Source organism: Xenopus laevis, chromosome 8L, assembly GCF_017654675.1.
Source record: "Xenopus laevis strain J_2021 chromosome 8L, Xenopus_laevis_v10.1, whole genome shotgun sequence".
Taxonomy (NCBI): Eukaryota; Metazoa; Chordata; class Amphibia; order Anura; family Pipidae; genus Xenopus; species Xenopus laevis.
This window is the reverse complement of record NC_054385.1, coordinates 73,676,048-73,748,136: the sequence shown is the minus strand read 5'-3', so window position 1 is coordinate 73,748,136 and position 72,089 is coordinate 73,676,048. Positions and strand designations below refer to the sequence as shown.

Genomic DNA, 72,089 nt, shown 5'->3' with positions numbered 1-72,089 from the left:
ACTGTACACAAAGAGAAAGGTGAACAAATGATAAAGGCACTATTAAAAATATAATAAAAGCTTCCTAAGCATGGAGGATAATGGTAAGCACACCTGCCTTGCAGTGCTGGGGCCCTTAGTTATATACAAGACGAGGCACTACCTGCATGCACTGGCGTAACTATAGAGGAAGTAGACCCTATGGTTGCAGGTGGGCTGGGGAAAATGTGTTTTCTGACCGAGGGGTCGGCGTAGTTAGATTACCTCCTTCCCCAGTCACTTTTCTACTTACTGCTGCGTGACCACCTGGGAAGTGTGCAGTGCACACTAGGCCCCTCCAATTTTTTTTGCAGGGTGGGGCGGTGAGTTTTAGTTGTGAAACTGCCTGCATGGGTTTTGTATGTTTTCCCCATGCTTGTGTGGGTTTCCTCAGGGTACTCGGGTTATAAATAGGGATTATGGCAAAAACATACGTATTTTTCCTTATACAGCTGTTCAGCTGACTGCAACAAGAACTGCAGGTTTAACAACACATATTTGGCAATAAGTCCAAAGCCACATATCAGATTATACAAATACAATACTTTGAGGAAGTAGCCAGGGGCTACGAAACACAAAGAGTGTGATCTCCAAGACTTGTCCCCTGTCTCTCCATGTAATGTGCACTGCTTTAAAATGGATAAAATAAAGATGTTGGAATTTTTATCATAAAATCCATGGTGCACCGTTGCCTTTTCTACATAATAATTACCAACACATGATCCAGAACTGCTTTTTATACAAGCTGCACATGGACTTATGCAGTAAGTGATCCCAGGTTTTCCTAGAGATAACCATTTGCACCATGTAAAACAACATACACTTATAAGCACTTGTAAACAAAAATAGGGAAACTATAAACTAAAATACTCAAAAGTAAAATTATCAAAGAGAACAGTAAATCCAATCATCATTCAATCTAGTTGTAATAGGTCACTTTTATTGCATTATATATTGAAAATAGGGAAAAGCTCAGATTTCAGTTCATAATCTCTGCTTGATTGGAATTCTCTGATTTCAATTCATAAACAAAAGGGGGACAGTGCTTGAAAAAAAAAAAAAAGCTCATTTTCGACAGAACACCAATCCATAAACATGCAGCAAGACTGCACAAGCACACTTAATGAACAAGCAGCATGGTTATCAATTCGTGTAAAACAAAGGAAGGAACTTCCATGTAAAAGCATCCATCACACTTCATACACATGATTCTATTTCCTGTGCACTAAAGTACGCATTAAGAATGAGTAGAAAAAAAAGTACGCATTAAGAATGAGTAGAAAAAAAATCTTTGTTTTAATGTATAAACGGCCAGTGATGCTCTCTCTTTAAGATGACTGGCTTTATCGTGCTCTGCAGAAGAGTCAATCAGTGGCCACCACCTATATACTATTCACGGATTGGCTACTGCAGGATTTTTGACCAATAGGAATTTTCTGATTGTGACTGTAGGCAGTTACCTGGCAGATTGCAACAGATGCGTCACATAAACACCACTCGGAGTGCTTACTATTAAAGTCTTGCAAGGTTTCATTTTTGGCCATGCTGGCAGTTGTGTTGTGTATAAAAGAGGAACTCCTGGTTAGCTGATGTAAATGATGAAGCTACGTTAGCCTGACTAGGAACTGAACACTGGTACTGGGGATTATCAGTCATACCATAATATGAATTGCCAGTTCTCTTCCTCAACTGTATGTTTCGGTGGTTACCCAACAATTTAGATTGTATCATGAAAGCATGGCCCTCTAATGCTTAGTGTTAAAGTCTATACATACGGACTGTCACTCAAAAATAAACCCACAGCAAAAAAATAAATAAGTGTATATTGCTTTTTCTCCTGTCTACTCTCCGATGCCCCTACACTTGTACAATTAACTATTGTCAATATTAGATATATCTTGTAAAAAAAATGGCATGCAATACATTTCAGGGGGCTTTGGCAAAAACACAGGAGCTCCAGGAACAGCACATATTTTCTACCCTATTGCATTCTATGGGAATGGCCTAAATACTTCTTTAGGCATATCAGGTAGACTGCCACATTTCTAAGTAACAAATGACCAACAATCATTTGCACTAGCTCTTTCTAGCAACTGCCATAGCAGACAATGAGGATCCAATTCAGGGGATTTCTAACTGCCCACTAAACTATTTAAAATCTCCGACCCAGAATCACCGTTTTCACATTGCTCTTATATAGACTGAGACAATCATTTGGAGATCCAATTCACTCACTCACAAAGTTGGATGACAAACATATAATGAGAATGATGTTACCTACCTGGAAAAGATTAGGCACTGGTGTCTGTAACCGGACTCTCGAAGATCCAGGCAATCTTATTCCTAAAAAATGAAATTGCTGGCCTTCAGTGAAAGGAGACCAAGTTTTATCCAGGGCTGTATTGTGCAGCCATTTTGGGACCTCAAATGTTTATTCGAGTTTCAGAGAGAATCGGTCTTACTTGCACACATGTAGTCAGTACACAGGAGAAAGAGAGGCGCCAACATTTCATTGGAATATGCATTGTGGAATACACTCAGTTATTAGTCAAGAATAAACTCGGTCATTCCGGAATAACTATTTTGAACTTATTTAGGAGATGTACAAAAGAATGTGGACACCAATTTATTTAATCAGCATATGAATATAAATAATTCTGCCAAGTGTCTGATTATCAGTGGAGGAGGCATGGTAAGCAAACATTTACAGCTATAGACTAGCAAAGGGGTCATGCTTTAATTGTTAAACACCTGTTTAGGTGAAAAAATTATGTGAAAGGAAGGTCAAAAAACAAGTAGGCAGCAAACAACTCAGAATTAGGTTTAAAGAAAATTAATTTGCTTCTATTACTAATTTCCTCTCATGATTTGTGTATTTATCATTCTCTACAAGTCTGTGAGGTTTGATACTACATATTTGCTTATTTTGTGTCCATCTTATAACACTTAATCAAAATCATCCCTTTAATTGTTTAAGAATGTAAGCAGTGTTTATTTGTATCCATTTTATTTTTATAGTGCACAATATATATCAAAATACAGATTTCTATTTCTAGGCTCTGGTCGTGTGTACTACCCAAATGGTTCAGCTTCCACCAAAGGATATGTGGCAAACTACAATGCTGCACTAGCTCAGTGGAACAGTCCAGTCTGTATAAAAATAGAAGTACATAAATTAATATGTAATAATTTGGTAACTGAAACTGACTCACAATGAACAGTCGATTACCATTTTTATACCCCTACTGCTCTTCTCAGACTAAAAGTCATACCTTACTGCTAATACACTATTCTTGATTTAATAGCCATGGGTAGAATTTTAGAAATCTTTAAAACTGAATATTCATTCAAGACTGAAAGGCATTAAGGAGTTACTACTTCATACAGCCTGCAGGGAACTCTTGGGGGGGGGGGGGGGAGAAAGCAGGTCAACAGACAGAAGAATGCTTACTCAGCGTCAGTTGAACGTTTAAAGGACCAGTGACATAAAAAAATGTTAGTATACCAACGGAAAAAAAAAACAACTAGACAAATTAAACTTTAAAATCGCAAAGCCTTTATTAAGAAATAACTTACCAAAACTCTATATACTCTTTATTTTTTAATAAAGGCTTTTAGTTTAATGTCTTCGTTTGTATACTAAATTTAAAAAAAAAAAAATTAATTAGATTACTGGTCCTTTAAGACTTCAACATCAGTCTCATCCAACTAATGCTCTAAAATGTCAGCTTCTGTAACAAGGAGCCCAATCAGTACACACGACTTACAGTCTTTACCTGCAGATTTTCTGAAAAGTGTTTTTTTTAATACAATGTTATTAGCACAGCATACATTTTTAACAGGTATGGGCTCGATTAGCTGGAAACATCTAATGTAGAATGCTCAGAAATACCTCACAGCCATTTTGTGTAGGTGTCCTCTTTAAACAAATAATCACTCACTCAGGCTTGCTTGTTTTTACATCCATGTTGATAGCAAAAAGTTCTATTGATCTTTTTAGTGCTTGGTTTTCATTAGACTTAACGTAACGTGTTTCACTTTATGAAACTACCAGTTACCTAGTATTCTGTGCAACTGATCCCCATATGGTCACCAGTTGTATGCATAATGAGTAAACATTTCCCTACACTCTATATGACATACCCATTACTGATTATTTTCAACTCCAGTCTTGCTTTTTGTGTCCTATTGGGGCTGAGTGTGTTGCAAAATAGGAAGGTAGAGGGCCACAAAATATCATATTACACAAGAATGAGGCATTAGAGTAAAGAGGGGGGGGATTGGCTAGGGACAAGAAAAATAGCACAGAATGCAAAGTGTGCCACGAAGTAAAGGTACATCTGACAGATGCTTTAGGGAGAAAAAAAAAAAAGAGGTAGCAAGGGCTTAAACAGCAAATTACGGAGTAGAAAGGGACATTACTGAATAACAGTGATAACAGAGGAAAGTATGATATAATGAAGCAAGTGTCAAAAGGACATGGTAAATTAATGAAACAAAAAACAGACAGCAGAAAGGGTGCAAGAAACTGCAGCAATAAGACACAGCTAGCAATGAGAACAGAAGGTAGAGATGGGGCCTTATAAGAAAGTGATGCAGGAAAAAACATGCAGAGCAAAACAAAGGTTACTTCAAGGAAAAACAGGAGTCGTCAACAAATCCTGAGAAAACAGTTAGGAGGTAGCTGGTTTGTTCAAAGACATATGTTGGTAGGGTTGAGACATGACAGCATGAAAAGAAGCGGTTAGATGTTATAACTATGGAAGGAAACAGTGCAACATGTCTGCCAGAATTATGGGTCATAAACAGATTGAACTATAAATACTTTAGACTGAAAACAAGGAGAGAACAAAAAAGGTGAGAGAGTGTAGATACATATGCAAGCAGCTATGTGAAAGAAAAAGGGCAATGACAGAACAATCAAACAAGCCCTAAAAAAAGAGGGAGAAGGCGACATCTGAAGGAACATCAAATGAAAAGATACAGGAAACTTGTGTACCTCTGCTAACAAATCTGAGAAAATGAAGACTGTTCAGTAAAGTCATATGAATCAGATTTATTACAATGTAATCAGCTCCAAGGCACATAACAGTGGTCTGTTATACTACAGAAATGTATTCTGGACAAAGAGAAAGCCTATTCCACCCTAAATGTACATACAGCAACTTGCTCTACTGCTCAAAGCATCCGTGCAGGAGGGGAAAATAAAAATATAACTTCACTAGCTAAGGGACAGATCAGCTAGTGCCAGGATTCAATGGGTTAAAACAATTACAACTGCATTCTATAGACCTGTAGAAACCTGTGATCTAATAATTACATGGGATTATACATCTTCCCTCCTGCAGGAAAGGCTGGCACAGAAAGAGGGGTAGAGGACATTAAACTAAATTTGTCACACACCGGGTCTCACAAACAAGACTCTACCCCCTATGTTTTACTTAACAGGGTCACTGTCTGCCCTGGACCTTAAAAAAGTGTGTGGATTTACAGAAATGACACACCAGCAGCATTGCTAAGTGCTATAAACCTTTATCAGGTGGACACTGCCACAAAAGCTGTTCAGAAAAGACAAAAAATAAACAGGAAGGAAAAAAAGATACAAGGACAGATATCCCGCTGTAACCAAAAATCATTTGTTGCACCCTTCAAATGAAGTATACATTATCTGTGTTTCCGAATGCAAAAACACCACAAAATAGTTTCATAAGTAAGACTAAGTTTATGAAGTTGTTCTGCCCTTCCATCCTGCATAAGGCTGTGCGAGGAGCTACTTGCACCCACCAACCTGCCTCTTTCCATTTGGGTAAGGAGTATTTTGGGGTGCACTAGTGCTCATCTCTTAGGCATGTCTGTATTTCCATGATAATTACAAATGTCACTGCATTACCCCTTGGAGGCCAAAGATTAAAAACCATTGAGTTTTATTGTGAATCTTCAAGCAACCCCCTAATGCCAGTAATTGATTCACTGCACACTGTAGGTGTCCTGCCCTCAAAGTTCCATTAGCAGACCAGTATGTTCCCTTAGCATGTTTCCAGAAGGAGGCATTTTGGGAATGTGTTAGGGATAAAGGGAAAGATTTGCTTCATTACATTCCATTTTGCAGAGTAACAACCTGGTTCTTCCCATCACAAAACCCCAACTATTAGAACCTGTCTTTGGGTTGCAGGTTATCGGTGGGGAGCTAAACATATACATGAAGGAGACAGGTGACCCCTTGCACAGAACATGTGCCCATGATTTACCAGTGATCCTAAGGGTCCCTCTCCTTTTTCACCTTGACATCCCCTGCCAGGATGGTGGCAATTTCCCCTTGCATGAACGCCCATGGTACATTAGAACCCACTAAGGGGCACTTCTCCCCACTGGGACAGTAGACTTCACCTGTAGCCCCTTGGGCTTTAATGCTGTCACGAGAACAGGGAAAGCAGAATTTGTGGCTGGGCACAGATGGACACTGTACAAAGTGCGTGTCCTCTAGACGCTCATGACAAATGGTGCAGCACAGAGGGCCACTGTTAGCCATGGGTGAATCAGGAATATTTTGTGGATGCACTTGGTCCATTCCTGGATGAGGGGCACCCCCAGTAGGTGCCACTTGGAGACTCAGCTCTGCTGAACCTGCTCCATTGCGAGAGTTAAGACGTCTTTGTCCTGTTACCGATGCAGGTGAAACTGGACTGCTACTATTTCTGCGGGCTGATGAAGTGGTGGAGTGAACTGGTGGTAAACCACCTGCCTGCCCATCCTTGGGGGAGTGGGCAGTGCCCAGAGTATCTGTAACAGACTGAAGCGCTGCCATAGGCGATGGACCATTTGGAGGAGCACTCTCAGGTGGGGTAGTGCGCTGTGGGTGTCCAGGGCCTAGTGGTGGAGGAGGAGCAGAAGGTACGCCATAGGCTGCAGATGAAGAAGAAGGTGTGCCTCCTGCAGGTGCCATGCTAAGTTGCTTTATACCATCAGGCTGCCCTGTTAACCACATCTGTCCATCAGCTGAGTCTGGTTCTGGGGATGCTTTGCGTTTCCTTACACCACTTCTGGCTTGCCCACTGCTGCCAGCTGATGATGAGGCAGCTGCAGCGGCAGCCAGTGCCCGCGGAAGGTTTACAAGTGCGCTTGGCAGCATGGGACACCCAGGGTCAAGATAGGGTTGGGGCAGCATATCAGCTCCAACCATTTCTTTAAAAAAGCGTACAGATTCTGGAAGCAAGTCCCCAAGCAAACGCCAGTCTCCGGAACCATGTTTTTTCTCATATTCCAGGTATTTAAAACCAGATGACAGACCACGACCAAAGTCTTTCATGCAGTCCTGATACATCTGTTTGGCTACACCAGAGGCAGAACTAAACACATTTAGTGAGCCACTTGGATATTCTACAAACAGTTTCAATTCATAGTCAAGCAGGCCTGGCTTTGATGCGGCATCAAATGCAAAGACTCTCCCCAGCAAGTTATGGTCCTTTTTGAAGCGAACATCAAAGGGTGTAGAGGCAGTTAGAGTGAGCAATGTATCTCTCACTGCTTTAGGCTTCCCTGCCCACTCTTCTGCTCTATTACGTAGACTCTCTGTCAGTTCAGAAAGAGCCTCACTGTTCCGTTGCTTTTCTTTAAGTTCACGCTCCTGGTCAGTACTAGATACAGATCCAGGACGCTTGGGATCACCAGATGAAGAGGCTGTAGGTGGAACACCTAGGCCACTGGAACTTGCAGGACCTCTTCCCAGAACATGTGGAGCTCCTCCTGGAGTGCCTGGTGGTGGTCCATTGAGAAGGGTCTGGGGTATTAGATTAGGAGGCACACTCAGCTGCCCAGGCACCAGTTGTGGGATCAGCCCATGCCCTGTTCGCCCTCGTGAGTTGGGGCTTTGTCTATTCAGCTCTGGGGGTCCATCTTCCCCCGGCTTGGGGAACCCATTAAGGCCATTGGGAAGCCGAGCAGCTAATGTGTATTCAAAGCGTCCACGATCTGTGGTCAGTCCATATCTCTCAAGTCCAGAGGCAGCTGCTGCCTTAGTGGCCCCATCTAAGTGGTTTAGCTGAGCAGTATCTTTAGCGGTCAGTGCTGCCTGAACTGCTGGGTGCTGTTTGTTGCTTGCTCCTGAGCCAGGGCCCTGGGGTCCAGGGGAACGACCATCCTGGAAACTGTGGCTGCGTTTCAGTTGCCGAGCAGTGTCAATGACAAATTCAATTCGGTCTGCCCCCTCATAGTTAACACAACCACGACAAACAGGCTCCGTGAAGTCCCAGATCATAGCCCATGGCATCCGTGGCAAGTCACACAGGTAACACGACTGGCGGCGTGAAGAGGAGACCTGTGCGGCCGACATGCTGGTGAGCGAAGGCTCAGCACAGGGGAGGGGGAAGGAATACTCAGCGTGGGGGGAGCATGCAGTGTAAGGTGTTGCTGGTTCTTTCGGCTCGGTCTGGGTGCTGTTTAGGAGACGGTGGGTGGACAGCTTCTGCTTAACACTCTTCTCCGAGCTCCTAGGCTGTTCTTCAGCCGTTCTTTTCTCCGGGTGTGCTCTCTCAGAGTCTCGTTCTCTCCTCAAGCCGCAGCCCGCCTGGCACGCGCCCTCACAAGACCGCGCACACTACGTCACGAAGGGTTGGGATTCCGCGAGTGCGTGCGCGTCTCCAAACTGCACCGTAATGACGAAGTCCAAGAATGCCACCTGGCCTTGACGTCACCCCCCTGCCCCCACCGACAAACATGTTGTTGAGTTCGCAAGCTTGGCCGCACAACTGTTCGACGCCAGAGTGCACACGTGGGATGCTTATCACGTGGTTGGTGTGTGGATGTTCTGTTGTGCGGGGGAACAAAATGGTGACACGCAATGAAACACAAAACAGTGCAAAACAATGACGGGGCGACCTGATGAGGCAGATATTTATCCAAAAATCTGTCAATTTACACTGATTTTTGGCAGTCATCCACTTTTGCACCCTGACACCACCTGTAGGGGAAAAGAGCAACACTGCTCCACTATTAATAAGAGACAATTGTCGATCACATATTTAATTCCTTCCTCAACTATAAACATACGTTTATGGCAATTTGGTCTCATTGGGTCTGTTAGCTAGACACGCTACAAGCTGTAATTTGGTCATAACCACACTGTACTTAACCCGTTACATTTTTTTTGTTCTGCTGTTTTATTTTGACTTGTTTCAGTTAGTACACTGGAATAATGAAAGAAAGCAATTGGGTACTGGAAGTACTTTGTCCTTTGTCTATGTTTCTTTATTCAATAAACATTGATTTAAAACAAAAAAAGAGACAAGTATACCCATGGACGTGTGCACCTTATTATGTTCACCAGTCATTAATTAGGGTATTTATCTACAGGGTTTTTGTGATTGTGTCTTTAGCATTTTTATGTGTTCCACATTGGGTTGCCATCCAGCTGGTATACCAACAGCCTAACAGTTAAATCACAATCTCAGCCTGCTATTACAAATGTGCTGGCAATATACTTATTAGTAAGCTTGCAGTTTTTCTTACCTCTATGCTTTATTACACCCTCTGACACTTACATATGAGACCTCTATCCACCCAATCCCTGCCCCAATCACATCCAACTCTGGACCAGCCCCCCATTACATTACTGCTGTGCCTTCTCCAACACTGTTCAGTGATATATCCCAGCAAAGTTGGCAAGCCTAAGTATTCTATTCTGTTCTCTGGGTCTGTACCATTGGACAGACTCCAACTAATGATCACAGAACAATGTCTTGGTTGTGCACAGCAAATGCATGTACAAATGCCCATGGGTATGTACCTTCGGCTCTGGATTACAGCTTTCGTCATTCTGGCAATTCTTATAATACAACAGTTCTGAATACTGGTCTTTGGTACCGTAATATGTACAGCAGTACACCAATGCATTTATTATACCGTGTATATGATATTTTTTTTAAATGTGGTGTCATTATGACAAATCCATAACGAATATGATACCTGTGAATTTTTCCTGCTTACAAAATTTTTTACAATTTGGCAACCAGCACTGTAAGAACTGTATACTTACCAACAATTTTGTGAATTCCCCCCCTAAATATTGTGAGATTTGATAATATTTGGCCACAGGATCATTAGAAAGATTGGTCACTAAAGTCTGGGATCATGCTGGACTCGGTTACCATTGTAGTTACTCCCACAGATCATTAGTTGGGCAGAGGTTAAGGCTTTGTGTAGGTCAGTCAAAAAATGTTTATGATGCAGTGCAAACAGACATAGACTGTACTGTTTGACTGCTTTTGCTTAAATATCAGAATACGGCATGGACATTTACAAAGCTCGAGTGAAGGATTCGAATTAAAAAAACTTCGAATTTCGAAGTGTTTTTTTGGCTACTTCGACCATCGAATGGGCTACTTCGACCTTCGACTACTACTTCGACTTCGAATCGAACGATTCGAACTAAAAATCGTTCGACTATTCGACCATTCGATAATCGAAGTACTGTCTCTTTAAGAAAAACTTCGACCCCCTAGTTCGGCAGCTAAAAGTTACCGAACTCAATGTTAGCCTATGGGGAAGGTCCCAATAGGCTTGCCTGCGTTTTTTTGATCGAAGGATATTCCTTCGATCGTTGGATTAAAATCCTTCGAATCGTTCGATCGCAGGATTTGCGCTAAATCGTTCGACTTCGATATTCGAAGTCGAACGATTTTAGTTCCTGGTCGAATATCGAGGGTTAATTAACCCTCGATATTCGACCCTTAGTAAATCTGCCCCATAGACTTTCATGAACTGGTACTAACTTGATATAATATTTGAAGGCCACAATCACTGCACTAGGTAGGACAAAATATTTCTATCAGGGCTGATTTTGGTGTTCCAGGCTGGTCTCTGTACACAGTGCCGATTCTAGCAAAGGGAGAGATAACCCCTTCCACATACATGGATGCACATGGTGGTTAAGGCATAATAAATGGGGTAGCAACCCATTTTGAATTATTGGTTTACATGATTCTGTTTTTTTTCCAGCATAATCACTCTTAGACACCATGCTTTTAGGGTCAGTCCACACAGGACATTTTGGGGAGATTTGGTCGCCCAAATCTCCCCAAAACGCCCTGTGTGGGCTTACACATAGGGGCAGATTTACAAAGCTCGAGTGAAGGATTCGAATTAAAAAAACTTCGAATTTCGAAGTGTTTTTTGGGCTACTTCGACCTTCGACTACTACTTCGACTTCGAATCGAACGATTCGAACTAAAAATCGTTTGACTATTCGACCATTCGATAGTCGAAGTACTGTCTCTTTAAGAAAAACTTCGACCCCCTACTTCGGCAGCTAAAAGCTACCGAAGTCAATGTTAGCCTATGGGGAAGGTCCCCATAGGCTTGCCTGTGATTTTTTGATCGAAGGATATTCCTTCGATCGTTGTATTAAAATCCTTCGGATCGTTCGATTCGAAGGATTTAATCGTTCGATCGAACGAATAATCCTTCGATCGTTCGATCGCAGGATTTTCGCTAAATCGTTCGACTTCGATATTCGAAGTCGAACGATTTTAGTTCCTGGTCGAATATCGAGGGTTAATTAACCCTCGATATTCGACCCTTCTTACATCTGCCCCTTAGTGTTGATATGGTACACTAGCAGAAGTTCTAGTGGTAGCTCAATAACTTCAGATAAGACACTTGGTCCTTGCTGGTGTCAGGATCAGCTTAGTGGCATAAAGTGTGTTTTAATATATTAGTGTTTTAAGCAGGAAAAAGTTTGATGGAGTATAACTTCAAACTTTTAAATTTAAATCTATTTGTCAGATAAATTTAGGAGAATATGCAGCAGACTTCTTGTCTCACATGCACTGTTGTTTTTATTTACATGTAGCCATGGATGTGGGTGTAGTGCAAGGCGGTGCGTCCTGCTGTGTCCTCAGGAGCCTCTCCCTTTTGTGATGCTGAACTGACTCATTTCTTAATCATATTCTGTGTGCAGACTGCGAGCTGCTAGTGCATATATTAACATGTAGGGTGCTGATGCTTAACGTGGAGCAGCTTGGAGTGGCCCTGTACCTATGCTACGTCGGGGCTGATATTGATACTCACACAGTGTGTTACTGCAACTTTATGAAAGGAGGGTCAGGTCAGCCCTGCAGTGTCAGATCATGTAAGCAAATTGTTGGCAGCTCTCTACTCATGGCAGGAGGGGCCTTGCCTCTGTTTATGAAGGGTGAAACTGGCAGGGCAACTTGCAGTGCAGTTATTGGCAATATTCCTCTCACTTTCTCTATCCCCGCCCTGTATCGTGATTACTGTAATTATAAGAATGGATAAGAAAATGAGCTGTGTGAAAACAGAATAAATGCTCATGTGCCCCAGCAGCTCCTGCTTGGGCTGAAATGAAACACAGCATTGTGTTAAGCTTTACAGTGTTGTGTTACATTGTTCCTCAGCTATGTTTTCCTGTCTCTTGGGCAGATGTCCAGCAGGAGATTCTGGGATTCCAAGTTAGCTCTCAGTCCTTGGCACTGAACCGTTTCTCCCTCCCTGCAGATGCCATTCTGTGTTGCCAAGGCGAATTTTAGATGAGCGCTGTCTGACCCCACCCACAGGAATCACTGAGGTTTAACCCATTCTAACCTCCTGCAACATCAAACAACAAATTATTAGACTGTATTTATTTCCTACAGAATATTCCCCCAATTCAAAAATAAACATAATCTTAAAAACATAAGTATATTTAACTGTCAATCTACTTTTCTACTGCCGATATAAACACTTTCAGTACAGTACATTAACCTTCAGCTTTCAGCACACTAGTATCCATTTCTCAACACATTAACCTTCAGTTCTAAATATATTGACATACTGCTTTCAGCATTCTAGCATTCAGCAAGCCTACAACTAACCCTGCAGATAAGAACACGCTACCCTTCAGATATTAATACTCCTAAGCACCAACTCTTCTACCCTGATATTCTGCCAATATAACCACCTATTTCTAGTACATCAGCTAATACTAGATTGCCTTTAAACTACTAAACAAAACAACACTTTCCTCACAAAGTATCACTAATATACATGTAGTCCAATGACTTCCACATTCCTATGGCCAAACTCCTATGTAGCAGCACTTGCCCCAATATTTACTGATACAGCTAATGGAAACCCATAATCCAGATGGCTCAGAATTACAGAATCCCATAGACTCTATATTTTGCCTTTAGAGAGTATACACCAGCTATTCTAATTTTGTGAAATCCCCTGGTTGATTACACCCTGATACATTGCTACAGAAACCACCAGCCACAACTAGTGACCTTTATACCCCTAGCAATTAAAACACTAAATTATATAATTATCAAAGGGTAAAAACAGAGTTTGCCACAATTAACCAGAGGGGAATTTTACAGCCCAATAAATACTTATATATATATATATATATATATATATATGAGTTTTTGGGCCATATTGATCAAGGGGTGAATGCAAGAGTTCAGTTGCCTCATTAATATATTGAAGAAAATGCTTGGTTTCAAAGAAGACTTAAGGGGCTATTTATCAAATGGTGAACCCACTGCAAGAGCATGCCTTTAGTACGCATTCCCTTAGCACTTGCACCCCCAGGCTAGCTGCTTTTTCCACAAAGTGCCCTGTTTTTGTCCTGATATGGTCTGCACTTCCACTCTGTACCTTGTGCATCTGAATCATGTGCAAAGTATGGTGCAGGAAGGGAGACACCTATTTGCCTCCCCTGCCCGCCTTATATGAATTGAGTGCTGAATAATGCAGGAGCAGTCCACAGGTTTCATTGCTCTGAAACAGAGCACAGAGGCCTCTGGTTATATGTACAATGCCCCAAGTGGTGGGCAAAGTGCAAATAACTGGCTGATTGCTGCCTTTTTTGCACTTGGCACACTGCATGGGGCCCTATTATCACATCAAATTAAAAGGTTATTTAATAAAAGGCCTTTTTAAATTCAACATGAAACAAAAAAAAAATCTCAGATGTCCATCAAATATTGCCTTACCCCTTGACTATGACACTGGTATAGCAATCACATACTACACTTACCTTCCACTTCACACTGTCTATAATCTTACTTAACCTGTGCTTAGGCAACATCAGGTCCTCCTGCTTGCACATAAACAAGATTTAGGAATGATGCAAAGCTTGCCTTAAAGACAACTACAACAAATTGCCGTCTGCCTTCTTGCTGTGATTATGGATTTCGAAAGAGTAAAGGAAACAAGATTGGACTCATCTGATTAGAACAAGTTTATTTTGCTCAATCACCATGATAAAAGGGGAGGACACTTACACAACTTACATAGACGCTAACATAACTTACATATCAAGCAATGACAATGCAGAGACAATGCTTCATGTTCCTTATTCTAATGCAGAGACCATGCATTTCTTATGCACTTTTTAGCAGTGGAATGACTAGTTATTGGGCACCACAGCAAGATTATGGGGCCCCTAAACATATGCAATTTGCCATTTTACTGAGGCAACACCTGAATAAAAATTAGTATCTTGACATTTCCATGGTCTCAGTTCAGTGTCCATTTCACTAATGTGGAGTCTGAAGTTCGATAATTACTTCTACTCTGGGCATTGTTGGTGATGTATTTTTATAGTGCCCTAGCTACTTTGGCAAGTGTCTGGCCCACCAGTAGGAAACAAATCAGCCATAAGCCTATTATATAGGAATAACATGGCATGTTAGGATCAGTTCTTCACATTTGGACACTGGTCACCACACTAGAAGGAGAAGAGAGTTTAGAACAGTGTGGTACCAAGGAGATCTGTCTGGATGCTGTCGAACTTTTGTGGTACCGAGGGCCGGACATTTTCTAGCCTAAATGATAGAGGGCCAATAATGGAAGCCAGTGCTGAACACTGCCTATTTTTAAACCACACTCACTTTGAACACACCCATGTCACAAGACCGCGTCCACATTAATGGTGGTAACACACCAAAAAACCAAATGGTTGGTGCTCACTGCAGGGATATCACTCATCACTCATATTTGAAAAAAGTTGTAATTTTAAGACATACCCTTAAATCCACATGTCACCTCCTCCTCCCCTGTGGATAACACAGCACTCCCCCAGCACATGATTAAACACCTTAGGGGCCCCTAACAATAATTTTCAAATGCTAACACACCTCCAGAACAAATACCAGGCTTATGTTCCACAGGTAGAGTATGGCACACCCAGGGAGCATAGGGCAGGCATAGTATGAAACATACACAGACAGAATATGCCACACACAGGCAGAGTATGGCACACACAGGGAGCATAGGGCAGGCAGAATATGACATACACAGAGAGCATAGGGCAGACAGAGTATGGCACACACAGGGAGCATAGGGCAGGCAGAGTATGACATACACAGAGAGCATAGGGCAGACAGAGTATGGCACACACAGAGAGCATAGGGCAGTCAAAGTATGGCACACAAAGAGAACATAGGGTAGGCAATGTATGGCACACACAGGAAGCAAAGGACAGGCAGAGTATGGCACACAGAGAACACTGGGCAGGCACAGTATGACACACACAGGGAGCATAGGGCACACACAAGGAGCATAGGGAAGGCAGAACAGAGCCGGAGTCAGGGAAACCTGTCAGGACCACATACAGTGACACAGTGCTGGTGCCCCTTCAGCAGTTTGTATGAGTGTGAAGCAGTTTCAGTGTGGGTCTCAGGTGTAATGAGTACATGGCTTTAGGGGTGTGAATAATATAGGTGTTAGAAGTGTGAACAATGCAGGGGGATTACATGCGTGAACAATACAGGGGATTACAGTCTGAATTTGAGGTTTAAACAATGCAGGGGGACATTTTATCTCTGTAGTCATTCCTTTTAAAGCTAACACATGGTAAACAGACACAGCAGAGAGACTTTCGTGTAGGGGGCCACACAAGGGAGGGGCCACAGGCTGCATGCCACCAGTTGGTCAGCCCTGGTCTAGAGTAACCTGAAATTACTGATCCCTCTGCCCAACTGCAAGAAAACCTCCAGACATCTCCCAATCAAATTAGGCTGGGTTAGTTGGTGTGCTGAAGTATATATAGATTGTTACAACATAACACCTATACAAAATGTAAAGCTATGCTGACTGGCACTGACTCCCTAATTAACTGGCACACAGCAAACTCACTACTCTTCATGTTGATGTGGGGAGAGGTATAGGGTACCAGCATGTGCAGTTGGAAAATAATATCACTGACTTAGAAAATGATAAAAACACAGAGATTACTTGAACCTCTTAAATTATCACACTGTTACTTTACCTATGATACATACAGAATCTGAGACACATACTGTATAACCCTAATAATTCTTATTACCTATTCTGCAAGAGAAAGAGCAAATTACCTCACCAGGTTGTGGACCCAAAAAAGGGAGTCTTGCTGGACTTTGGCTGGGTTTGGGTGAAGTGTTGGCATGGTCTATGTTACCTTGTATGACATTTCTTTATTACAGTTACCGCTCTGTATGAAAGCAGTCTATAAGCAAGCATCAATGCAAGGCTTGAATATTTAAGTATAACTAAATAGAATTGTTGTAAGGGGTCGTTCACCTTCCAACCACTTTTTCAGTTGAGTTGTCTTCAGATTGTTCTCCAGAAATAATGACTGTTTTCAATTGCTTTCCAGTTTTTAATTTTTACCGTTTTTCTAAAATCTAAGTTTAATGTCCCTGTCTCCGGCGTTTGTGGAGTGTGGAGTGCTCAAACTCTTAATTACACACCCGAAAAAGGTGCCAGGTGCTCAAACTGGATGACCTTTGCATACCCCTCAGGTCCTGCATTCCATGTAAAATAAAACCAGTAGCACATTAATCCGTGGTTTAATTAGCCCATATGCATACAAATTAAGGGCAACGTTTCGGTCTCCACTGAGACCTTTATCCGTGGAGCCTGAAACTCTGCCCTTAATTTGTATACATATGGGCTAATTAAAACAGGTATTCATTTTTCACTATTTTCAGAGTGCTACTGGTTTTATTTTATCTGGTGTTTCAGTCTGGCAGCTCAGTAATTTAGGTGCAGATTCTGAACTGTTACAATTTTGCAACATTTAGTTCAACAACATCTCTGGAGTACAGTTTAGAGAGTCGTCGACCCCCCCCAGAGCTTGTCTGAAACAAACTGAACTGAGAAAATAAGTGTTGGAAGGTGAACAACCCCTTTAATATATTTATGGCAATGTTAACACATTCTCGGAAAATGTAGAGGCATTAGATGTATGTTATGGGATGCACGGTCAATTAATTAGGCATCAGTGGATTTGTGGCTAATAAAACACGGAATAAAAATTATAAACGTTCATAGACACACCAAAGGATAGAAAATGTATCTAACCTGAATGTTTCTAATATATTGTGTTTAGTTATGTACATAAGAAAGATATGCATTCAGTGATTCTTTACAGATTTGCGTGTTACCATCCAAATACATAGCATGAAATGGCTTTATGTGTTCAATGCCGCCCTCCAGAGGCAGATCATAAAAAACTGTTTTTAATTTTGAAAGATGTGCGCTAATGTTTGGCGCATTTTAAGAAACACAGGCTTGTGAAAATTTAATTAAGGCCCCTCAGTTGCCCCTCAGGAAAAACTGCAGTAGTAAAATGCCAGAATCTGTAAAAAATTGCTTTCATTTTTTTGTAAATCACTATAACTTGAACAGCTGAAGTTGACAGCATAGTGGAGCAGTGTTTAGCATCAAAAGGTAAGGGTGCCCCAAGCAAGCCCCTGGTCACCCACCAATTCCACTCCTGCTCCTTACCAACTCTTGCAAAAATCACTGGCCTGCTCACTGATGGACTGCACTGGGTGCAGTTTCAGGATGGTCGGAACTTGGGGTACGTAGGCAGGCAACAGATGTATGTACCCAGCACCCTAGTCACATGCCACTGTCTACCCCTAATTCTGGCCCTGGTTAGCATCGCTGACTTGGGGTACTAGACTCAATTCCAGCAAGGCCACTATCTGTAAGGAATCTGTATGTTCTATCCATGTCTACCTGGGGCTGGGCGTTTCTGGGGCTGCGAAACTTCATTTCTGGGGCTTCATTAAACGTCAATAAATTGCAACTGATCATAGTCTGCTAGGTCATACCTCCTAACATTTGAAAACTGGAAAGAGGGATAAAAAGTTCTGCTGCGCGTAGCGAGCCAGACCTTTTACCAGCCCATTTTGTGGCCACACCCCTAAATACCATTTAGTATTTAGGGGTCAGTGTCGGACTGGCCCACTGGGATACCAGGAAAACTCCCGGTGGGCCCAGGTGTCAGTGTACATGTTGCTTCTAACCATTTGGCCTATTTCATTGTTATCCACTATTTCTTTATGGGAACAAAGAGGCATATTAATGGAAGAAAAAAGTATAGTATGTAGTGTAAAAAGGAGAATAAAGAGATATATACTTTTTTGGAAAGTGGGCCCTCAAACTAAGATTTTCTGGTGGGCCCCTGGTGTCCCAGTCCGACACTGTTAGGGGTTGATTAATACCATTTCCATTTTTAAAAATGTGGCAGGTTATGGAAAGTCTGAAAACATTTCAGGGTCATGTTTGATGTGTTATTACAGTTTTGCTAATGAAGGTGAATTGCCCTTAAAACTGTAAGTCTCAGTTCTCCAAAGTGACTTGATTATCTTATTAGTTACAATTGTATGTAATTGTAGGTGCTGAGTATTCTGGGCTCTCTTCCAAAAAGCCTCTTATTAAATTAATTTAGAAACTTATCTTTTTCTGGTGTCAGTGCAGGAGATTAAAGGGAAACTCAGGACATTTCGGCAAGAAACCGAGACTGTGGGCTGAGCTGTCAAAATCTGGACTGTCCCACAGAAAACTGTACCATTGGGAGGTATGGCTAAGTTAAGCTTCGCTTCCAAACTGACAGAAATGTTATCAGTGCTTGTGTTCAGATGACATAGGTGCATAAAATTCTGCCACTCTTAATTTTTATGGATTTTTTAAAGACTTATTTATGAATTTATGAACACTCATTTTAACCCATTTAAAGTGAAAATCACATAGACCGGTGGGATAGAGAGTGGCATAATCTTGCTTTGGTGTACTGTGGCAAGCTGCTTTCTTTTTGACAGATAAGCAAATTCATATGCATTTTTAAGAAACAGAAAGTTGCATGCGGTTTACACAGATAACTTTAATATCATGCATCACAGTTAACATAACAAACACAAGTACAAATTAAAAATTCTGTTTACTACCTAGTTATAAAAAGATGGTCCTATAAGCTGCCCATACACCACAACATATCTGTTCTCAATATGGCCACCCAACTGGTGGGCCAAATGGACCAATCCATTAACTTAAAGGAGAAGTAAACCCTAAAAATGAATATGGCTAAAAATGCCATATTTTATATATATTGCACCAGCCTAAAATTTCAGCTTCCAATTACTGGATCACAGACAGAAGGTGCAGAGTACAGCCATTCCACACTTCAGAAGTGCTCCATGCATGTTTGCAGGAGCATGCCCCTTAGTGCTCTGGCACCTCTGCCCAGAGGAATAGTAAATGTCCCCAATTTCCAAGAATGAGGAGAGCACTCATAGATAGCAATTTATGCTGTGATGTGTTTATTCAGGCTATTACACTCGTGTAATAGCCTGAATAAACACATCACAGCATAAATTGCTATCTATGAGTGCTCTCCTCATTCTTGGAAATTTTGAAGTATATATCGGGATAGCGGTGTACCCGTGGAGGATTGGATGCATTCTATTATCAAGCTGAGGCAGTGCGGGGAACGTTCCTAGAAATATAAATGTCCCCAATGTCTTTTCCACCTGGCCTAATTAATATCTGAAGAAGACCCAGGTCAGATAGGCAAGTTTATCGAACCTATACACTGGTCGGTTGGTTGCCAACACAGAGGGCAATTTGGAAATCAATGACTTTGAGCAGATACCTATATAAATTATACAATAAAGTGATCTACCTATGTAAATTCAGCACCTTGCTGAAGTATTCAAACTGATGATGTCATATTTATGAATAACAAATCCTACACTTAAGGTTTAGTTAAGGTTTTTTTTGTGACATGGTTTTATGTAAGAAAAAAAAAGATTTATGCTTTTTACATAACTTTTCTATACCCACTTTTCAATATTTTGTAGAGCCACCATTTAGACAAATTCCCTTGCAATATTTCCCTATATTTAGCAAGATGCCAAGTCCCAGCTGATGAAATGCCCAATTCAAAGTCTTGATCTCCATCCAACTAAAAATTTGTGTAATGTGAACAACCTAAAGCAAACCTGCTTGGAATGGACTTAAATCATTCCCGAACAAATGTTAACCTGTTATTGCTGCAAAGGGGTATTCTTCAAAATATTGTGAGCTGAATATATATATATATATATATATATATATATATATATATATAGCAAATATTTCCGTGTAATATTAGTCCATACATTTGGAGAATTGGCCAAGGGTCTAAAGACATTTCCAAGGCACAGTAAGCTTAGGAGCACCTCCATTTTCACACAGGAATCTCTTAACAGGTGCCACAAATGTTATATCTACCAAGCTGGCACTGGGTGGTTGTAAACTCTACTGCACTGCATTCATCTAATACACTATAGATCTTTTTTCTATCTCCATTAGCTCCCTTTTTACCCACTGTCACAGAGTGGGGAAGGACTACTTTCCAGAAGAGTGAGGGGCTCAGAAAGACACTGGGAACCTAGACTTCCCTGTGAACTATAATATTGCTCAGGACCTAGGTTCTGCAGGGTACTTTCTTCTTCTGTAGTCTTCCTCTTGATGGCAGAAAATCTAAGAATGGGTCCTTGTTCCTCTTCCTGATACCAGGAACTAAGAGAAGTGACAGAGACATGAACAGGACTAATGCTGTGATCCTGAGCTCCCCTTGATGCAGGAGGAGGAGTAAATGCCCTAACTGCACTATGGAAGGACCTCAATGCTCGTTCACTACGCTGCTTTTTCTGTCGTTTCTTTCTCTCCTTACGGCGCTGCTCCTCACGCTGGTCTCTAACCATCTTGTTTCGGGTGTCTACAAGGTCCCTGAATAAGACAAGCATATGCAAAACATCATACAAAAATGAAGATGCAAAGGTAACAAATAAATATTATTTAAAAAAAAAAACAACCAAAGGACAACAAAAGTTACTCAAATAATTATATTTTTGCACAGACAACCAACAACAGCATCAATGGATAATTACACGTTACATTAACATTTCTTGCACAAATTAAAGTTAAAAACACCCTTTATTACATATCAATTAAAATAAACACAGACCCCACTCAAATAACCTAAAGGCTGCTGTTAGTGTATTGACTTTGGCCTGTAGATATACCTGTATATCATATTTCACTTAAAGAGATACTAGAAATTAATACATTTTTTACATCTATCATAATATTGTCTTTGCATGATATTTATAATGTTGCCACATGACCTACTGCCCCCATTGCCTAACTAAAGAATGTGAAAATATGCATTTAGACAGGAAATGTCTAAACTCAACTTAGTGGGGTAGCTACCAGGGGGTGCGATCGCAACTGGGCCCAAACCCTCCTGCACCCCCACCCTGGAGCTTTAATAAAACATATTGTGGGAAGAATGGGAAGGGGTTTTCACATGCACATGACTCCAAAGAATGGGGGGGGTGCGCACCCTGCATTGTTCACACCTTTAAAACCCTGTCCTGTAAAACCCTGTCCTGTAAAACCATTGATTGTTTACACCTCAGATTTAGACTGTAAGCGCCTGCATTGTACACCTGTTCACACCACATATAGACTATAGAAGCAGCACTGTCACCGTGTCACTGTACGTAGCACAGTATGTTCTGTGCCTGCCTTACACTGCCTGTGTGTACCATACTCTGCCTGTGTGTACCATAGTCTGCCTGTGCGTGCCATACTCAGCCTGCCCTGCTCTGCCTGCCCTGCTCTGCCTGCGTGTGCCATAATCTGCCTGCCTTACTCTGACTGTGTTCCATACGCTGCCTGTACGTACCATACTCTGCCTGTACGTACCATACTCGGATTCTCTGCCTTCCCTGCTTTGCCTGTGTGTGCCATAATCTGCCTGCCTTACTCTGTGTTCCATATGCTGCCTATGTGTGCCATACTCTGTCTGCCCTATGCTGCTTGTATGTGTGTGCCATACTCTGCCTGCCCTACTATGCCTGTTTGTACCATACTCCACCTGCCCTATGCTGTACTCTGCCTGTCCTGCTCTACCTGTGTTTCATACTCTGCCTGCTTTACGCTGGTTATGTGTGCCATACTCTGCCTGCCCTGCTTTGCCCATGGGAGGTGAAGCTGGTGCTTTGTCCTGGGGGTTTGCTAGCATTTTGAATACTTGTTAAGGGGTCCTTAAGGTGTTTAATTATGTGCTGGGATTGTTGTGCTATCCACAGGGGAGTAGGATTTAAGGTTATGTCCTATACTTTTTTTTACATATGAGTGATGGGTGATATTCCTGCATTACTGATTCAGGGTATTACCCAGAAGAAGGTGAAAGAGCTGTCCCTTTTTGATAAAGAAGGAACTGGTCTTGGTGGGTGGCAGATGGATAGCGGTTTAATAAATGTTCCCGGTTCAGGTGCCTATCATTATGAAGCAGAGAGATTAGTAAATGGGATTTGCCAAAGATATGTACTTTACTATTATAAGGATGTGTGAAAGAAATGGTTGAAAGCTGTTTAGTGAGAAATGACAAGTCTACTGATATTAAAACTCAGGTACAGTAACCCAAAGCAAACCAATAAGATTTCAAACAGACGGCCAGTAAAAGCTACCTGCTCATTGTTTCCTATAGGCGTCAAGGCCTGAAGCAAATTTACATCTTTTAGAAATTAGAAATGATAGTTACATAGTTACATAGTTAAATCGGGTTGGAAAAAGACAAAGTCCATCAAGTCCAACCCCTCCAAATGAAAACCCAGCATCCATACACACACCCCTCCCTACTTTCATACAAATTCTATATACCATACCTATACTAACTATCAAGTTTAGTATCACAATAGCCTTTGATATTATGTCTGTCCAAGAAATCATCCAAGCCATTCTTAAAGGCATTAACTGAATCAGCCATCACAACATCACCCGGCAGTGCATTCCACAACCTCAATGTCCTGTGATCCAGGGACAAGTCCCGTGCTGTGTTAGAGACAGGAGACTTTTTTTCTACTGTGCAAATTGGAGACAACTTTACCTGTTTTGTGTGTTCTGAGTGTGTTCTGAGTACAAGATTTGAGAAAAATGTAAAAATGTGGATGTTTTGGCTACCCTTGTAACTATATATGTAACTAAGATAATACCATGGATCTCCCAATTTATCCTGTGCTTTTACCTGTAGTCAACAAAGCCGGTCTCGTCTTTGTCCAGTGTTTGAACCAGTGCATCCAGTTGTGCACCATTCAGGGGAAGGCCAGCCAGCTGTAAAGTAAAGTGGCCAGAGATAATAAGTTTGGATAGTGGTGAAAATAATACATTTGGAAAAACAAAAAATAAAAATGGAACAAGAAAAATAAAGCTGAGGAAAGGGAGTAAGATAGATACTTTGCAAGAAGAAAAAGCCATTGCTTGCTTTTCCTGTATAGGATTTAATGAGGTGGTTCATCTTTTAATTCACTTTTAGTATGTTATAAAATGTCCAATTCTAAGTAACTTTTCAAATGGTCTTCATTATGTGTTTTTTTTTTTTTTTTATAGTTTTTTTTAAATATTTGACTTTTTCTTCTGACTCTTTCCAGCTTTCAATGGAGGTCACTAAACCCATCTAAAAAACAAATGCTCTGCAAAACTACATATGTATTGTTATTGCTACTTTTCATTACTCATCTTTCTATTCAAGCCCCCTTCTATTTATATTCCAGTCTATTATTCAAATCAATGCATGGTTTCTAGGGTAATTTGGACCCTAGCAACCAGAATTCTAATTTAGCTACCTGGGTAGCAGCTGAATATAAAGATAAAGAACTCAAAAAACACAAATAAAATTAAAACCAATTGCAAATTGTCTCTGAATATCACTCTCTACATCAAACTAAAAGTGAACTTAAAGGTGAACAACCCCTTTAAGAGTTTTCTTCTGGCTAATGGCTAATTTCACAGAATATAATATAATAAATGTGCCCCTGTAATAATCTAATAAAAGAGAAAAATAGAATTTGTTATCTAAAAGGAAGTATGTCGCAAAGTAAGACAGATGCTACTTGCGGCTGTCTGTAGCACCTAGCTCTGTACTGTATGCACATTTTGCAAATTTGCTGGTTTACTTTAGCCAAGGAGAGAAAACTAGTTTATCAAGAGTTACCTTGGGATATTAAGTTATACTATATGACTAAAATGTTTAGTACACTACTATGTACTATTGTGGATGTTACTGACAGGTTTCAACAGTCCACTGTTCCACTACTGCACTTACTGTGATGTGTCTCCGAAATTCACTAACTGGGATTCTCATTGTGCTGTCTTTATCCATGTTCTTAAAAAAATCCAGCATCCGTAGTTTGCGTTCATTTAGGTAGTTCTAAATTAAGAGAGATGGATAGTTACATTAAGTAAGACCCAGTAGTCTAATTCACAACTGTCATAATGAATATAATGAATTATAATGAATGCTTGATAAAGCAACTGCAGCAAACATAATCAGCAAAAAACAATAAGTATCTTTGATTATTTTTATAATTGTTGTGGTTATGTAATGTAAAATAAAGGCATTTAATGTTAATGAAGTTCTGCGTGATAATTATGTTTGCTCAGAAGCAGGCCATGACATGAGTCAAGTGGAAAATGGAATTTATATGGTATGTTTATTTTTTGTATTCAATGTGTTTCCTGCACATGGGGGTGTACTTATTGAATTTTTACGTGTGAATTATAAAACATGTTCCATTTTTAAAACATAAGCACTTTAATTACCTGAATGACTTTCATTGGGTCCTTGCGATAGGCAGGTTTTCTTGGCATAAATCCTTGCTCCCCAGCATATAGTACACGCAAGGTTGGGTGATATGAGGACACTGTCTCCAAGCGAACAAGAAAGGATGGATTCACTAGCACATTCTGTCAAAATAAAAGGGAGTTTCAACAATGTTGCATCCTTTGCATTGCACTTTTTCATCATCCTTGTAACTTACTACCCTTTAGGGCCATGACACTTTGGTGCTATTGTCTGCGTTTTGTCATGGCTACAAAACACCAAAAAAAGGGGCAGATTTATCAAGTGTCAAATTTCAAGGGTTAAAAACCCTCGGATTCGACCCTCGAAGTAAAATCCTTCGAATTTGAATATCGTATTCTAAGGATTTTAGCGCAAAAGCTTTGATCGAACGATCAAATTAAAATTATTAGATCGAACGATTTTAAGCGATCGATCGAAGGATTTTTATTCGACCCAAAAAAACTTAGAATAGTGCCGGGGAAGGTTCCCATAGGCTAACATTGGACTTCGGTAGGTTTAAAGTGGCGAAGTATGAAGTCGAAGTTTTTTTTACAGAGACAGTACTTCGATTATCGAATGGTCAAACGGTTTTTACTTCGAATCGTTCGAATCATCCGATTAGATCGAATTTGATCAATTCTATGGTCGAAGTACCCAAAAAATTACTTCGAAATTCGAATATTTTTTCATTCGAATTATTCACTCGAGCTTAGTAAATCTGCCCCTAATTGTGTAATTGCTTAAAATGCATACAAAGGTGTAATTTGTTGGTGCTATATGAAAATAATATTATTTTTAGCTGATACACAATTTACTTTACTTTAAAAGTAATAAAATATTTTCACTTTTTAATGTTAGTGGTCCTTTAACACTAAATTAATAATGGGACAAAAGGTTGAGACAGTGGAGAGCGCACCTGTATAAGTCAGTTGCCTAGCATCTGGTTAAAAATTGTAGATATACTGCAGTTATGAGTCTCAACATAAAAAATAAAAAAAATCAAGTCTTTTATAAAAAATTCAGTCACATAAAAAATCTAATTAGTGATGATGATTTAGGGCAGTGCTGTCCAACTTCTGTGGTACTGAGGGCCAAAATTTTACTGGCCTATGTGGTGAAGGGCCGATAATGGAAGTCAGTGTTGACCATTCCCCATTCTTAGGGGCCCTTAACAAACCTAACAAACCCCAAGAACAAACCCCTAACAAGCTTACATTCCACAGCTAGCATAGGGCAAGCAGAGAATTGCACACTCAAGCAGCACTGGGCAAGCAGATAATGGCACATACAAGCAGCACTGGGCAAGCAGAGAATGGCACACACAAGCAGAACTGGGCAAGCAGAGAATGGCACACCCAAGCAGCACTGGAAAAGCAGAGAATGGCACACCCAAGCAGCACTGGGCAAGCAGAGAATGCCACATCCAAGCAGCATTGGGCAAGCAGAGAATGGCACACACAAGCAGCACTGGGCAAGCAGAGAATGGCACATACAAGCAGCACTGAGTAAGCAGAGAATGGCACACACAAGCAGCCCTGGGCAAGCAGAGCATGACACACAAAAGCAACACTGAGTAAGCAGAGAATGGCACACACAAGCAGCACTGGGCAAGAAGAGAATGGCACACACAAGCAGCACTGGGCAAGCAGAGAATGGCACACCCAAGCAGCCCTGGGAAAGCAGAGAATGGCACACCCAAGCAGCACCGGGCAAGCAGAGAATGGCACATCCAAGCAGCATTGGGCAAGCAGAGAATGGCACACACAAGCAGCACTGGGCAAGCAGAGAACGGCACACACAAGCAGCACTGAGTAAGTAGAGAATGGCACACACAAGCAGCACTGGGCAAGCAGAGAATGACACACAAAAGCAACACTGAGTAAGCAGAGAATGGCACACACAAGCAGCACTGGGCAAGAAGAGAATGGCACACACAAGCAGCACTGGGCAAGCAGAGAATGGCACACCCAAGCAGCCCTGGGAAAGCAGAGAATGGCACACCCAAGCAGCACCGGGCAAGCAGAGAATGGCACATCCAAGCAGCATTGGGCAAGCAGAGAATGGCACACACAAGCAGCACTGGGCAAGCAGAGAACGGCACACACAAGCAGCACTGGGCAAGTAGAGAATGGCACACTCAAGCAGCACTGGGCAAGCAGAGATTGGCACACACAAACACTGGGCAAGTAGAGAATGGCACACACAGGGAAGGAAGGCAGAACAGAGCAGGAGACAGGGAAAGCTATCATTCTAATGTGTACTACATACAGTGACACAGTGCTGGTGCCCCGTTAGCATTTTGAATAAGGTGTGAACAGGTGAACAATGTGGGCAGTTTCAGTCTGGATCTCAGGTGTGAACATTACAGGCCTTTAGGATATAAACAATAGAGGTGTCACAAGTGTGAACAATACAGGAGTGAACAATACAGGAGGATCACAAGTGTGAACAATACAGGAGGATCACAAGTGTGAACAATACAGGGGATTAGAGTCTGAATTTGAGGTTCAAACAATGCAGGGGCCAGTTAATCTCTGTAGTGATACCTTTTAAATTTTACATATGTTAAGCAGACACAGCATATGGGGGGCCACAGAAGGGGGGGTTGCCAGTTGGACAGCCCTGATTTAGGGGGTTATTTATCAAATCGAATTTTAGAATTTTTTTAGACACTGAATGAACTCGAATAAACTCACAACAACAATAGTTTCAATTTAAAAAAAAACTTGAATGGGAAAAATTTGAATCAGTGAGTTTGGGGGTTAAGAACCCGAAAACTGTAATTGATCAAGTTTTCTGTGAAAAAAAAAACTTGAATCGCTCGAATTGATTAAGTTCTTGAGCGAAACCCTCCGAAAAAAGGCTATAAACATCTTCAAATGGGTCAAGGGACCTCTGCCATTGACTCCTACATGACCTTGACAGGTTTTGTATTTTTGTATTAGAGCTATTTCCAGTGTTGGGGTATAATAAATCTTTTTAAATGGAATTTTTTTTTTTACCAGAAGAATCGATTTTTGACTCTAAAATAACCTCAAAAACTCAAATTTTTCATGGAAAAAACAACTGGAACTTTAATAAATCTGCCCCTTAATGTATGAAAATACTTGTCGAAACTTTAGTGTGCTCTTTCTGTTCTATAAATTATACATTTCATTGTATATAAATATAATTACTCCCACTGCTCACAGAAATGTCTAGCTCCTCCATCTTGCATTCAGGCCTGTTGGAGATTGTGTTAAGCAGAAGGATAGCAGCCTCTACATTGATAGGATTATTTGAGAGCTAAAAAAAGCAAAAAAATAAAATTTAAGTTTGTTTAAAATCTATAAAAAAACCTTAAGGTCCATGACAAATATAGAAGATTTGAGCGTTTTCTAAGATTAATAGGAGTTTATTAGTTGTGCATTACCTTTAGCACGCGTAGGGTTTCATTGATCTCCAGTCCCTTGCACAACAGCCTTATTCCCTCATTGTTTATTCTATTGCAAGTGATGTCGAGCTGTACCAGAGAGAAATTCACTCTAAGTGCTTCACCCAGTGCCAAAGCTCCCTCATTTCCAAAACCATTGTATGAAAGGTTTAAGACCTTAAGCATTCCATTAGCCTGTGCAGGAATAAACAGAAATATGAAATAATGTGTCAGTGGCTTACAGAAATAATATACAAAAAGACAAAAGTGAATTGTAAGGGCCCTTACATACAGGCATTTACCCCTGTGTTCTGCTGTGGTGGATTTCTCCCATTTTTCCTGATCAAACTGTACTCACACAGGCGCATCCAAGTACCCAATGCAGGAGAAATCCACTGCAGAAGAAATCCACTGCAGGAGAATGCACGGTTAATCTCTGGTGTATAAGGGCCTTCTCTAAACTGTCACATATAACCCATACTCCATAGCTCCATCTAACAGGAGCATATGTCAATATGTAACCCACGGTCATATCACAGTTATTACCCGCAGGCCGGCACTGAGAGCAATGGCTCCTTTCATACGAATGTGATTCCAGCCGAGATTCAACACCTGCAGACCCTCATTAGAAGCTAAAATAGAAATACTTTCATTACTAAAGCTAAGATTATCTTATGTTATCAGTACAGTTACGCTAAAGAACCCATGCATAATAAGGTGCTAGAATATTAGATGCACAATGATTTTAAGGGGTTATGGAAAATGGCTATTCTCTGCAATATTGTTTAAAGGGTTGTTCACCTTTAAATTAACTTTTACTATGATTTAGAGACTGATATTCTGAGGCCATTTGCAATTGGTTTTTATTTTTTATTATTTGTGGTTTTTGAGTTATTTAGCTTTTTATTCAGCAGCTCTCCAGTTTGCAATTTCAAATTACCCTAGAAACCATGCACTGATTTGAATAAGAGACTGAAATTTGAATAGTTGGAATAGAAAAATGAGTAATAAAAAGTAGCTATAACAGAGCATTTGTTTTTTAGATGTGGTCAGTGACCCCCATTTGAAAGCTGGAAAGAGTCAGAAGAAGAAGGCAAATAATTAAAAAAAAAAGAAAGAAAAAATTAAGGCCAATTGAAAAGTTGCCATTTTATAACACACTAAAAGTTAACCTAAAGGTGAACCACCCCTTTAACAGTGCTCAAGGAAGCCAGCAAGGATTCAAGTGTAGGGGTATAATTAGCAATACATATTTAGGTTCTAAAGAGACATCCATTTATTGCACACTACAAACCCATTTATTACATGCTGTTAAACTCTAAAGAAAGTTACATGCGCTAAATTAATTAAATAAGGACACAAATTTGAGTAAATATGCTTATAGGTATATTTAGCAGCCAGCAAAATCTCCCATGTACAATCAGCCTTAACCTTCTCTCGTCTGCCTGCAGCTTCTTTATTTTATTTTACTCATCACATAAAATCTGTTTCTTTGTTTCCTTATCAATTCCACCTCATATCTACTTCTTTGTGCTTCCTGCAAATACAATTCCTTTTGTCACACAACCACTAATTCTTCCATTCCATTTCTTTCACCACATAATCACATCATTCTTCACACTTTTCTCTTTGCAGTGTCCAACCCTCCCTCATGTTTAATCTTATCCCTCTCTTCTTTTCCATCTTTGAGTTACTTTAATCCTCACCTAAGCATTACCACTCACCCAGTATTTGGCCAAGGTACTCGCCTCCTTTCTCACAGAACTCATTGTGACTTAGATCCAGCTCAGTTAAGCGGAAATTTGCCTATGGGTTGATAAGAAGCCAAGATTTATTAACTTGGTATAAACAGAAGCAATCCATTAATAGAAGCACAGAACAGGAGATAAGTGAAAACATTATATTTTAGTGGATACAGTGTCAAGAGACAAATATAATCTCAAAAGACAGGATGACAAAACGAGGCAAGGAAGTAAGCGATGGAAGTTTTTGTTCTTGACAAGCTTCCTTTCACTCACAGATAATGCTTCAACAAAGTACTTCACAGATTCATCATCAAATTCATTCTCTGAAAAAATGTAGAGAACAGAAAAATGAATTATTGTCAAAAGCCTTCACTCTAACTATCACAGAATTGATTGGGCCAAGGAGAAGAGTATGGCCCTGTTTAAAATGAGGGAGGAACCTCAATGAAAAAAACATTTGACATACGCAAAACTGAAACTTACGTGCTAGTTTTAAACATAGTAGGGACGTGTTGTCCAGCAACATTTTGGAGATGACCTCAGCACCACGTACACCAAGATAGTTGTTAGAAATATTCTGGAAGTAAAGACATCCTTTAGAGGGATATGTTTGTCTTACCTGTAATATCCTTTTCTTTCTTCATTGCAAGGTGGGCACAAACAGTGGAGGGCTAACATAATCTTTTGGGAGAAAAGGACACTAAAAGAATAAGAGTGACTGGCCTGTCCCCTCTTTAAGTGGCTATACCCCTCTTTAGGGTTCTTGGATGCTGTCACCACCCATAATGTAAAAAATAAGAGGAGAATCTAGAACTGTAACCAAAAAAAAAATAATGCTGCCTGGCCTTGTTTTTGACTTACGCCCCTTGTGATTATACGATTAATGGTGCACACAAACAAACCAAGGGCACACATACATGTTAGGTCACATCAGCCAATTACTGGGCAAAGTTCCATATTTTTATATATATATATATATATATATATATATATATATATATATATATATATATATATATATATATATATATATCCCTGTTGGAAAGATTATTTATAAGGCCACTTAATATCATATAAACTATCTGTTAAGTATTAATTCTTGGGGTATCATTTTCCTTTAAACAAATTAACATTAGGGAAAGATACAGCTGTGTAATATGACAAACATACAAAATCAACATCCCTGCACTGAAATAGTCACTCTCACAGTACCAGGTCCTGAATGTAATAATTCTTTCTAAGCATCTCCACCAGGTCAACAGCTCCCTCTGGCTGGATCCAGTTATCTTCCAGGTTCAGGTGTGTGATGCATTTATTGAACTAGGAGCAAGGAAAATCATGAGTGTGAAAAGCAAAGCTTTAACACATATATAAACAGTACACATACTAAAAAGTGTTTGTACATGTTTTTGTTTAGACATTTGCATCAGTTTATTAGAAATTTTCTAAGGGCAGTTGCGAACAGTTTGCCACAGCCATTGCATGAAAAATTACATTCATTGAGGTTGAAGACACACAGAGCTACTAATAGCAGATACTTGTCACAGCTACAAAATAGACAATAGTGATAATTAGCTTTGCTAAGACACCACGGGGGTTATTTACTAAGCTCCAAATGCAAAAAAGAATAAGAGTGACTGGCCTGTCCCCTCTTTAAGTGGCTAAACCCCTCTTTAGGGTTCTTGGATGCTGTCACCACCCATAATGTAAAAAATAAGAGGAGAATCTAGAACTGTAACCAAAAAAAAAAATAATGCTGCCTGGCCTTGTTTTTGACTTACGCCCCTTGTGATTATACGATTAATGGTGCACACAAACAAACCAAGGGCACACATACATGTTAGGTCACATCAGCCAGATATATATATATATCCCTGTTGGAAAGATTATTTATAAGGCCACTTAATATCATATAAACTATCTGTTAAGTATTAATTCTTGGGGTATCATTTTCCTTTAAACAAATTAACATTAGGGAAAGATACAGCTGTGTAATATGACAAACATACAAAATCTCTTTGCAGTGTCCAACCCTCCCTCATGTTTAATCACATTTTATGTGAAGTGAAGTATTCACATTTTGACGCATCAGCCACATAGGTGTCAAAAGCATCACTCCCTTGAGGCCACAAAGATATTGAAAGTATGGAAAAAATGCAGCATTGTGGAAAAAATATTGTCATTGCATCTGTAAATTGCACTTTGCATGCTGTGTTTGGAGTACATTGTGCATAGTTAGTCAAGTGTTTACACAATTATAAATTAATATCCTGCCTTTGCTTACATTTTTTACATTGTTACAGGATAATCTTACCTGTAATGATGCAGCAATTGCTCGAGCACCACGGGGTCCAAGTCCATGATGTTTCAGGTCCATGCTTGTGTTATTCATGTGGCGCATGAAATATGAGGCAGGTACAACACCAGCTTCTTGGCATGCCTGCACGTATAGCTCTTCAGAGGTCTCGTCTCTGTGTGACTTTGCTAACACTGCAAGAAAGGAGTATAGGCAAGCCCTAATGCACACTAACTGAGCATGGCATTCTAAATGTGTTTTTTTTAAGCAGAACTGCCTAAATAATGTTTCTGTGTAAAAAAAAAAAAAAAAAGCAGTAAATGTTGCCTATCGCGTTCTTTTACCTTTTGTAAAGAACAATCTACTTAGCCTGTAACCCACCCTATGCATCCTGACTTGTTGCTTCATCTTTTAACAATCTATGAGATTCCCATCTGGGCATTCTCTCTAAACACATACTACTTCCATGGTATGATTGTTTTGTGTATACTCTGCCTCATATGCCTGAAGTTACTATTTTAGTACACTTTTCCATCTGTACTATGCATGTTGTTAATAACAAGTACAAACTTACCCTCAGCTTCTAAGTCTGTGTCATAACCATCTGATGGGTTCTGGAGACAAGACAGAGCAGGAGTGCACAGGGAAAGAGCCTCAATGTTTTGGCAGAGCTCATCCATATTGCTCCCTGTGCTACAGTTATCCTACAAGTCAGTGACAGGTACTAGGTATCTGTTCTCTGATCATATAACAAGTAGTATAGAGTTTCGAGCACAATGCTAAACAGCTGCTAAATGTAGGGGGAGGGAACTATTTTGAAATCATGTTTCAGAAATAAATGGCATGCAGGTAATTCCAGTTTTCTTAGTACAAACATATTACCTTTAAAACTCCTAATTGTTAATGCAGCCTTCATTTTCCATCAGCAACTATCGGATATAATATTAGGAAAGTGAGACTGAACCTTTTGGCCATCTCTTAATTGCACATTTTCCTTAATTTGAGTCTGTACCCTACCAATCTCATCTGATCTCTGAAGTTAGTAGGTTCCATGTCAGTTCCACTGCAAGTTACAAGGCCCCAAAAAACTGCATCAGCAACACCAGTACTGGCATGGGTTCCTCTGCTTCACAGAAGGGTAAGAACTTTCTTCCAGCTGTCAAATCTGAGTTCCTGGCTTTTAGGTCATTATATTGGGCAGTTTTTAGACATTCTTCAAAATAATTCAACCATTTTTTTTGTCCTGCTAGATACATGGACTGTATACCATTTTCTTCTGGTCTGTGCAGATTGTGAAAAACTGCAATATTTTATTATGTAAAAGCTGAGACTGATTAAAAATTGCACCTAACAAGTTTGACCCTTTACTGGAATACCTATCTTTGGCCCCAAACCCCCATCTGAAGCTTATTCTAATTCCCCTCAGAAGAGGAAAAAATCATTCCTGACTCCAAATTAGTAATCAGACCAACCTTGTCTTTTTTCACTTTCTAAGATGGCATCAGATCCAGATTCTGGAACAGAGACATAAACAGATAGGTTACCAGGATTAATTTACATAATTTGGGAAAGGTGCAAAATTAAAAAAAAAACATGTCTGACATGTCTTTTGAACTCCTAGATTAGAGGGCAATGAGTGCTTCTCTTTGTATACAGCACTGAATACAGTAGTGGCTGGAGGTGGGCTACACCTCAGTAAAGGAACTTCTTTTGGATTTGGCAACAAATACACCTTTAACATGTTTTACAGGCTTAAGGTAGCCATACACTGGCAGATTAAATCTGACGATATCCGCCCTTTAGACGGATTCGGCAGCTTATCTGCCCGTGTGTGGGGGCTCCCGACGGGTCCTGCCGATCGATATCAGGCCAAAAAACATCCAGATATCGATCGGTCAAGTTTGATTTTTTTTTTGTACGATCCAGGACCGCATCGGCTAGTTGATGCGCTCCTGCGACCCGTCAGAGCCCATTCGTAGTACTGTGCCGAACATTCAGATTCATCCGATAATGCCCAGAATATTGGGTTAAGATCCGCTCATTTGGCGACCTTGCCAACCGAGCGGATCTTATAGTGTATGGCCAGTCTTTAGACTGGGAATCTAGAAACTCTCTAAGTAAAGACATGCATTAGGAGACAGATGTGCATACATCCATTAAGCCTAACACGTGGAGGGCTATTTACAGTCTCATTTGAGTGGTTTTAGAGGTTTTTGAAACCACAAATAAACTTACTTTCTCTTAAATCACAAATGTCATGAAATATATTTAAAGACCTAAAAACTTTTTTGTATTGTCGCACAAAAGGCAGAGTCAAAAACACCCGTAAGTCTTTAAGACTGCAAATCAAAGAAAGATCTTCCAGTTGTAAAAGGGACAGCTTCTAAATTGACTTCTAAATGATTTCAACAGGTTTTAGCTGGAGTATTTTTGGATTCTGAATTGTCTCAGTTTCGTTGTGTAATAAAACAGTTTTTTTTGCGACTTTTTTTATTTTTGCCATCAAAAACCAGACCCGAAAAAGTTGAGGTTTAATAAATCAGCCCCTTAGAATGCATTTAATTAATACAGGCAGAAGTGCAACACAATTTGGATAATGAACTGGGAGAAAGAAGTAAACAATATATTAATGACATTGTTCTGCAGCCCTATGGTGAGAACTGAGTAGGGATGCACCGAATCCACTTTTTTGGATTCGGCCGAACCCCCGAACCCTAATTTGCATATGCAAATTCGAGGTGGGAAGGGGAAAACACTTTTTACTTCCTTGTTTTGTGACCCAAAAGTCTGGTTCGGCCAGGCAGAAGGATTTGGCCGAATCCGAATCTTGCTTAAAAAGGCCGAATCCCGAACCGAATCCTGGATTCGGTTCATCCCTACAACTGAGACTTAAATGTGTTTCTCTCATTGCCTAGGACAGCACTAATATCTTGCAAATCATTATGAAAAATGTCATTTGATAAATGCCCAGGTGTAAAATATATTTAGATGTTACGGATTCTCTTTCTAGTCAGAAAACAAAGGGGCAAATTCATTAACCTCCGTAAATGTGCCAGCGATGGCTTCACTCACATTACACTTCGCCAGGTGTAGATTCGTCAGGACAACGCTAATTCACTAAAATCCGAAGTTGCGTCCAGGGCGCCGAACGCTGGCGAAGTTGCACTATTGTTACTGCGGCAAGCGAAGCGAAGTTGTGCTAGCGTTGCCTAATTTGCATACAGTGGGAAGTTAAAGTTGAATGGGCGTATATGTTGCAGCAAATACATTACACTACACAAGCCCAGGAAACCTTAATAAAATAAAATAGAGTTGTTAAATTGCCCTACACATGAGACCAGTGTATAGTTTATGTGCCATATGTTAGGAAATGTAGGGGGGAAGGTGGGTACCTTAGATAAAATTTTACAATCTTTTGCAGCCTATATCACCCTGAAAAATGAAGTCGCCAGCATTTTCAACTATTTTTTGAGGAACTCCTATCTACTCTATTGCACTTCCCCTGATCTGAGGTGGCGAAGGCAAGTCTGGCGCAAGAGGTAACGTTCAGTAAAATCTGCATTTTAGTGAATTTGCATAAGTTACATCCCTTCGCCAGAACGCAACTTCGCTAGGCGTAAGGGAGCGAATTACCGCTAGAGTCTACCTCCTTTGCTAGCGAAGTTACGCCTGTGCCCGTTAGTAAATTGGCGGAGTAACGAAATGATGTCATGCTGGCGAAATTTAGTAGCTAATGTTAGTCACTTCTCCCTTTAGTAAATTTACCCCAAAGAATCTGACCCAGCCTTAGGCCCAGTGCATGGGTTGCATTCTGGATAGTTCCAGTGTATTACTATGTTAATGGCAACTCAGGTATGCAGTCTAAAAAACCCTCCTCCTCAATCATAGCTGGTATAAAAGTCCATACATTTGGAAGGCTTATAATTCACTAGTATATTCTCATGCCAAATCTGAAAATGTGCTACACCAGACTTGCACCCTAGCATTTTCAACTATTGCTGCGTTAGTGGTAATACCAGTGATAGTTTCCCCCAAGTGCTATTTTTGTGTAGCACGTGCCAGTGGCAGGTCCCTAAAAACCTCAAGGCAGGCTTATACACAAATACTAACTTGCTACAGGTGGCGTGCAGGTGTTTTTATTACAAGTGCAAGAAACGATTTCTTAGAAGCCAAACACAATAAAGTACACAAAGTAAGCACATCCTGTACTTTTTCTGGCATAAGATAAAGCTCTTTATGGCTAGTATACGTAACACACTGATAGTTACAGCCTGTCAGAATTTCCGTAGGAGTCTCCTACCGGAAATACACTTTCAGAGCGGAAGTTTTGATTGTAGCGTCAACGGAGTGGAGAAAGGGCAATTTGTCTCTCCACTAGCTGAGGCCTGCTGGCTGCTAAGCGGTGTGTATTTGGGCTGCGGTCTAAACTGGGCGTTGTTGTAATGCGTGTCTGTTTTTCTATGTAATGCGCCTCTTGTACGCCTGCCAATTGTCACTATCATATGAGCAATAATGCACTTACTGCACGTATCATGTTTATCACTCACAGCATCTATTAAACTCGTCAAGTGCCACCCTGAGTGTCCCTAGAGAATTGATAAGCTGACTTCTAAAGGTCCTGGCTGTCGTGTAGTATAAGATAATAGCATGACAAGTAGAGGTACCCTAACTGTTAAAGGGGTGCTTTACCTATAAGCTGGCTTTAAGTGTTTTCTAGAATGGCTTATTTCTAGCAAGTTTGCAATTGGTTTTTATTATTTTTTTTTTTTATAGTATTTGCCTTCTGACTATTTCCAGATTTCAAATGAGGGTCACTGACCCCAGAAGCCAAAAAGGATTGCTCTGTGAGGCTACAATTTTATCGCTATTGTTGCTTTTTATAACTCATCTTTCTATGCATGTCCTCTCTTATTTGTATTCTGGTTTCTTGTTCAAACCACTTCCTGTTTGCTATGGTAAACAAGACCCTAGCAACTAGATAGCCGCTGGAATATCATACTGGGGAGCTGCTGAACAAAATGCTAAATAGCTGAAAACCATAAAAAAATGTTAGACCAATTGCAAATTGTCTTAGAACATCAATGTCTACATCATACTAAAATTAATTTAGAGGAACAACCACTTTACCGCATTAAAATGCATTCTTTACTTTATTATTATTAATAATACATATATCGTACTAACATTAGTAATATAGAATGAAAGAGATTGTGCCCTGAATAATTGTGTTAAAGTGACCATTTTAGACAACTTCCATACTACATGTCATCAATAAGTCTTCTAATAATATTTGTTTTCTTTTTCCTAGTCTGCCTTTGTTTTGTTATACCTTGCAATAGTGTGTAAGTATATGTTTTTTGCAACAATTCTGAAAGGAGACATTTTGTTTAAAAAATAAGAATGTACCAGTGCATTATACTCATTTAGATATAAAAGAATTGTGCTTAAGAAAGTTGTGTTTCAGGCTGATTTATTGAATATTTCTGCAAAAACCCTAAGAATCGCTCCCTTCTCTTTCACTTCCTGCTCCATAAATTCCCAGACTGTGCAGGGGAGCCGGCGGCACTCAGCTCACTGCACTGTACAGGAACCAATCAGCAGCTAGCAGGACTTGATAGGGAACTGAAGCCTATCTGTGCTTGTGTGACTGCAGGGCTGTGATTGGCTGTCCCCTCCTACTGTGCTTCTGGCAGGACCACCCCTCATTTGAAACCAGTGAACATCTATAGGGAGCTCTAATAAAGGGGCTATTTTTAAACATAATATTATTTTTTTAGCACTATGTAAAAGCAACACCATATATTACTCACAATTGCCTACAAAGGGTTTTTTTTCATTTATCCTGTATGTCTCCTTTAAAATATATTGCATATAAACTATGATCTCTGCACTGGTTTCTAATACCTACACTCTGTACTAGATAGACATAGCATTTCCACCGGGTTCTATATATTTTGACATTTTAATATAATATTAATTTGTAGCATTTAATACAGTCATATGAAAACTTTTGGGAACCCCTCTCAGCCTGCATAATGAGTTACTCCACTTTCAACAAAAAAGATAACAGTAGTATGTCTTTCATTCCCCAGGAACATCTGAGTACTGGGGTGTTTTCTGAACAAAGAATTTTAGTGACACAGTATTCAGTTGTATGAAATTAAATCAAATGTGAAAAACTGGCTGTGCAAAAATTTGGGTACCCTTGTAAGTTTGCTAATTTGAATGCATGTAACTGCTCAATACTGATAACTGGCAACACCAAATTGGTTGGATTAGCTTCTGTAGCCTTGAACTTCATAGGCAGGTGTGTCCAATCATGATAAAAAAATGTATTTAAGGTGGCCAATTGCAAGTTGTGCTTCTGTTTGACTCTCCTCTGAAGAGTGACAGCATGGGATCCTCAAAGCAACTCTCAAAAGATCTGAAAACAAAGATTGTTCTGTATCATGGTTTAGGGGCTACACAAAGCTATCTCAGAGGTTTAAACTGTTAGTTTCAACTGTAAGGAATGTAATCAGGAAATGGAAGGCCACAGGCACAGTTTCTGTAAGACCCAGGTCTGGCAGGCCAAGAAAAATACAGGAGCAGCATATGCAGAGAATGGTTACAGACAACCCAAAGATGACCTCCAAAGACCTGCAAGAACATCTTGCTGCAGATGGTGTAACATTGTTCTACAATTCAACGCAATTTTGCACAAAGAACATCTGTACACACCACAAACAGAGTCGCTTGTTGTATGCAAAAGCTCATTTAGACAAGACACGGTCATTTTCAAACAAAGTGCTTTGGACTGATGAGACAAAAATATAGTTATCTGGTCATCACAAAAAGTGCTTTGCATGGCGGAAAAAGAACACCGCATTCCAATCAAAACACCTGCTACCTACTGTCAAATTTGGTGGAGGTTCCATCATGCTGTGGGGCTGTGTGGCTAGTTCAGGGACTGGGGCCCTTGTTAAAGTCGAGGGTCGGATGAATTCAACCCAATAACAACAAATTTTTCAGGATTATGTTTAAGCATCAGTCACAAAGTTAAAGTTACGCAGGGGTTGGATATTCCAACAAGACAATGACCCTAAACACACTTGGAAATCTACAAAGGCATTTATGCAGAGGGAGAAGTACAATATTCTGGACTGGCCATCACAGTCCCCCGACTTGAATTCCATCGAAAATCTATGGGATGATTTGAAGCAGGCTGTCCATGCTCGGCAGCCATCAAATTTAACTGAACTGGAGAGATTTTGTATGGTCAAAAATGGTTATGATGCATATTGCATATTTTCTGTTAATCCAATAAACTTTAATTCACTGGTGAAATACTACTGTTTCCATAAGGCATGTTCTATATTAAAAAGAAGTTGCTACTTCGAAAGCACAGCCAATGATAAACAAAACTCCAAAGAATTAAGAGGGGTTCCCAAACGTTTTCATATGACTGTATAATATCATATAGCATTTTACAGAGATTTAGCTTGCCTTTTGGTGCCATGCAGAAAATGTAGGGGTGCTTTTTGGTGTGTGATGCGGTACATCACTTTAACATAGCAGATGAGTTTGAAAAAAGACACACCCATAAAGTTTAACCTCTCTATCATAGTTAACCTGACAAATTGTAGTTGATCCTGAGAGTGGTGGATGCCTCTCCAATTTGCCTTGGGGGCATTTATTGTATTTTCCCATTGTATATTTACGCAAAGTAATCATATCTCTCCTTAAGCACAATTCTCCACTGTAAACTTGGCCAGCTTGACCTTCCATACCCATTTCAATTTAGGTGTCATCTTTGGACATTTTCACTTTTCATTAATAAAACATTTAAAGTGATACTGACACTGAAAAACTACTTTTTAAAATATGTATGTACATTAAAAGTTACCTATAGGTCATGTTGATCGTTTCTTTTCTGAGAGGTCTGTTTTTGTAAGCAATTCTAGTTAAAGTTTCTAAACCTGAATGTTTTTTAAATCTGTCAGCTAAAGTTTCTAATAGTAACAGACTCCTGCTGCACAAATATGGCAGCCCCCTCATAGAGGAACACAGGGAGTCAGACAGGTAATGGAAAAGCATTAGGCCAATACTTTATAGAAAAATGATAAGTAGCATGCAAAGCCAATATTATGATGGTGTCAGTATCTCTTTAAGTACTGGACACTGCACTGCATATTGTAGGGGCCTTACCAATGCTTTGTAAATGACAAGAGTGAACCTCTTCTCCCATAACTCTATACCCCTTTTAATACAGGACAATAGCTTTCTGATGCTGAATTGCGTTGCCTGCTATAGGCAAGCAGGTTTTTCTCCATCAAGGATTTGCTTAACTTAAGTCTCATTTCATCATATAACCCTGCATATATCAACATTCAGTATTTGCCACTTAGCTGTACAGATCGCGAGTTTGTCAAGATCCCCCTACAACAGATAACACGTCCTGGATAGTATGAATTGGCCTGTGTATTGTCAGTCTTTACTTTAAGTGGGAATGAGTGTTGAACAAGAGTATGAAATTAAATTAGGAAATAATAAAGCTGTAATGTAATGAACTTGTAATGTTATGCAAAACTGCTTCTTCCTCATACAGGCCATACAACTAAGTTTTTTTTCCTGAACTCTGAAGACATGAGCACCATGATGGAAGGACAGCAAACTGACACTTATTTGGAACTGAACACAGATAAAGCATCACATACAAATTTAGACATGGAATGCGGTGACAAAACTACAGTTAAAGATGGCACAGGAATTTTAACAAAGAGCGTGCAGAGTGAGTTTTTATGTGAATGCCAGGAGGAGCATACCACAAAGTCTGATAGCGGGGTAACACTTGAAACCTTGCCTGTGTCAGGCATGCATGGTTTCTCAAGGCAGGATGATCCTGCTGTGATAGAACATAAAGACAAACCTTCTGAAGAGAGCAGTTGGCATCTCCGGGATTTGGAACAGACCCTGCCACAACCAGCAATGTACTGTGGTAAGTGTTTACTATAGAATAGCCTACTGTTAGATGGATAGGAGAGATATAGACATTTAGGGACAGATTTATCAAGGTTCGAAGAGTTTTTTTTAGTGGAATTCGACAAGAGAATAGTTAAAATTAAATTCCAGGTTTTTAAAAAAAATTGATTTTGATTTTTGAAATTTATCATGTACTGGCCCTGTAAGAATTCAAATTCGACTATTTGCCACCTTCAACCTACCGAATTGCTGTTTTAGCCTATGGGGACGTCCTTGGATCAATTTTAAGTTGTTTGCAGCATTCCTGAAAACCTCGTTTTTTTCAAAGAAAAAACGCAAATCGAATTTGATTCAAATTCGATACGAGTTTGCGGGTCGATCGAGTTTGAAAAATTTTAATTTGTTTGATAAATTTCGATTGGTCAATTTTTTTCAGAATTTTGAGTTTATGGGAGATTTTACAAACTCCCATGAATTCTAAATTTGACCCTTGATAAATCTGCCCCTTAGAGATGCCATGCATTCCTTCATGAAAGGTATTTAAAGGAAAGTTTCACTACTAGGTAGCAGTGTTCTAAAAATTCTTCCTTTTTAAAGGTAGCACTGATTGTCATTGCATTATGCCACATTATATGCTCAATGCACAGTTTAGATTGTGTTCATAAATGTTCTATACACTGCATGATTAACTCCAGTTACAGTTCATACAAATTCACTGTTTATGTACAGTATGCTATTTTGTGCATTTCTACCAGTCTTTAATTTGCCTGCTTGCTCATAGAGTTTCTGTGGAGAGACTGGGAAGACCTGTGTGAGACTGAGACCGACTGGGACAAACAGTTTGATTTCAGTGTCATTTCTTATAACATCCTCTCCCAGGATCTGGCAGATCAAAACCCAGAACTTTACCAACACTGTGACCCATCCATACTTCACTGGGATTACCGATGGCTAAACATTCTGCAAGAACTCCAGCACTGGGAGGCTGATGTATGTAATGCACCAATGTGTTTACTATTGTAAAATACCTAACATTGTTTAAATGAAGATTAGGGTCCACCCTAAGCATTCCAGTTATGTCCGTATTGTTCGTTATACCTAAGTAGTCTGTATTTGTGTTTAGCTGCCCCGTTATGATCTGACTTTTCTTTTTCTATAGTTTATTTAACGTTTCAAAACATATTTCTGATTGGTTGATATAGGCAACTTAACTGATGTAATTTATCAGGTATGCTGGTCAATTTGTTCCACTTCGTTTCCCTCCTTATGGTTTCTGCCATACTGCTCAGCATTTTCCCTGTATCTGTGTCATCTGTGGATCTTTTTACTAATAATTTAAGTTATGTCTTCTCTATCCACACAGTATGACTTATACTAAAATAATTGGGCTGCCACAGCCTTCATTCCTCAGGGATAAAAACAACAGAAGTAATATGTCTATAATGCTTCTACACAGATTCCTTTAAAAATAAACCAACAAACTGTGCATAAAATCTGAAAACATATTCCGGCTGTTGGGGACCCCTGGTTTAAATGATTTGCAAATAATATTATAAATTTACATGTAATTTCCAAAATGTTTTTTGACAAAACTACTTTACTTTGTGAACAGGGATGACGTTGAGAGCCAGCAGTCAGCAATAGTTCTCACTCCCATGATTGGTCTTTCACTGTGGGCAAAGAAATATGTTGACATAATGAACTGTATAAAAAAAATTACATTTGCATACCCATTTATATAACATTTTTCTTCTTCTCTAGATTATTTGTCTTCAAGAAGTACAACAAGATCATTATAGAGAACACGTGGAGCCAAGCCTGTCTGCAATAGGTAATTCCTATTCCTTAATTCCTATAAAACAGCATTTGGTGATATAACGTAACTTAAAACTCCAGTGTTTACCTGTTTGAAAAAGGATGTGCATTTAAGAAATGGTTGCACTTTCAAATCCAGCTAACACATAACACAGGGGTTAAGATGATAGTGAGAGTAATGAGCAGAGCATTTTTTTTTATTTCTTCAGGGTATAGTTGTCACTTTAAACGTCGAACTGGTCGAAAAACTGATGGCTGCTGTACATGTTACAAGACTCAGCGTTTTCTGCTACTTAGTGAAAGTCATGTCGAGTTTTTCCAGCCTGGTATTGATGTGCTGAACCGTGACAATGTAGGTCTGGTTCTTCTTTTAAAGCCTCTCTTGCCAGATGCGTTACTTGAAAAGCACAGTCCCCTCCCACTGTGTGTGGCAAATACCCACCTGCTTTACAACCCTCGCCGCGGGGACATCAAATTAGCACAACTAGCGCTCTTGCTTGCAGAAGTGGATAAGATATCTCTGACTGCCCATGACTCTCACTGCCCTGTTATCCTTTGTGGAGATTTGAATGCAACTCCAGACTCCCCACTATATTGCCTGCTGCGCAGTGGCTACCTGAACTACAAGGACATGCCAGCATGGAAGGTGAGTAGTCTTTTTTGTTGTTGTTATTGTTGGAAAAATGTATTGGTCCATTAAAGTAGTCTTCAAAACCAAAATTATCAACTGCAAGATAACTGCAGTAAAATAGTTAATGCTAAATTCCTGCCATGAAAATTTGATAATAATAATGCACTAAAATCATTAATTTTCCAGAGAAAGTAAAACACTGGAGCATACTGGAACTTCTTATCAGTAGATTCTTTTTTGCCTGTTAATAATAGTTGACTCTTCAGAGTTTAGAAAGCTTTTGAGGATTTTGACTTCAGATTTTGTAGTAGAATTGGTCTCAAACTTTTTCCTTTTGCTTTTACAAAAAATCGTCTCAGAAATTTTCCCTATTGTTGTTACATTCCAATTGTACACTCCATTGCTCAACTGACTGGGCATAAATATCAGCATGTTTGCCCCAGAAATCATAAAACCCTGGGCATTCTTGGTTGAAATTTCTAAGCACTTTTGGGCTAACTATGGCTTTTGGCTGGAGCTAGCCCTTGATATGGTTTCCTTAAAATCACTAGGTGTTATAGGGATGGACACAGTCCTATCATAATCCCCGAAGGTGCACTGTAACCCATAAAATATGTGGAGAAATTAGATGGATTGATTCCTGCAATTCATGACTCATGCTCCACAAAGGGGTTAAATGTTTTTTGTTCGATTTAGTACCGGACCCCAGAAAATTAGTTTTATATAAAATGACAAAACTGTTTATAAAGTAAGGTCATATAAGGTGCCTATGAAGATTTTCATTCATCCAGGTCATGATATACTGTGTCTAGTAGAAAAAAGTCAAAAGCAACTGGACTTTCTTGAAAACTTTCACCACTTATCTTAGAGGGGGAAACATTATAGGACCAGTAATAACATCTGGCCTAGAGCAGACAATATGGATTTACAAAAAGTTATTAAAGTGGACTTGTCACCCAGACATAAAAAGCTGTATAATAAAAGTCCTTTTCAAATTAAACATGAAATCCAATTTTTTATTTTTTTATTAAAGCATTCATAGCTGTTGTAAGCTCATTAAAAAATCTCAGCTGTCAATCAAATATTGCCTCCTCTATGCCTTAGGCATAGGGGCAGGACAGGCAACTACTTTCACTTTCCATTCAGCGCTTCCTAGATGTCACTGCTCTCCACACATTCCCCCAGTTCTCTTAACCATTTAATTGTGTAGCCAGGGCATGGGAATGGATTCAGGTCCCCCATTCTGGTGTAAAAACAAGATTCTGAGATGATGCAAGGCTTGCCTAATAACAGTGTCCACAAATTGGCTCCTGCCTGCGTTCTATAATTATGAGTTCCCAGACTGATGGAAACAAGATTCAAACAAATTTATACAGTGTAATTCAAGTTCATTTTGCTTGACTAACATGATAATAGAATTTGGAATAATTTTTTTGTGGTGATGGGTCCCCTTTTAAACAGGCATGTATTTTGGAATATAATTTGTTTAATAAAATCTGTCATAGAGCCCTTTTAGCATATTACAAGAACAGTTCTATATTTTCTGTGTCATACTTGCTTATTAAACTTTTGCCCTTTTCACTTGCAATATGTAACCTATTTGACTGACTGCCAGTCCTTTTCATAACCAACCTATCTGGCACAGCTGCAAGTTGTAGTTCAGAAAATGTTGAAGGGCTTCAGGATGTACAGATGAGATAAAGTTTAAAGGCTGGGGTGTATGAGTAGCAGAGAGTTGATGGTGATAGATTGGGCTGTGGAGAGCAAAGGGCAGATGCAAATGGATTGGGGTTGTTAGAGACAAAGGGGAAATTCTAATGGGATGTGAGGATAGTAAGGTATGGGTGAGGCAGAAACATGATACCATTTTATGGACTGGACAGATATTTTGATGGAGATGAATAGATCATCATTTGATATCACAGTAAGGGGGCCTGTTTATCATGTTGTGTAAAAAAGATTGCAACTAAATATACTACACATCATCAGGTATCACAGTGTAAAAATGGTGCACTTATTAAGCTGTGTAGTGATTTTTAGCAATCACGTACCTTTGTGTAAACAGAAGCAACCACTTGACACTGACACAGCAGCTTGCCACTCACTGTGACACTGTTGGATCCAGAAAGGGAAGGTAAAGCATGTATCTGTAAATCTTGTGATGTTGCCTTTTTATGCAGGTCTCAGGACAGGAGAAATACTGCACTCTCAGTAATCCAAGAATGCTTCCACCTCTCCTCTGGCCAGACTACTTAGGAGTCACTAATAACTGTCAGTATGCAACACAACTGAAGCCAAAAAACCTAGGTGAGATAGTTGTGTGAAGCTGAAGAGTGTCGTTATTCCATTATATTTGCTGAATGAATGCTGATTCATCACAATGAAAGGGCAGATTTATCAAGGGTCAAATTTAGAGTTCATGGGAGTTTGTAAAAACTCCCATAAACGCTCATGAATTTGAAATTCGAATGTTAAATTTAAATTTTTTTTAAAAACTCAAAATCGAATTTTAACTATTCCCTAGTCGAATTTCACAAAAAAAAACTAGAAAATTAGAATTTTCACTTTGACCCTTATATAAAGCTGCCAGACAATATACTTCCAATGTAGCGTGCACATCCACAGACCAGAAACCAGCGGTGATTAAAAAGTAGCTTTATTACCCCAACAATCCTCCTGGCGCATAGTAGTAATAGGGTGAGCGATTGTATGAATAAGCGGATTTATGTTGCTTCACCATTTGAAATAGAGGATAAAGAGTTTGAGCACATCCAATTTTCTTCCACAAATAATTTTATAAATCTGCTCCGAAGTGTCTGACTCCAGCAGCATTGTATCTATTTTTTATAGATTTGGTACATTTTCTAATATAATGAACAATACTCTATTCTATTGTAATGAATTTTCCTCTATCAGATAAACGGCTATACACCCGCCAACAACTCCTACAGTTGCGCTACTGTGAATGTGCCCTACAAAGACCACCTCATCTCTTACTGATTAAGGGTGTGACTGACATTGAGCCAGGTGAGCCGCTTGACTTGATGAAGTTCTACAGTTGATTAAGAGGATAGATTGTGCCCCTCTTACCTGGCCTTTCTCTCACAGATGCTTTTGCTAAAGCTGGCAATCCTGTTCCACCAAATGTCTTCCCTGAGCCCCACAGCACCTTTCTGAGGTACTAGCAACTTCTTAGCAAAGTAGGCGACATACTGTAATGTTGGCACTGAGTCGTGTTGTTTGGGTTAAAAAGCATAGGGTGTCTTTTTACAGGCCCCCCTTCATACTGAGCCACAGTTTGTACCTAACATCAGTGTACAGCCATTTTCTACCAACCAAAGGCCGCGCTGAGGTCACTACCTTACCCATGGGAATTGGCAGCACAGTGGATTATATCTTTTACTCCGCAGAGCCACCACACCAGTGTAGATCACGCCATGGTAAGTTTGGTGTGAGACACTCACAATTATGAGGTGAACATTTTTAAAGAAAGATATTACATTGTTACTGAATTTTAAAGCATGGTCCTGTTAGTGGTATAACAATGAAGAATAACAAACCAGAAACTTCTGGGGGGAAGGGGTCCTGCAAGTCTATAGTACCTAGTGGGGGCCCAAATTTAGATGCAACTTAAGGTGACCATACACACACCAATATTATCGTAGGAAACTAATTTTCGTACGATATTCAGTTTGTGTATGGTGTGTGATTCAGCTCTACATGTGTGTGTTGAAACAAACAATCTTTTTTGGAAAGATATTTTCCAGGAAAGATACATCTATGGCCACCTTTAAGCATAAAAAAAATTATGCTTGTACTTGCATCCCAGCTTCATGCATGTAAATGCTTGTCATTTTCTTCCCTAGGTTACCAGGTTAATCAGGACAGCCATTTAAAGCTACTAGGACGTTTGTGCCTTCTCTCAGAGGATGATCTCTGGGTGGCCCAAGGGCTACCAAATCCGTTCTGTTGCTCAGACCACCTCTGTTTATTAGCCCGTTTTAGCCTGGACTTGTCTACCCCATGAAAGAGAAAAGTAAGTCTATTCTATAAATCTGCACACAGGTAAAAGAGTAGTTGTATTACTTGAACTCTGTGCAGTGTCACATCTTAGGTCCTGTTTATGAATGTACTCAACTATCTTTGGTCACATTTTTTTGGTTTACTTATTTATAAAAATATTAAATACATAAATGTTTAATTTTTACTGCATTTCTGTTATGAATATTCTGAATAATACCAACCTGTTGACCAAAGTTTAATTTGATTTCTATAACTGTTTTCTGAAGGTCCTTTTTTTTAAAAAAAATAAAATATTCAAAAATTAGTTTGTGAAGGTAATTATATGAATATTGTTTGTTTTTGAGCATAAATAACTTTCAAAGGACATTTTCTTAAGTTAAATAAATAGATAAGTCGCTTTCCACCAAAATGCATTAATTTTGTTTAATACTAGACTTTTAATAACCTTTGTGTGAGGTAATTTTTGATTATGAATTCTGTACTAGGATCCTGTTGCTAGGATAGATGCATTTAAAAACCCTTGGGTTTGGGATTATTGATGGTTTTGAAGACTACATTTTCACTGGTTCTGTTCAGTAAGAGCATTGCTAAAACTGTACAAAATTGGAAGCTGTGGAACCGATTGTGACCCAGCAGATCACAACAGCAAAGACAAAGCAAAATACAGCTTCATCTTCCTGATTGCTTTACATTCTTTTTTCATTTAAAATATGTATTTCTTTTAAATGCAAATTATTAATTTTCTCAAAGGTGCATATAATAAACATAGTTTTTCTCTCAGGGTAACACAGAAAACCAAGCGTTATTGGAAAGCCTTGATTACCTCTAGTGTTCCGTCAAGCCACCGCTGGAATTGATTCAATCATAGGATATGGAAATCAAGGGCAAACAGCAGAATACCTGCTAATCAGTGGTTTTATTGTGCGTCCACACAATATGTTTCGGGCATCAAGGGCCCTTTTTCAAGATGCACAATAAAGCACTGATTAGCAGGTATTCTGCTGTTTGCCCTTGATTTCCATATCCTATGATTTAAACATAGTTTTTCTGTAACACTGTCCTAGCAATGCAATTGAGGTGGTACGTATTTATTGAAAACATTTATAAAAATAGACCTTGCCTCTGTAAAGTCTGTGTAACCTGATAAACACTAATATAGGTCAGTACTGTTGAACTCTGTCCATGTTTGCTGGGCAGATTATTTGACGTGAAAAGAAAACAGCAGCCTTTGGGCCAGATCCAGCTGTAGTCCTTTAGGTAAATAGTCTCAAACTGTATAAATGTGCTTGGGGTGGCAGTAGCCATTGAATATCTCAGAAATGACAGTTCATGAGATGATAGGAACCACTCTGGGGGGGTTTGTGGATGCACACCTAAGGCCAATTTCAAAAAGTATAATTTCAAAAAGTATAAAGCCCTGTCTAAGTAATTCAAGTAAATATGCCAGTGCATTTAATTTTGAAACAGGGTTTTTTTGTTACAAAGTTATGATCATAATATTGATAAGCCACCATACCACGTCAAGGTAAAAAATGGGCGTTGGTTAAGGCAGTCTCTCCCTCTTAAAAGCCGCTCAGCAAGTTGGCGGGGGAGGATCTAGCACAGAGTTGAAACCAAGGCACAGGAGATGTTTATACAAAGAATTGCTACTACAGAGAGGTAATGTACCTTGTTTACTATGACTAAAGATAAATAAGTTAGGGACCACCATGTGGGGTTTTACCTTGACGTGGTATGGTGGCTTATCAATATTATGATCATAACTTTGTAACAAAAAAACCCTGTTTCAAAATTAAATGCACTGGCATATTTACTTGAATTACTTAGACAGGGCTTTATACTTTTTGAAATTATACTTTTTGAAATTGGCCTTAGGTGTGCATCCACAAACCCCCCCATAATGATAGGAACCACTGCCTTTCAATGTATAATGTGATCAGCGTGCCAGAATCTGAATCTGTATAATTGCATGGATTCCTAGTGCCGACTGCCTATAATAAAATGGTAATACCATTAATAATTGTTGTCTTCATAAAGCTTACACTACCTGTTTCCGTGCCAGTAAATGCTACCAGACCATACTACATGTCAATAGTTTGTCCCAACAGTCCTGGATATGTCATGTTCTTTGGTAACACTTCCTGCTTGCCATATAAAGTGCACTCTACTAGTTGATCTGCAGCTGCCAAGTTTATACTTGATACCACTAGGAATGCACAGAATCCAGGATTCTGTTCAGTATTCGCCAGGAGTCAGCCTTTTTGAGCAGGGTTTGGATGAATCCTCGTGCCTTGTTGAACCGAATCCAGTTCATGTGACTTTTTGTCACAAAACAAGGAAGTTAAAAAAATTTTAATGTGTGTGCAGCATATGCAAGTTAGGATTCAGTTCTGCATTCGGCCGACTCTTTCACAAAGGATTTGGGAGTTTGGCCAAATGCCAAAATAGTGGATTCAGAGCATCCCTCGATACAACTCAGTGTTGGGAATATAGAATATAGTAGCTGGTGCCATTTGTTCAAGGTCTAAATAACCCACTGATTGTTGCACTAAACATAATCTAAATATCTTGTTGTTGTTTAAAGAAACACAGAGTACGACTGGGGTACCCAGGGCCTATCTCCAGCCGCTGCTGTGATACATACTAACTTTGCTATTAATTAGGCCACACCTCCAGGGGAAATAGAATTAAAGATGGCCATGCGTTCCACTGGACCTATAAAGTCAACATCAGTGGTGACAGGTAGAAGTATAAAAGCGCAATATCAAAGTACATGAACAATGACACAAACCTTCTCTTGCTGCTGCTTTCATACCTAATCCATGTTGCTTTCTATCAGCATTTCTTTGGTGCATCCATTTTATTGATGATAGCAGCTATATACCATAAAAGAAGAGATCATTCTGTGCAAAGAGAGTAACCGTAAAAACTGGGATATGAGGAATCATTTTCCATTTATTAATATTTCATTATAAAAGTGCTCGGATAAATGAGAATAAAATGTAAGGTGAGAAAGTGGTGTGTCCCCTGACAGACCCGTGCAGTGACATCACATGGCATGTAACAGTGATTAGTGGTTTTTCATTAGCTGGCACATGTGGTTTAGGGACAAGGCAACCTGCATAACATGTGCAAAAAGCAGACAAAGGGTTAATACTGATGCTTCTTTGCCATAGTGATTAACGACCTGAAATACTCAAGTATACTGTCATAGTCACTCAGGCATGACTCTTACTTCCCCCTGCAAACAGACATGTACAGAGTTAAACTTCTGTTCCGTTACATAGGCACACAAAATTTGATACATGGAACATGCACAACACAACACAGTACAGTGTCAGTACTGCAAGCAAATTGGATTTAATTAGGACTTCCCATTAAAATATTTAAATTAAAAATCCTACAACTTTTGAGTCCCTGAGTTTTTAAAAAAAACTATTTTGAACCCCTCACCCGCAGGTTAAAAATGTCACTTTTCAGGAAAAATTTTTTACAAATAAGTATGTATTACAGGTATGGGACCTGTTATCCAGAATGCTTGGGCCTGGGCTTTTCTGGATAAGGGGGTCTTTCTATAATTTGGATCTTCATACGTCTACTAGAAAATCAAGTAACCATTAAATAAACCCAATAGGCTGGTTTTGCTTCCAATAAGGATTCATTACCGGTATATCTTGGTTTGGATCAAGTTCAAGGTACTATTTTATTACTGCAGAGAAAAAGGAAATTATTTTTAAAAATCTGGATTATTTGGATAAAATGGAGTCTATGGGAGACACCCATTTTGTAATTCGTAGCTTTCTGAATAGCAGGTTTCCGGATAAAGCATCCCATACCTGTACCATACATTTTAAAGGGTATGAACACATTAAAAAAATATATGTATTTAAATAATAATTTGAAAAATGTACAAACCACACAAACCATAGCCTTACTCGTTTCTTGCTTGAATGACTCATTTATAGGCATTAAAGGTCACAGAACACCAAAATTCTACAGTCTGTGGGGTTTGTACATTGTATTATGACATACCTTTTTACCATGATAACTACTTGAGGTGCAGAAGTATTTTTGCTTTTGCATATATGGATCCTGTTGTTACTGGGGGTAGTCGAAATGCATTTATGCAATGCAATAAATACTCTTTCCTATACCACAATACAAAATAAATTCAAGATCATGTTCATCCTACAAGAAATGTTGCCAGGAATATAATAGCAGCTAGCTGGTCAAGGGGTCCAAAAAGCAGCCATTTTTAAATGAAAATTATTATTTAGCAACAAAATTTTTTTTTAAGAAGTGTATTTGGATGCATATTCCATTTATCAACCCTATATGCTTACTAATACAGAGCAGACCTATAGTATCTGTACACATTATTCCAGGGAAGGCATCCCAAATCCCAATTCACAGACTACTCTAAGGCAGAACAAATGCATATCAAGAGGATCTATTTCAAGGGGAAGTCTTTCATTGCCTACAGATTATTGCCAGGCAAATCTTTATTCCTCACATACAGAGGACAGACTTAACACATACCTTTCCCAGAAACAACTCCAAATCAAAGTAGATTGTCTATTATAAGGCAACCCACATCAAACTTTCTCCAGTTCCAAACTATCCAGTTTCCACACAGACTACTCCAAAGAAAATAAGCCTAAACACGATTCACTGACCAATCACCCCAGCACACAGACAAAAATGGATCTACCTAATCTCTGGATATTTACTACTCTAAGATTGAGTTGTCCTGTCATTGTAAATACACCAGGCATCTCCAAGACCAAAATTGGCCACCCAGGTTCACCAACACACACACTTTCTAGCCAGGTGTAAATTACCGAAACACACAGACCATTCCAAGACAAATCTAAGCCATTGTATCTAGGCAAAACTGCTCCATTCATGTTCATAGGCTGCTCTAGAACATAATTTTTTTTTACAAGCAAATGCCATTCTGTAAACCACTCTTCAGTTTAAAGTTTAGTTTTGTGACTGGTCTCTCTCTGCCCTTGCACTAAAGAGAACAGGCCAGGTTGGTTAGAAGATCTTGATGGAATAATCTGGAGAAAATGATAGACTAGGACAGAAGGTAGTATTGTGTTATAAAAGGAACATTTCAGTAGTCATTATGTAATTCATCTCCCATGGCTCCAGCCTTCATTGGGGTACAAAAGAAATCCCTTGGACCAGTCTGGCAAAAATGGATCTATTCCTCTTAGAATTCCTAGTTTTTTTCTTTAATTCCCTTCATACTCGAATCTGATAACCACCGAGATCAGGGAGAGACTTAGAGTCTGCAGATTTTTCCCCCGATGAGCTGCAAGAAGAAAGACAATGGTAAATTACTAGTAATTTGCTTGAGCAATGCATACAGATTTTTAAAGCAGACATATTACCGTCTTTCAGGGCGATCTCTGCGTTGAGGGCTGGATTGTCCTCTTTGTGGGGAGGCAGTAACATCTCTCTTTCGGTCCTTAGGTGGGGAAGGAGGTCCCTTGGTTATCTGATAGAAGGGGATCATTGTTAAGATAACATGAGTATGGGCATGACAACCATTTTGTTGTTCTGCCCCCCCAACCCCTATACTGCTTTACCATATTTTTAGTAAACTTTTTTTTTCCAATTTGGCCATTAAGCCTTCTTTTTTAAGGATATTACTTTCTGATATTTATATTGTCTACAATACCTACAAAGAATATTCCTTTCTGTGTTACATGTTTAGTGTCTATGCAAATAAATTTCCAACTTCTACTATTGCTGCCTATCTACTTCTTTTGTCTACCCACTAAGATAACCACATATAGTTCCTGCTTCACCCTGAGTCGCATCTCTCTGCTGTGGCGCTCCAATTCTCTGCGCAGACCCTCTCTTCCAAGCTCCTGGACATCAAGAACAGAGTGCTTCCAGTCGATCTGCTCCACACTGTGTGGGTCATGGGAGACATAGGGACCAATCTTCACTTTACGTAATGTGTGCCAACATTTAGAGTAGGCGTCACGGAAGTCTTCAAGCAAGTCACTCAGAGTACGGTGCTTCAGTGGCTTATACATCAAATCATCACGTCGGCTGATGCCTAGTGCCCCAAAATGATTGCCCCAGTGAAGCCCCAGGACAATATGCCTAAAGCAACCACCAGAAAATTGGGTCTTAAAACTGATAGGAAAGCGCTCCAGCCCAGTAATGCTGTTAGTCAGGTAGCTGCAGGAGAGGTTTAGGAGGCCATCAAATTTAAGTATGGAACAAACTACAATTTGCAAACATCCAGGAAACGTACCCAATCCCCATAATGGTTAACATCAGATTTTATGCTAATAAAAAACATTTATAATAAGAAATAGGTTTGCAAGTGGTTATCAGATTCTAATTATCTGATTATTGTTTGAACAGGACCGTAATATGGTCCGTATAAAGGATACATTGCCAGAATGACAGCCTCCAAACATTTAATTGGTAGAGCCTCTTTGGTCATCTCTTTGGCTAGGTCCATTAGTCTGAAAAAAAAATTTAAGAGATCTCTTGCTAGCATGTCTAGGAAGAACCTAAAGCAGGGCACAACACTCAGTACTGTACATGGAATGCTGACAACACCAATAGGGAAGGCTGGCAAGCAACGAATACTGATCAAGATATATTACAAAATGAGTACAACTTTAAAAGCTTTAATTGTTCAGTGTTTTATGGCTTCTGTGCCTTATTCACAAGTTGCATCATTTCTAGCTTAAAGGGGAACTCCGGCTTCCAAACCAAAATTTGATAAAGAGGCCCACATATCACAAAAACCCCTAATATACCCATCTCAGTTACTGGTTTCTTCAAAAAGTATGAATAAATGCCATTTTATATGCTGAAATCCAGCTGTTTAACAGTTCTTCTCTTCTGCATCATTTCAAATCCTGGCAGGGAAGGAGGGACTACATAAACACTGATGTTACAAATTGTAACAACTTCTCCACAGCTTACAGACAGCATGCAGGAACTACATAACCCACAATGCATTACACTGTGATGTTCCTTTCCTTATTGAAATCACGTGTACAGGGAGTTGTGGGGTTTGGAGGATGCAGATGGCTGTTGATACAAAGTAACAGTAGTCAGCCAGCTCAGCAAAGAAGTCAGACAGATCAGCAGGGGGCTAGGCTTAGGAAACTGTTCCAAACCATTCAAAATCATGAAAAGTCTGCATATTTTTAATTGATGTATATTGCAAAGTTACTTGAAATTATGTTTACTTTTCAAACAGCTTAAGTTATATTTGTGTGGAGTTCCCCTTTAATAATTTAGGATTTAGTTGTCCTCTGGTTGCACTATGATCACCCCTGTAACATTCATGGCTTGAGAAGCCTTAGATATTCTGTAAAAACAATGCATACCCTGTGAGGGGTCGTGTCTTCTTGATTTCAAAGAACTGTGTGCCTGTGTGATTGTATCTGAAGTTTTGTCAAGTACAATATCAGTGAGTTGTGGTAAACCGCTTATGACAGACATGCTTCTTACCATTTCTTACTCGCAAATACTGCACCATAAAATATATATATCTTTCCTATGTTGCTTTCTATAACGCTTGCTAGAATATACCCTTCTGCTCTCTATGAACCTCACTACAGTTTTTTTTTTTTTTTTTTAAATACCTCCCCATTCAACTAAAAATGATTATTAACAAGCATTAACTCCAACATATTCTGCAGCTCTGTACAATAAACATACAGCTATACATACAAACCAACCGATACAAGAAGTGAAAAGACCCCCATTTAGAAGAGCTTACAATCACAATCCTTTTCATTTTAGCTATGGATTTTTATTTAGCCATTTCTCAGACAGCCTCTTTGATTTTGTCATTCTGCATGACTTGTGGCACTACACAGATTAATAGTATAAAATGTAAAATAATCAGAGCTAGCAGTCAGGTATTTGACAGCCTGTGACATGGATTTTAGGGTCTAATTTCTCTAAAGGGAACAACTATTATAAGATCTAAGATTATATAGAATAAAATAATGTTTATTAGCATATCCTTAACAGTACTGCCACCACAGTAACAGTATCCTTAAACACGAGAATCTTATTCAGAATGTGCTATGAATGTAGAAGAGACCTAAACAGTATTGAAAGCTTGCATTTTGATTAGATAGTATGCTCTTATGAGCAGGTCCCAAAAAAACTGTGTTTATTCTGTAATCCTTTTTTGGTAAATTATTGTAAGATCTCGATTATTGTGGGCGCTTTAATAAATGATGATAATCGGATTTAGCCAATAAAAGGAGTCACTCTACATTTTTGCGTAGAAGGCATGCAATCACCTCATCCTTTTAATGTTATGAGGGAATCTTTAGAAGGAGGTAATACAGGTATTCATTATAATTGATAAAAGAATATGCATTACAGGTACTGTATATATATAATATATATAATATATATATATATATATATATATATATATATATATATATATATATATATATATATATATATATATATATATATATATATATATATATATTATGGATATATAATATGAATAGATATATGGGACCCGTTATCCAGAATGCTGGGAATTTCTTTAAATATTAAACACAATAGTATTGTTTTGGCCTAAATAAGGATTCGTTTTATCAAGGTCTAATTATAGAAAAAAGGGAAATCATTTCTAAAACGTAGAATTATTTGATTAGAATTGAGTCTATTAGAGATGACCTTCCCGTAATTCTGGGTAATGGATCCCATAACTTTGGGCTTTCACTCAACAACAATGAGCTTCAAACACCTTAACAAAATATTTCATAATAGATATGTTTGGACCTCCTCATACCTCCAATTTTTATGCAAGTACTGTTGAACTGTTTGCATGTGGAATCAGATGTAAAGGTTCACAGGGATTCAGAGCCCACATGCACTGACTTGTTTTCAACTAGAATATAAATACACTTTGGCTGTTCACCACATTGTGATGCCACTGTTACCAAATATGCATTGTACCACAACTTTTACATGATTTTTGGAATTAGAAAACGCCCAATGTGTCAGAAATCACATTCAACTTTTTTTAACTTTCTTACACCGTTAAATGAACAGTTACTTATAAAAACTGGGTAAAGAGATAGGCTGTGCAAAATAAAAAATGTTTCCAATATAGTTAGCCAAAAATGCAATCTATAAAGGCTGGAGTGACTGGATGTCTTAACATAACAGGACAGAACACAACTTGCTGCTTTTCAGCTCTCTAACTCTGAGTTAGTCAGCGACTTTAAAGAGATATTGCCACCAGAAATTAAACTTTTTTTAAATCTATCATAATATTGCCTTTGAAAGTTACTTATAACTTTGCCATAAAGTAATACTTTACATTACCTGTCTGGTGCCCCATATTCCTGTATGAGGGGGCTGCCATATTTGTGCAGCAGAAGTCTGTTAGCATTAGAAACTTTAACTTACAGGCTGAGATGGGACAGTCAGGTTGGCAAAACAGTCAGGTTTAGAAACAAACTAACAATCACTTAAACAAACCTCTCAGCAAAAAACTAATTTATAAAAAGTAGTTTTTTAGTGTCAGTATCACTTTAAGGGGGCCACATGTGATGTTTCTGTTTAATGAGTTTGCAATTGATCCTTAGCATGCAGATCAGATTCAAAAGCAAAGTTATGACCCACGTACCCCCCCCCCCTCAAGTCACTGATTGTTTACTGCCTGGTAACCAGAGGAAACCAAGAGAGCTGCAAGTGTTCTAGCTATTATGTTAGACATCCAGTCACGCCAGCTTTATACATTATATTTTTGGCTAACTAACTATATTGGAAACATTTTTCATTTTGCACAGCATATCTATTTACCCAGTGTTTATTTTTATACTGAACAATTCCTTTTAATGGAGGCAAATACAGGGCTTAAAGGAAAACTATACCCCCAAAATGAACACAAGCAACAGATAGTTTATATCATATTAAGTGGCATTTTAAAGAATCTTACCAAACTGGAATATATATTTAAGCAAATACTGCCCTTTTACATCTCTTGCATTCAGCCACCATTTCGTGATGGTCTGTGTGCTGCCTCAGAGATCACCTGACCAGAAATACTTCAACTCCCAACTGTAACAGGAAGAAGTGTGGAAGCAAATGACACAACTCTGTCTGTTAATTGGCTCATGTGACATGTAGGGTTTGTTTAGTATGTTTGTGTGCACATTGAATTGTACGCTCCCCTGGGGCGGCCCTTATTTTTTTAAAATGGCAATTTTCTACTTATGATTACCCAATGGCACATACTACTAAAAAAGTATATGATTATGAAAATGGTTTATTTACACGAAGCAGGATTTTACATATGAGCTGTTTTATGCAATATGTTTTTATAGAGACCTACATTGTTTGGTGGGTACGGTTTTCCTTTAATTACTCCACCAATACTATAGCTGATATGCTCAAATGTATGATCACACTGCACCTTGACCAGTGGAGTGAATGTTAATGGGTATGAGTACAGAGAGTGTGCCACATCTGCTTTCGAACATTTTTATCTTTCATTTATTTTAGTCCAATGGATACTTGTTGACCCACAGTATAATCCATGCATGGGTGGCCAAACTGGGCAAAAATCTTTGTGTAGGCCAGCTTAACTTGTAGAATCTCACAACTAATAGGTAGGAAATATAGATGAGTTGCTTAGAATAAAAATTCTCTCATTTTGGAAACATTTTTGGCATTCAATTGAATAAACGCATTCAAGTGCGAGTGTTAGAACACCTCTGCCAACTGAGAAACCATGATGATACCATTTGGGAAGATATTTCAGCTAGTAGGCTGTGATGTGTGCAAGTTCTAATGATGGGGATGATGACAGTTGTACTAAAATGGCATGGATGGCTGCAGGCAGAGTAGAGCTAAAGACATGCATGCAGGGTACAGACGAAGGGCAAGTGGAGAATAATGCTGGAAGGAATGGTTACAGCCACACAACTGCTAATGAAGAATGTAACTGGACTGAACGGCAGAACGTCCCTCACAGCATTACCCATGCCTCCAAACAGAGCTGACAATGAAAGAAGATAAAAGCATATAGTTGTGGGAAGTCTCAAAACTGATGAACTATCTTTAGTAGGAACCTTATAGTAATCAACCAGAATTGTACTTTTATTAGTCTTAATGCAGTTGCGGATGACTTGCTTTATAAATGTTACCTAAATTATCTATTTTTTACTAGATGTATACAAATAGTTAAATTTTCACATTACTGACTTTAAAATCCATAATAGCTCCCATTTAAGGGGCAACGGCATACAGGGAGATCTGTCGAACGCAGTTAAATCTGCGGTTCCATTTCTCTAAGATGCTTTCCCACAGGCAATAATGCTTATCTCCCGAAAGAAACCATACGAGTTGATTTGGCTTTTTGCAGTCAACTCGTGAGGGAACTTTGGACAACTCCTCAAAGTGAAGCGGCGTGCATGTTTTTCCGCTGGTGATTTCCACTAATTGCCAGTAGGAAGCATTTTCAGATTTGTCACCCACAGTAACACAGATTTAACCATGCTATAGGAGAAGCAAACTTAGGTGGTGGCCAAGGCCACAGAGCTTCTACTGGTTACCCTACATAGACATATTTGGCAAACAGCTCTTTTAAAAGCAGGCTTGCTACATGGAGATCCCACCCTCATAATGCCCTGCATGCTTCTTCACAGGTCTGTTAATCAGCTGGCTTCTGCTTCATTGTTTCTAGCAACCGACAGATGCTGTTTTCAAAAATAATTACATTTACAAAAGACTTGCTTAAGATTAGACATATTTTTGTGCTTAAAAACTCATTTAATATTCACATCTCCTAGAAAGAAGCTCTAAGCAAAAGGCACTTGGCAATATTAAGGATACTGCAGCTCTCGAATGTATCTTTGAATGGCCTCTACACGTTCTGGAACGGAGGCTCCAGCATGAAAGGATGGAACACTTGGGATTGGAACCTATAGATCAAAAAGAATTCAAATTGTAATTACTAGATCATATGTACTCAAACTATGAACAACATGCAGCAATGTACACTTTGATAAATTATAAAGTGGTTCGTGCATTCATGAATTTGGATAGCAAGTTCACATTAGATAAATGTGTAAAGCATGGTGTGTGTGTGTATTATATAAGGAGGATAAATAGAGGAGCTTCAGTTTATATGGATTTATATCTTGATCAACTTTTTTGCATTTTTGGTGTAATCATATCTCTATACAGCACTATACAGTTTGCTTTTGCGGAACAGCATACACCGCTGTTCAACATGAGCCAAATAAATATTGTATTGAATATGCGCTCTATTTTAACTTTTAAAAATAAACTTTTTAAATAAATTATACTACTAATGCATTATAGTTTTATGTTTACCTTTACTACCACCTGGAATCGGGTGTGCTAGTTTAGCCCTCTAAGTACCCCCTGTCTTAGAATCTATAGTACTGGAATAAAAGTAACATTGTGCCGACACTGTTGATTCTGTTCACTAGCAGCAAGTGGCACATAAAAGGCTAAAGAGACCTTGCATTCCATATACATAGCCTCCAGCTGATGCATGCCCCTAAGGCTTTCAGATAAGAGTTTGCTATACAAGTAATGTTATGTTAATACAATTGACCATAGAGAGTCAATTTGATAGGGATTTAATGGTGGGCATACAAAGTTGTGTATAATTATATGTGCATGTATGCTTGCCCGACCAATATCCATTTACTATAAATAACAGTTCATGGATTGAAAATGTCACCTCACAGTGTTAGCCAGTGCAAAGTGAATCTGCAGATTAACAAGAAGTAAAGTATAATAATTAAACAGTTTTTGGGTTAAAGGGGTGGTTCACCTTCAAACAACTACTTGTTTTCAGATAGATCACCAGAAATACTTTTTCCAATGACTTTCTATGTGTCACTGTTTTTATAATATTGAAGTGCAAAGTGAAATTTTTCACCTTCTGAAGCAGTTCTGGAAGGGGGGTCACCGACCCTGTAAGCTGTTCTAAATTAATACATTTAGTTGATACATTTCTTATCTTTGTCCCTGCTGAGCAGAATCTCTGGGTTTCATTACAGGCAGCTAAAACAACTGAATTGAAAAAAAGTGTTTGGAAGGTGAACAACCCCCTTTAAGATTTTGTTCAACAGTAGATACAGTATTTTAAGGAAAAAAAAAACAATAGGCAGAATGCTATTTTAACACAAGCCTTTATAGTTTTTATATTAGAGGGGACCCATAGTTCCAAATGCTATTTTCCAATGCTAGTCAAGCCAAATAAGCTTCACTAATACTATAAACATATTGCGATATATATATATAAATATAGCCTTATCTAGCCACCTCTCCACATGTCTACTGTGGCCCATAGGATGGAAATTTCTTGCAATAGATTTTGTACTAGGGCTCACAGGCCTCTAGTTACAGCCAGGAAGAGCATTGTTATACCGAGTACAGTTATATTAGGGTGTGAAAGGGCAGCACAAATGGCAGTCTATTGGTCAGGGCCAGCATATGATTAGGCTTGTTATAAAATAATAGGGTGTGTCTGGGGCTGTGTCTGTGGAAAGCAATGAGAGCAGGATCTGGGGTAGTTCTACAGATGGGACACTGTGAGCTAATTGGGTGTCAGTCAGTTGAAGCGAGGACACAGCAGGAGTGCCGATGCCAAACATGCTCCTTACAAACTACTGTTCACTCCTCTCCAGGAACTTACCCGGGGCAGATCTTGTGCCTCTCGAATCCTCCTCGCAAGTGCCTCCCCGTCGGGATGGGTTCTGCCCACGAACTGCCACATTCGTTCCCATGTTGGTTCATCTATCGGGAGACCCCCTCTATTCACATAAAACGGAGCTCCCCCGTCCTCCTCATCCCCTCCATTCTGAAACGGCTCAGACATGTCACTTGCGCCCCTGCCACAGGTTAATACAGAGCCCACGCATTCCACGTAACTAGCCCCCAAAGCAAGTCCTATCCGCATCCTACTGAGTAACGCTGGAACCACCCTGCTCCCCTATGGAACGCTTCATTTAGTGCATCTCCTGTCACTCCATACAGTGTGTCTCTATTTAGCCCCCATGCGCCCAGCGATCAGTCTCATGCACCCAGCTTGCTTGCCAGCACCCCAAACATCCTGCTCTACACTGTGCCCTCTGACCCCCACTAGTCTGCACCCTATTGACTAACGGCTACTAATCCTTCCTCTCCCGCACACAAAGCTCTCGGCACCGGGAGGGGCAGCTATATGACAGCGAGATCGTCTTTAACTCATTCAGGGCTGAGCACAGAATACGATTCTCCTATGCATAGACAATGGAACCTTGTCTCTCTGGCGAACGTCTGGTTAAGGCCAACAGGAACCGTCCAGCCAATAGGACACAGCAGAGAGTTGATGACGTCAGATAGTTCATGCCCACCACAGAAATAACGGTTTGCACAGGGATTGTGCGATTTGCTGATTGGCGCTTGTCTCAGAGTGATACGAACAATAGCCAATTACGGTAAACAGCCTATTGTACCACACAATGCCTTGAATGGGCTCTAAATGGCCGTTCCAGTACAGCTAAGACATAAAAAAAAAATGCTATTTTACAAAACAGCAATAATATTGTGACTGTGTGAACGTGTGGGAGTTCTTACATGCAGCAGCGTCTAACATTTAGTTAGCCATTTGTGCAGCACCTCCCAAATGCCCTGATTTTCCATGCAGTTTCGATTTTCTGAGCACGCTGGTCCGGATTGTACTGTAGATGTCCCACAATTAATTCAGGCCGCTCTTTGTGACAAAATGTAACCAAAATGTATAGGTAGTGTTTCTCTAGTTCGACCACTAGATGTCGCCTACGTTTCTGAAATAAGTGCAGCGCCTCAATCGTTCTAAATGTGACCGCTAGGTGGCAGCATTACAGGAAGCCTTTGTTAATTTGTTTTTATTTCTTATTTCCTGCCTCCCTGCTGCCAGAGGTTTGGTATCCTGTATATGAATTTAACTGCGCATTGTACAGTGAGCAGGGCCTCCACTAGAAATCACGGCCTGTACAACAACGTTTTCTGGGACCCGAGAATTTAAAAAAACAAAAAACTTAGTGGCGGTTCCTATAGAGTATTAAAATAATATATTCGTGGCCAGGGGTTTAATAAAATTGAAAAAAACATTGGTGTTCAGTAGTACTGAACTCATGGCTTCGGGTCTTTAGCTTTGGGCTCCTTTCGTGGCTTCGGGTCTTTTCGCGGCTTCAGGACTTCAACTTCGTTTCCTTTCATGGCTTGGGGTTTTTTTTCGCAGCTTCAGGTCTTTTGCAGTTTCAGGACTTCAACTTCAGCTCCTTAAATGGCTTTGGGTCTTTTCACGGCTTCAGGTTTTTTCTCAGCTTTCGGGTCTTTTCACGGTTTCAGGACTTCAACTTCAGCTCCTTTTGTGGCTTTATGGTCTTTTCACGGCTTCACGACTTCAACTTCGGGTCCTTTCATGGCTTCTGGTCTTTTCGTGGCTTTCAGGTCTTTTCACAGTTTCAGGACTTCAACTTCAGCTCATTATGTGGCTTTGGGTATTTTTGCGGCTTCACGACTTCAGCTCCAGGTCTTTTCACGGCTTCAGCTCCGTTTGCGGCCTCAGGTCTTCAGCACTTTGGGACTTCGACCCTTTGGGACTTCGGCTCTTCGGGACTTCAGCAATTTTGCATGACTTTGGCACTGTCAAGGGGGGCCCAACTATTTAGAAAAGTGGAGCACAGTCGGGCCCCCCTTTAGGCCCAGGTGCAGTACAACAGTATCCCCTGTGCCCCCCTGATGGCGGTACCAACTCTCCTCTTTCATGATGCACTGACGAATCTAAAAATCATAAAGCCCTGATATTTCCATCAAAATTTTCTCAATCAGACCAAAGACTAAACAGATGTGTGGATGGTCACATCAAACCCACAGACAGTTGCTTAACAGCTATGTCAACACCATGCATGACTTCAAGTATTTAATAATACGCATTGAATAGTGTTCATGTATCTGGCTTATGTGTGTACATAAATGATATATATTTGAAGATACATTTTAATGGACCAATATAAAATATAATGCACATGAATCCTCATTTATAAATACAGTGCAATGTGCAAAGTTCAAATATCTGTCTTGTGTGGGAAAAGTTACAGCTGAAAAAATGCTTAGGTTGCTTCACCTTTATGATGACTTTTATGTTGTAGAATGACCATTTCTAAGCAACTTTTTGATTTGTCTTCATTATAATAGTTTTTTTTTTAATTATTTGCCTTCTTTCTCTGACTCTATTCAGCTTTCAAAAACAAATGCACTGTAAGACTACACATTTTTAATGTAGATACTTTTTATTAGTAGTATTTCTATACTGGCCCTTTCTTATTCATATTCCAGCCTCTAATTCAAGTCATTGCATGGTTGCTTGGGTCATTTGTACCCTAGCAACCAGAAATTGTAATGTGGAGAGCTACAGAATAAACAGATAACTAACTCAAGTGAAAACCAATTGCAAATTGTCTCAGAATATCACTCTCTACAGCATACTAAAAGTTAACTCAAAGGTGATCAACCCATTTAATGAAGTCAATGCATTCAAGACAAATTTTTGGGATAGATTTGCTTATTATTTGTTGGCATCACAGAGCAAATTGCAACCTTTGAAAGGAGACCCCTCACCCAAAAAAAACCATAATCCTATTTTATCACATTAGTCAATCAAAATGAACTTTAATTACACTATATAAATTATTTGAATCTTGTTTCCATCAGTCTGGGAACTCATAATTATAGCAAGCAGCCCATATTTTGTGGATACTGTTATTAAGGCAAGCCTTGCATCATCTCAAAATCTTGTTTGTGCACCTGATGTTCATCCCCATGCTCTGGTTACACAATTAAATGGTGAAGAGAATGGGGGAAATGTGGGGAGAGCAGTGACATCTAGGAAGTCCTGAATGGAAAGTAAAAGTAATTGTCTGCCCTGTCCCAAGGAGGGGCAGACAATGTTTGATTAACATCTGAGATTTTAAATGAGCTTACAACAACTATAAATTTTTTAACAAAAAACAGAAATTGTATTTCATCTTTAATTTGAAACAGACTTTTATTATACAGCTTTTTGTGTCTGGGTGAAAGGGCCACTTTAAATACTGTGTATCCTCTTTAACGTCTATAGCACTTGTGGCTTTTTGTTTACTACTATTTTTTGACAGAGTTTAGTGTATTGTATTTTTTAAGCATGGAAGAAGTGAATGGTTTCCTTTATATTAAATAATTCAGAAATAATAAAATATATGAGACTTCTTCATACTGATAATCAGTAGATTTCTGATGGCATTGTCAACTCCATACTTGGCTGCCCTTTTATTAGACACCAGTGGGATCACCTGACTATAGCTGGGAAGGATGGGAGCTACAACATGGAGCTGGTCACTGCTCCTGTATAAACTATAACAAACAAGGGAAAGTTGTGCTCACCACTATTTTTTAAAACCATTAGGCGGGGGTGCAATGAGGCTGTGACCACAAAATACATATAGACAAATACAAGATTCCTCTGCGCTCAACCCATTATCAATATATTTAAGACAGCGACATTTTGTGCATACTGCTACTGAAAAATGGCAGCCAAGTATGGAGGTTTATCTTGAAAGCAGCAAGTAAGTTGCAGGTAAAACCTAGTCCCTTTGTAAAATGTATAATGAAGCAATAGAATTCTTAATGAATCAGATAACATTGAGCATAGGACTGGCCAGATATGGGATGACTTTGACGTAGTTGGCCATCTTAAATATATTGCAATATATGGACAAACAATCCCTGTGTTGTTTAAAGGGTAAGGCATTTTTTAGTAGCAGTATGCACAAAATGTCTCTGTCTTAAATATATTGATAATGGGTTGAGTGCAGAGGACTCTTGTATTTGACTATATATATATATATATATATATATATATATATATATATATATATATATATATATATATATATATATATTAGCCCTTCATGCTAGCTATAAATACTCATTCTGGAGCAGCTACACTGTGATTCCCACCCATAGAAAATTCTTTGAGACCATACTCTCAGCTAGAGTCATTTCACATTACATTAACCTAACATGACATGGATTTGGTACGGCACACAGTTACCTTAGGAGCTAACATATTTAGCACAAAAATATGATCTGGGCACCAAATGCTACCTGACCTTAGTCTTCACAGGTAAACATTGAGGGAATTAGAGGATATAGGATCCTGATATTTTCTTCTCTCTGCGTTGTCAGACTTGATGTATAACCTCATTAGGAAATATTAAAACAGTGCTGACAAACTAATTAACAGGAGATATAATCCAGAATTGTCTCCATTCATCCTTTTTAATGCTCTACTGTTATGGCTGCCACCAATTAAAATTAATAAAGTTTCAGGGTTGATTAGAGCTGTCAATCAGACCTTGATCAAGGTCAGGTAAATGGCTCCTTTCCTTCTTCTCCCTGTGTGACAGGAATTTTATACTGCTGTATATAAATGTTCCCATTCCAAACCCTTCCACTGGTCATATCCATAGTCATCTTCCTGCCCACAGTGGTACCTTCCCTTCACTTTGACATTTGTTTTCCAAATATTAGCACATTTCATCATCAGATCAATATCAAATATTTTACTTGCTATTCTGCTAGATATTTACCAACAAATAAGAATTACATCCTACTCTTCCTTCCACTAGCATCTTACCTAGGGATGCTCATGGACAGTATTTTACTGGCCTGGGCACTAAAGATTTTGTTTGATGTCAATGTTATTAATAGGGAAATATAAGACTTTATTTTTTTTTTACAGAAATGGTGGCAAACCTAATATTAGATTTTTCCCCTTACACTTACACTTATCCCTGTTTCATTTACAGACCATCTGATTAACCAGCTTCTGACTGTTATAGATGCACATACATATTCTCTTGGACAGCTGGACTACACATCTCTGGGGTTACGTACTAGTGTCTTCCTATTGTAGAGGGACTAAACATCTCTTTGATATGATAACTCCTCCATATGCCAGTGGAGAACAGAATAGAGAAAATATACACAGCTAAACTGCATAAACATTTTACCACCTTGCTTTACTGTAATGTGGAACTTTTTTGTAATGTGAAAATAAACCCTGGACAAAATTGTACCCTATTTATCCTAAATCCTAATCTCATATGTACATGAGCAGAATGGAAATTAAAAATGTATTGCTTTGCCAATAATGAACAAAATAAAACTACTCTACTAAAGACTTATTTGGTTTTAATTAAACAACCCTTAAGGTTTTAGCTCTTCATCCACGTCTTGGTTCTGGCAGTGAGCCAGTTAACAAACCCCTCAAGTCTCATTAATGCTGCTGCCTGCAGTGAGTAATGGTTTGGGGCCTGTCACCAGCATTTTATCTATGTCTTAAATGCAGGAGACAGTGACACCACCAATATGTATCTTGGATCTGCTGGCTACATCTCAAAATGTCTAGTATTCTTTGTGTGTGTGTCAGAATATATATGTTTGCACACTTGTGGATCTATGATGTTTTTGTATATGTTTTGTGTTTGACTATTTATGTCAGTATGCATGTGTGCATTGTGTGTGTGTAATCATCTGTCTTGTTTGCCAACATTTTTGTTCATCTGTGAAATGTTGCACTAGTATCTTTGTCTCTGTCCAGAACATTTGTGGATGCATATCTATGCAAAGGCATTGTTTATGTGTTAAGGCCTTTGGGGTAAATTTATCAAACAGTTAAGTTAGAGATCACCATAGTCCTCTAAAGTGAAATTCTGCCACTCTCCATTCATTTTTATGGGACTTTGAAAGGCGTAACTTTCACTTTCACCTATTGATAAATACGCTTTTAAAAATCCCATAGAAATTAATGGAATGTGGTGGAATTTCACTCTAGAGGACTGTGGCAATCTCTAACTTCGCTCTGATAAATATACCCCTTTGTGTTTCTGCAGGCATTTGCATGTATCCATGTATAACTGTATAGGGAGAAATATGTGTGTAGCTGTAAAGTTATGTGTATCTGTGTTATGCTCTATCCTATTTGTATGTGGACACTTGGCTATGTGTCTCTGCATGGGTAGATATCTGTGGGCCAGTTAAGAAGGCTAAAATGTTTCACTTATTTACAGATGTTTCAGGTTACTCCATTGTAAGAGCCTATTAAAACTTGAAATGTGTAAAACAAAATGTTTTCAGTTCTATCAAACTACTTTCCCTCTAATTTTTGCACTTTTTCAAACTGTGTGTGCCTTGCATTTCACAATTTTATGTGTGCTTTTATGTCTTAAATTGTGCAAACATGAGCACACAGCCTAGAGGTAACATTTAAATTGTTGACCTGGGAAGATGCTTGTCAAGATGCTTGGTGTGGGCTTTTTCTGGGCATCAAGATACAGGTATGGGATCTGTTATCCGAAAACCTGTAATCAAGAAAACTACAAAGTACAGGAAGGTCATCTTCTATAGACTCCATTTATATTAAATAATTGAAGGTACTTGGGATAAAGTATAGAAACAGAGTTTGTGCTACTGCCACATTACAGCAAGTATCTATGGTACCACTCAAAAAGTAAATATTAAATCAAAATTACAAAATTATAATAGAGATAATGAAGGAGAATACACTCACAGTTCACCTCAGTCCCAAGGTGCAAAGTCCAAAAACACTGTATCCAAAAGGATTTGAGGATCTCCAATAACTTACTTAATAACTTAAGTAATTTAATAACTTAATTACTTGGGATAAAGTACCTTGTACTTGCTCCTAACTAAGTTATTCCTAAAATATTCCTATAATCCTTATAAGAGGCAATACAAATAATTAACGTTTTAATGTTTTTTTTCGAACTTAAGGTATAGTGATTCAAATTACAGAAATACCCCTTATCTGGAAAATACCGGTCCTGGATAACAGGCCCCATACCTGTGCTACTTTGTGGCAAATACCAAACAGTCACTGTGACTTCTTAGAGTTACATCTGTCTGAACATCTGATACGTTGGGTGTTGTACCGGTATTTGTTTTAACTATTACTATTATTAACTAACTATTAATTATTTTTCAAATAATGTACAGTCTGTATCTATTATTTATGTTGGTTCTGCTCAGAGTATCTCTGAGAAAATTGTCTGAGACGCAGAGCTATTAATGGCTGCTAGTAAAAAGGCTATGAATAGATAGTTAGTGCTCATGTTCACCATGCATATGTTGATGTTATACTGTACAGGTATGGAATTCATTATGTGGAAACCCTTTATCCAGAAAGCTCCAAATTACAGGAAGGCCATCTCCCATAGACTCAATTTTTATCAAATAATTTAAAAAAATTATGTCCTTTTTCTCTGTAATAATAAACCAGTACAATATACTTTATCTAAGTTAAAAAAGAATTAATCCTTATTGAAGGCAAAACAATTGTATTGGGTTTGATTCATGCAATGATTTTTTTTTTACTTAAAGCATGGAGAGCCAAATTACGAAAAGACACATTATCCAGAAAACTCCAGGTCCCAAGGATTCTGGATAACAGGTCCCATACCTGTATTAGATATTGGAATGTGTTTAAAACTTTTTTGGAAGGTCATGGCCATATGAAGGAAGTTTTCAAGGAGTTACTTGAGCATTTTTTTCACCTTGTGATTGCATATGTGGAGTTTTACACTACGGGAAATATTCTCTCCTTCCAACCTACAGCTATTTATTTGCATATGGGAAGTGTCATTTGGGAGTCAAAGAAGCTATCCTTATTTTATTAGCATGTATTAGCTTTTACATTACTTGACAGAACACTGGGACAGAATTGTTGAGCTGACAGAAGAGGAGCTCCAGATGTGACATTAGATTCTAGGCCAGCAAATAAATTAGAATTAATAGACATTACTTATTATTTGCTGCATGTTAAATAAGGTATATTGAATCATCATTACACATTTGAGAAAAAAACCCATACAACTGAACAGCCTTGCCCTATGTGAAAATGATAGACAGTTGTAGTTGCATGCTGTGCTTCACAGTACAGTGTATTAAAAATGGGACAGGGGGGTGGAAGTATTGTATTCTATGCATAGAGGAACATAATTTTGTGCTGGAACAGCGCATTTGTCAGACCCATTCAGGGGCTATTCTTTTTTCTTTTTTGGAGGTCAACGCATTACAGAGCAAAAGCGAACCAATTACAAACATCCAAATTACAGTGTCTACTGGATAGATTACCCCAGGCGTGTAATAGCGGCTATAAATCAAAGCAATATTTTGTTAACATTTCTCATGGCTTCAGTATAAGCAACTTGACTGCAAAATCTATTTATATATTCCATCTTTATTGATAAAAAAGATTTACAGATAAATAAATAAGTAGTGGTTGTGTCAATCCAGGAGATCAAAAAAATCAGTGTGAAAAAAGTACATAGGTTCTTTTAGTAACAGACAGACCTGAATAATATCCAGGTTGGAGACCCCTGCAGTCTGTTTTGTTCTACCATCTCTTTATAGTTTTTGAATTATTTGCCTTCAGACTCTTTCCAGCTTTCAAATAAGGTTCACTGACCCCATCTAAAAAACAAATGTATTGTTATTGCTACTTTTTATTACTCATCTTTCTATTCAGTCCCTCTCTATTCATATTCCAGTATTTTATTCAAATCAGTGCATGGTTGCTATGGTAATTAGACCCTAGCAACCATATTGTTGACACTGCAAACTGTAGAACTGCTGAATAAAGGGCTAAATAACTCAAAACCACATTGCATATTGTCTCAGGATATCACTCTCTACATCAGTGACCCCCAACCAGTGGCTCTTTCGCAACATGTTGCTTTCCACTCCCATTGATGTTGCTCCCAGTGGCCTCATAGTAAATCCCCATTTTGAAATTACTGTCTTAAATTTAAGTTTTGGAGGCAGGTTGGGACCCCTGTTCTACATTATATGAAATGTTAATTTAAAGGTGAAAACCCCTTTAATCTGTTTTGTTCTACCATCTCTTTGCATGATCTTAAAGACCCTAGGACAAATACAAGAATATGCCCATGCAGAACCTGACAATCATTTAGGCAGTATTTTGCCATCTTTCTCTATTGTACTTGCTTTTGCACACAGCTGCATCTGTTATTGGTTGCAGTTAGGTCGTTGCAATTCGGAAGAACTAATGCTCAATGCATAAAAGATTCTTTAGACGAGGTTTACAACTTTTGCTCTGTGTAGCAAGCTTTTATTCTATCAGGTCTATTCATGTGCCGATTTTCATAAAGGCTAAAAAACCTGCCTAAATTTAAAGAATAAAAAGGTGATTTTTTTTTTTAAATAAAAGCAAAAAAAAAATAATTAACTGTTTATCGTGCCTGTGCCTGCGTTGCAAGTGGGGATCTAAAATAATCCACACCATGGTTGGCAATTTCAGCTGCAAGGTGATTGGCTAGGCTGAAGAAGGACATTTAAACCTTCCTTCAGTCTAGCCAATCCCCTAGTGCAGTGCTGTCCAACTTGTGTGGTACCGAGGGCCAAGATTTTACTGGCCTATGTGGTGGAGGGTCGATAATGGAAGTCAGTGTTGGCCACTCCCCCTTTTAAACCACACCCACTGAAACTACACCCATGTTACCACAAGAACTTTTAAGATCATATCCACATTAACGGTGGCAGCACACCAAAAAACCAAGTGGTTGGTGCTCATTGCAGGGAAATCCCTCATCACTCATATGTGAAAAATTTGTTATGTTAAAATATACCCTTAAATCCACATGCCTCATCCTCCCCTGTGGATAATACAACAACCCTCCAACACATGATTAAACACTTTAGGGGCGCTTAACAACAATTTCCAAATGCTAACAAACCCCAAGATCAAACCCCTAACAGGCTTACATTCCACATAGGGCATAGGGCAAGCAGAGAATGGCACACCCAATCAGCACAGGGCAAGCAGAGAATTGCACACACAAGCCGCACTAGGCAAGCAGAGAATGGCACACACAAGCAGCACTGGGCAAGCAGAGAATGGCCCACACAAACAGCACTGGGCAAACAAAGAATGGCACACACAAGCAGCACTGGGCAAACAAAGAATGGCACACCCAAGCAGCACTGGGCAAGCAGAGAATGGAACACACAAGCAGCACTGGGCAAGCAGAGAATGGCACACACAAGCAGCACTGGGCAAGCAGAGAATGGCACACACAAGCAGCACTGGGCAAGCAGAGAATGGCACACACAAGCAGCACTGAGTAAGCAGA

General features: G+C 39.2%; 4 protein-coding genes across 5 annotated transcripts; 1 reads left to right on the top strand and 3 right to left on the bottom strand.

Annotated features, from left to right (window-relative positions):
* Positions 1–5,059: 5,059 nt before the first annotated feature.
* On the bottom strand, positions 5,060–8,638 carry irf2bpl.L (interferon regulatory factor 2 binding protein-like L homeolog). The gene is given in 1 exon segment (NM_001094252.1): positions 5,060–8,638. A coding segment is annotated over 1 exon segment (2,073 nt). The 5' UTR covers positions 8,348–8,638; the 3' UTR covers positions 5,060–6,274.
* Positions 8,639–20,386: 11,748 nt separating this feature from the next.
* On the bottom strand, positions 20,387–34,415 carry lrrc74a.L (leucine rich repeat containing 74a L homeolog). Its single transcript, XM_041573925.1, has 14 exons — positions 34,394–34,415; positions 33,884–33,925; positions 32,430–32,605; positions 31,328–31,435; positions 30,599–30,692; positions 30,389–30,438; positions 30,095–30,176; positions 28,917–29,002; positions 28,371–28,565; positions 28,148–28,243; positions 24,937–25,080; positions 24,440–24,544; positions 23,363–23,448; positions 20,387–21,057 (listed from the first exon to the last, which is right to left on the bottom strand). Exons 1-14 carry the CDS (start codon positions 34,413–34,415, stop codon positions 20,646–20,648), a joined length of 1,698 nt encoding a protein of 565 aa, XP_041429859.1. The 3' UTR covers positions 20,387–20,645.
* A 2,154-nt stretch (positions 34,416–36,569) lies between these two features.
* On the top strand, positions 36,570–48,145 carry angel1.L (angel homolog 1 L homeolog). 2 transcript variants are annotated; one of them, XM_018230349.2, is made up of 11 exons: positions 36,701–36,813; positions 37,720–37,753; positions 40,999–41,388; positions 42,154–42,362; positions 43,134–43,203; positions 43,397–43,833; positions 45,999–46,125; positions 46,735–46,845; positions 46,927–46,996; positions 47,092–47,258; positions 47,685–48,145. In XM_018230349.2, the coding sequence occupies exons 3-11, from the start codon at positions 41,037–41,039 to the stop codon at positions 47,843–47,845; spliced, it is 1,704 nt and encodes a 567-aa protein (XP_018085838.1). In that variant the 5' UTR covers positions 36,701–36,813; positions 37,720–37,753; positions 40,999–41,036; the 3' UTR covers positions 47,846–48,145. The 2 variants fall into 2 exon arrangements, with proteins under 2 accessions (XP_018085837.1, XP_018085838.1); XM_018230348.2 differs by lacking the exon at positions 37,720–37,753 and having other exon boundaries at positions 36,570–36,813.
* A 4,053-nt stretch (positions 48,146–52,198) lies between these two features.
* vash1.L (vasohibin 1 L homeolog) lies at positions 52,199–62,191 on the bottom strand. Its single transcript, XM_018230347.2, has 7 exons — positions 61,547–62,191; positions 59,707–59,795; positions 55,215–55,271; positions 54,261–54,335; positions 53,661–54,042; positions 53,241–53,347; positions 52,199–53,161 (listed from the first exon to the last, which is right to left on the bottom strand). Exons 1-7 carry the CDS (start codon positions 61,808–61,810, stop codon positions 53,092–53,094), a joined length of 1,044 nt encoding a protein of 347 aa, XP_018085836.1. The 5' UTR covers positions 61,811–62,191; the 3' UTR covers positions 52,199–53,091.
* Between the last annotated feature and the right edge of the window lie 9,898 nt (positions 62,192–72,089).

Bases quoted from the DNA above. Each gene is read 5' to 3' on its own strand.
- lrrc74a.L (XM_041573925.1), bottom strand. From the start codon at position 34,415: ATGAATCTGAATGTTCGGCACA. The intron at 32,606-33,883 runs GTTGGTCTGATT...CCTTTCTTGCAG, and splicing joins AGAAAGTGAAAAAAGACAAG to TGTTAGCAAAGTCACACAGA. The intron at 23,449-24,439 runs GTAAGTGCAGTA...TTTACTTTACAG, and splicing joins AATTTCGGAGACACATCACA to CTGGCTGGCCTTCCCCTGAA.
- angel1.L (XM_018230348.2), top strand. From the start codon at position 36,648: ATGGCTAGTATACGTAACACACTGATAGTTACAGCCTGTCAGAATTTC. The intron at 43,834-45,998 runs GTGAGTAGTCTT...CTTTTTATGCAG, and splicing joins AGGACATGCCAGCATGGAAG to GTCTCAGGACAGGAGAAATA. The intron at 46,997-47,091 runs GTACTAGCAACT...GTCTTTTTACAG, and splicing joins CCCCACAGCACCTTTCTGAG to GCCCCCCTTCATACTGAGCC.
- vash1.L (XM_018230347.2), bottom strand. From the start codon at position 61,810: ATGCGGATAGGACTTGCTTTGGGGGCTAGTTACGTGGAATGCGTGGGC. The intron at 55,272-59,706 runs GTATCCTTAATA...ACAAAACTTCAG, and splicing joins AGATACATTCGAGAGCTGCA to ATACAATCACACAGGCACAC. The intron at 54,336-55,214 runs GTATGCATTGTT...TTTTTTTTTCAG, and splicing joins AAGACACGACCCCTCACAGG to ACTAATGGACCTAGCCAAAG.